The sequence below is a fragment of the Durio zibethinus genome, chromosome 12 (genome assembly GCF_047325235.1).
Source record: "Durio zibethinus cultivar Kanyao isolate XHJ-2024 chromosome 12, ASM4732523v1, whole genome shotgun sequence".
Taxonomy (NCBI): domain Eukaryota; kingdom Viridiplantae; phylum Streptophyta; class Magnoliopsida; order Malvales; family Malvaceae; genus Durio; species Durio zibethinus.
Window position 1 is genome coordinate 4067814 of NC_143173.1, and position 72089 is coordinate 4139902.

The following is a 72089-nucleotide window of genomic DNA, read 5'->3' on the forward strand; positions in this document are numbered from 1 at the left end:
TCAACCACTAGATTAATTGAATATATTATAAAAAAATCAATTCCAATTCTTTTTATTTATTTACAAAATATTTTTATATAAAAATATTATCAAAATATCATAAAAAAAATCATGCAATAATATCATAGTTAAAACATGCAAAGAACATGCAAAAACAATCATGTAAAAATAAATCATAATAAATAATACAAATAAATAAACTCCATGCAAAATATCATGCAAAAATATCATAATAAATCATGCAAATAAATATAATAAAAATTATGCAAATAAATATAATAATAAAAATCCCACCAAATTTTTTTTTTCTTTTTCTCATCACTTTTAATTTAATCATAATTAAAATATTAAAACAAAAATAAACAAAAAATAAAATCATAAAATAAAAAAAGACCTACAATTGAATCAGATCAAGAAATAGGTCAAACGAATGTAGGCAATGGTCGAGCCTCCTCCAAACAATGTCGTTTGCTCTTAGTATTTAAACCAAAAAATCAAATCCTTCAGAATTTCCTTCTTTTTTCTCTCTCTAGCCGAAAAACTTCTTTCTCAAAACTCAAATCTCTATGTTGCTTGATAATTCTAATTGTCTTAATTGCTTCTTGATTCTTTGATTATTGTTGATTTTTTATTGAGAATTTGGCTCTTTCATATAGGAATTGAATCCCTTTTCAATTTGAAAAATTTTAATACCAACTAAATTATCAAGATCTTGCCAAAATTTCTTTTCTTTCTTATAGATACTTGATTCCCAAAAATTATCAAAATCAAATTCAATTTTTAAATTTTAAATCTAAATAAAATCACAATATTTCAAAAATCAAAATTTATGTTCATTTTTTTTTTTACAAAGACATAAACATAAATAAAAACACTTTTAGGCTTTTTTATTTGAACTTAAAATCAATGGCATAATTAAAAGTCTAATGTTAAATTAAAACTCAAGGCTTAATAATATCGACAAGACCCCAGACAAAATTGGATGTCTACAACTACCACTTTTTATACATTTTTTGTAAAACATAAATTGTACAAAGCTAAAAGACATCTATTTTGTTCGGGTTAAAAAATATTAACAGAAAAAAATTAAAAAAAAACTCCTCTCAATAGAGGCTTTGAAACTTTAAAAATCTTAATTGAAAAAACTTCGAAAATCCATTTGGAGATCTTCACAAATTGCACCATGAGGTTTTGACAATATACCTAAAAATGTACCAAGAGGTTTTAAAGATGAGATACCCGAAAATTTGCAAAAAGAGATACTTGAGGGTTTTTAAAATGATACTCAGAGGTCTTAAATATGATACCTAAAGGTTTTTGAAGATGACACCTTGAGGTTTTGGAAAAGGTTCTCAAAAAATTTTTAGAGATTATGCTTGGAGATTTTATAAATCATACTTTGAGGTTTTGAAGTATATCCAAAGGTCCTTTAAATCATGCTCGAAGGTTTTTTAGATCATGCTTAGAAGTCTTATAAATCATGCCTAGAGGTCTTTTAAATAATGCTCTGAGGTCTTATAAATGATATTAAAAGGTCTTTTTTGATCATATTCGAAAGTCTTATAGATCATGTTGTGAGGTCTTGAAAATTATGTTTGGAGATTTTATAAATTATCCTCATTTTTGAAAAAACTTATCTTTAACAGAGTTTTTAGAATTTAAAAATCAACATTTTATTTTCATTTGCCAACATAGTTAAGCTTAAATTCTCAATTGGTGCCATGGGTTTAATCTGAGCTTAAGTACTATCATGTATTAGCTAATCTAGATTTAATTCTCATAATGTGCCAGCTAATCAAATCTTTTTATTTCTTTCTTCCCCTTAAAGTTTGCAAATATCATGATATGGTTGTCAATGTAAGATGCAAAAACTTATCTCACTAACATAAATACAAGTGCTTTCCAACAAAATGCAAATGCACGTATCTATCCCAATAAATTAGATGCAAATGTCTTTTTTTATCATATTTCTTAATATATTCAAAAATTTTAATTAAATGATGCAAATATTTGTAAATGTTAAATATCTAAATACTCACCAAATACACAAATGCATGGTTTTAACTATATTTCAAATGTAATATTCAACAATGATTTACATGATCACAAAATGATACAAATGCACGGTGTAAACAATGATGCCAATGCAATTTTCAAAATGATGATTTAAATATTCACCAAATGATACATGGCCCAATCAATTATGCAATTTACAAATTCATCAAATGATGCAAATGTATAATCCAAACAATTATGCAATTTATAAATTTCTTAAATGATGCAAATGCATGATCCAAACAATTATGCAAATGTAATTATTAAAACCAAGATTTGTACATTTACCAAATAATGCAAATGCAATTATTAAAACAAAGTATTTTTGTTACCCCAAAAAGGTAACTCTTGTCATATTAATTTGGAAATAAGATTTCTCCTATCCATTAAAATTCATATATACAACAACCTAAATTTGAATTCTTTTTAAATCTCCCAAAAAAATAGTAACAACTATCTAAAAAATGCCACACATAATAATTTTCTATGACTAAGATGTATCAGTTCTTTTAAAATAGGGTGAATAGCATATGTGGCCTCTAAATTTTAGACCAAATTCTATATTGATCCTTAAATTTTTTTAAAAAAATTAATTAAGTCCTTAATTGTCCAAACATGTATCAATGTAGTCTCTCTATCTGCTGGACTATCTAAAATTAACAAAAAAAATCCAGTGTGGCATGACGCATAACCTTACAATCAATGATAGATGTATTATGGGCATTTTACTTGGGTTAAATAGGTGTGGCTCTTTCTCTTCAACCTCAAATAGCATCATTTGTATGGGTAAAAAACTTCAAAGCAATAGCTTCTAGTTTTCATTCTAAACTTCTTTTTTTTGTCCAACATCTCTTTAAATTCCTTTTTTTTTTCAAACCCTATCAATATCAACAGTACTAACCTAAAAGCCAACGTTTACCACTACGAAGTTATCCACTTTTTCGTTGTCAACCATCAATCTCGTTAGTGACCATTGTCGATCTTCGTGCTTATACCAAAAACTTCTTTCAAATCCCCTTTTCTTTTTACCAACCAAAACCCAACTACAACCCAAATCTCACCAAATTTATCAAATGATGCAAATGTATGATCCAAACAATTATGCAATTTATAAATTTCTTAAATGATGCAAATGCATGATCCAAACAATTATGCAAATGTAATTATTAAAACCAAGATTTGTACATTTACCAAATGATGCAAATGCAATTATTAAAACAAAATATTTTTGTTACCCTAAAAAGGTAACTCTTGTCATATTGATTTGGAAATAAGATTTCTCCTATCCATTAAAATTCATATAGACAACAACCTAAATTTGAATTTTTTTTAAATCTCCCAAAAAAATAGTAACAACTATCTAAAAAATGCCTCACATAACAATTTTCTATGACCAAGATGTATCAGTTCTTTTAAAATAGGGTAAATAGCACATATGGCCCCTAAATTTTAGACCAAATTCTATATTGATCCTTAAATTTTTTAAAAAAATTTAATTAAGTCCTTAACTGTCCAAACATGTATCAATATAGTCTCTCTATTTGCTGTACTATCTAAAATTAACAAAAAAATCTAGTGTGGCATGACACATAACCTTACAATCAATGACAGATGTATTGTGGGCATTTTACTTGGGTTGAATAAGTGTGGCTGTTTCTCTTCAACCTCTAATAGCATCATTTGTATGGGTAAAAAACTTTAAAGCAATAGCTTCTAGTTTTCATTCTAAACTTTCTTTTCTTGTCCAACATTTCTTTAAATTCCTTTTTTTTTTCAAACCCAATCAATATCAACAGTACTAACCTAAAAGCCAACGTTTACCATCACGAAGTTATCCACTTTTTCGTTGTCAACCGTCAATCTCGTTAGTGACCACTGTCGATCTTCGTGCTTATACCAAAAACTTCTTTCAAATCCCTTTTTTTTTTTACCAACCAAGACCCAGCTACAACCCAAATCTCACCAAACTTGGCCTTTTTTTTTCTGTTTGGAAAACCTAAACAGAACCACTAAACTTTGAAAAATTTTACTGTCAGACCTTTTTTTTTTGCAATGCCTTTCTATTTGCATTTCGCTTTTATTTAATCTTAATAGGTTATGTTTTCTGGGTTAATAACTCTTGATTTTCTACAAATTGCTTTAGCTTATGGTCAATTATTAGGTGTAGTTACTTGTAGGTTGTGAGTATGGATGATTTTAGGTTTGCTTGTTGGTGTTGTAGGTTTTTGCTAAATTGGAGATCGTGGATTAATTAGGTGATGATTTTTTTATTGGTGATATTTGGTAGGTTTCTAAGTATGGGTTTGATGAATTTTTGGTTTGAATGCTAATTGAGTTTGTTGCTGAATTACTTAAATGTCTATTGCCGAATTACTTCCCCTGTTTATTGCTTAATGTGTGTTTAAATGCTTCTATCTTTGATTACTTGTTATTTGTCTCTCCAATTGATTTTTCATTTGGTTGAGAATTCTTTTGCTTAAAATCAAAGACAAAATATTAACCTTACACGTACTACAAATTTGTAAGGTTATGTGTAATGCTATGCTGGATTTGTGTTTTGCCACATTAGATTTTTCATTAATTTAGATGGTTTAACAGACAAATAGACTATATTGATATACGTTTGGGCAATTGAAGACTCAATTAAAACTTTTTAAAGTTAGGGACCAATATATAATTTGACCTAAAATTTAAGAACCATGCATGCTATTTACTTTTTAAAATATGTGACACTTAGATCTATTGACAACCAGTGATTACTACCTAGAATGAATTTGGTGAATTGCATCTTAATATTTCCAAAGGGACAAAATAGTTTGGCATATTAAGATTTTAGTTACTAAAAAAGATTTTGTCACTAGATGGGAAAAAACAAATCACTATTTCTTCATCTAGGCTCACAAAGGAAAAGTTATCTTTTAAAATACATTTCACTTTTATACTCTCTTAATTTTTCAATATGATATTTTAACAAAAGTCAAAATTAGTTATGATAAACTCAAAATTTTCAAGAAAAAAAGAAAAGCTCAAATTTTAGAATAAATCTTCAAACTGGGTTGATCTTTTTGGGTTTTTTAAAAGTTTTCTATTCTCGTTGGTTCATTCAAAATACCTTTCTCTAATGTTTCTTACATTAGTTGCTTTTAAAATTTCAACCTTGCTTTAGATTTCTTTTTTGAGTTTTCACCATAGAGCTTCATTCAATCTTCCTTTCTTCTTTTCTTTCTTTTTTTCCTTTTCTTTTTCTTTACTATTCTATCATACATTTAAAAACTCAAAATTCATCAAAAATAAAAAAGTGATGGTGATTTTTAAAAAAAAACCTCTTCGACTTAGATATCAACACTTGATCAAAATATACTTTCAAAAGATGTAACATAAGCTAATGTTTGGGGTTTTAAAAGAAAAGATAAATAGGCCCAAAATTATATTTTTAAAGATAATCAAATCAATGATCATTTCTTTTCTCACAGACATTTTCCTTTCCACATTTTTCATCTTTCTTTTTTCATTTCTTTCATTTAATTTTTTTTTTCTTTTTTCTTTCATGTTTCCATTCTAACCAAAGGCCAAAATTTTGGAACCTGCTTTTTTATTGTAAGCATTCTTTCTTTATCCTTAACTTTGGATCTAATGCTTTCTTAAATAAATCATCTTTCATACTTTGGATCTAATGTTTGTCTCTCCAATTGTTTGATTCCTCATTTGGTTGAGAATTTTTTTGCTTAAAATCAAAGACAAAATATTAACCTTACACGTACTACAAATTTGTAAAGTTATGTGTAATGCTATGCTGGATTTGTGTTTTGCCACATTATATTTTTCATCAATTTAGACGGTTTAACAGACAAATAGACTATATTGATATATGTTTGGGCAATTGAAGACTCAATTAGAATTTTTTAAAGTTAAGGACTAATATAAAATTTGACCTAAAATTTAAGAACCATGTGTGCTATTTACTTTTTAAAATATGTGACACTTAGATCTATTGATAACTAGTGATTACTACCTAGAATGAAGTAGGTGAATTGCATCTTAATATTTCCAAAGGGACAAAATAGTTTGGCACATTAAGATTTTAATTACTAAAAAAGATTTTGTCACTATATGGGAAAAAGAAAATCACTATTTCTTCGTCTAGGCTCACAAAGGAAAAGTTATCTTTTAAAATACATTTCACTTTTGTACTCTTTTAATTTCTCAATATGATATTTTAACAAATGTCAAAATTAGTTATGATAAACTCAAAATTTTCAAGAAAAAAAGAAAAGCTCAAATTTTAGAATAAATCTTCAAACTGGGTTGATCTTTTTGGGTTTTTTAAAAGTTTTCTATTCTCGTTGGTTCATTCAAAATACCTTTCTCTAATGTTTCTTACATTAGTTGCTTTTAAAATTTCAACCTTGCTTTAGATTTCTTTTTCGAGTTTTCACCATAGAGCTTCATTCAATCTTTCTTTCTTCTTTTCTTTCTTTTTTTCCTTTTCTTTTTCTTTACTATTCTATCATACATTTAAAAACTCAAAATTCATCAAAAATAAAAAAGTGATGGTGATTTTCTAAAAAAAAAACCTCTTCGACATAGATATCAACACTTGATCAAAATATACTTTCAAAAGATGTAACATAAGCTAATGTTTGGGGTTTTAAAAGAAAAGATAAATAGGCCCAAAATTATATTTTTAAAGATAATCAAATCAATGATCATTTCTTTTCTCACAGACATTTTCCTTTCCACATTTTTCATCTTTCTTTTTTCATTTCTTTCATTTAATTTTTTTTTCTTTTTTCTTTCATATTTCCATTCTAACCAAAGGCCAAAATTTTGGAACCTGCTTTTTTATTGTAAGCATTCTTTCTTTATCCTTAACTTTGGATCTAATGCTTTCTTAAATAAATCATCTTTCATACTTTGGATCTAATGTTTGTCTCTCCAATTGTTTGATTCCTCATTTGGTTGAGAATTCTTTTGCTTAAAATCAAAGACAAAATATTAACCTTACACAGTACTGCAAATTTGTAAGGTTATGTGTAATGTTATGCTGGATTTGTGTTTTGTCACATTAGATTTTTCATCAATTTAAACGATTTAACAGACAAATAGACTATATTGGTATACTTTTGAGCGATTGAAGACTCAATTAGAACTTTTTAAAGTTAGGGACCAATATAGAGCTTGACCTAAAATTTAAGAACCATGCATGCTATTTACTTTTTAAAATATGTGACACTTAGATCTATTGATAACTAGTGATTACTACCTAGAATGAAGTAGGTGAATTGCATCTTAATATTTCCAAAGGGACAAAATAGTTTGGCACATTAAGATTTTAATTACTAAAAAAGATTTTGTCACTATATGGGAAAAAGAAAATCACTATTTCTTCGTCTAGGCTCACAAAGGAAAAGTTATCTTTTAAAATACATTTCACTTTTGTACTCTTTTAATTTCTCAATATGATATTTTAACAAATGTCAAAATTAGTTATGATAAACTCAAAATTTTCAAGAAAAAAAGAAAAGCTCAAATTTTAGAATAAATCTTCAAACTGGGTTGATCTTTTTGGGTTTTTTAAAAGTTTTCTATTCTCGTTGGTTCATTCAAAATACCTTTCTCTAATGTTTCTTACATTAGTTGCTTTTAAAATTTCAACCTTGCTTTAGATTTCTTTTTCGAGTTTTCACCATAGAGCTTCATTCAATCTTTCTTTCTTCTTTTCTTTCTTTTTTTCCTTTTCTTTTTCTTTACTATTCTATCATACATTTAAAAACTCAAAATTCATCAAAAATAAAAAAGTGATGGTGATTTTCTAAAAAAAAAACCTCTTCGACATAGATATCAACACTTGATCAAAATATACTTTCAAAAGATGTAACATAAGCTAATGTTTGGGGTTTTAAAAGAAAAGATAAATAGGCCCAAAATTATATTTTTAAAGATAATCAAATCAATGATCATTTCTTTTCTCACAGACATTTTCCTTTCCACATTTTTCATCTTTCTTTTTTCATTTCTTTCATTTAATTTTTTTTTCTTTTTTCTTTCATATTTCCATTCTAACCAAAGGCCAAAATTTTGGAACCTGCTTTTTTATTGTAAGCATTCTTTCTTTATCCTTAACTTTGGATCTAATGCTTTCTTAAATAAATCATCTTTCATACTTTGGATCTAATGTTTGTCTCTCCAATTGTTTGATTCCTCATTTGGTTGAGAATTCTTTTGCTTAAAATCAAAGACAAAATATTAACCTTACACAGTACTGCAAATTTGTAAGGTTATGTGTAATGTTATGCTGGATTTGTGTTTTGTCACATTAGATTTTTCATCAATTTAAACGATTTAACAGACAAATAGACTATATTGGTATACTTTTGAGCGATTGAAGACTCAATTAGAACTTTTTAAAGTTAGGGACCAATATAGAGCTTGACCTAAAATTTAAGAACCATGCATGCTATTTACTTTTTAAAATATGTGACACTTAGATCTATTGATAACTAGTGATTACTACCTAGAATGAAGTAGGTGAATTGCATCTTAATATTTCCAAAGGGACAAAATAGTTTGGCACATTAAGATTTTAATTACTAAAAAAGATTTTGTCACTATATGGGAAAAAGAAAATCACTATTTCTTCGTCTAGGCTCACAAAGGAAAAGTTATCTTTTAAAATACATTTCACTTTTGTACTCTTTTAATTTCTCAATATGATATTTTAACAAATGTCAAAATTAGTTATGATAAACTCAAAATTTTCAAGAAAAAAAGAAAAGCTCAAATTTTAGAATAAATCTTCAAACTGGGTTGATCTTTTTGGGTTTTTTAAAAGTTTTCTATTCTCGTTGGTTCATTCAAAATACCTTTCTCTAATGTTTCTTACATTAGTTGCTTTTAAAATTTCAACCTTGCTTTAGATTTCTTTTTCGAGTTTTCACCATAGAGCTTCATTCAATCTTTCTTTCTTCTTTTCTTTCTTTTTTTCCTTTTCTTTTTCTTTACTATTCTATCATACATTTAAAAACTCAAAATTCATCAAAAATAAAAAAGTGATGGTGATTTTCTAAAAAAAAAACCTCTTCGACATAGATATCAACACTTGATCAAAATATACTTTCAAAAGATGTAACATAAGCTAATGTTTGGGGTTTTAAAAGAAAAGATAAATAGGCCCAAAATTATATTTTTAAAGATAATCAAATCAATGATCATTTCTTTTCTCACAGACATTTTCCTTTCCACATTTTTCATCTTTCTTTTTTCATTTCTTTCATTTAATTTTTTTTTCTTTTTTCTTTCATATTTCCATTCTAACCAAAGGCCAAAATTTTGGAACCTGCTTTTTTATTGTAAGCATTCTTTCTTTATCCTTAACTTTGGATCTAATGCTTTCTTAAATAAATCATCTTTCATACTTGCCTCTAGGTGGAAGGGGATCTTTATTTAAGATTTCTTCAAAAAAAATTTTAATAGGTTCAAAAGGGATAACAAATGAATATTTTCTTTTTGTGAACAGAATATGAAATATGATTATTTATAATATCAAATATGAATATCTCTATTGAATTGCAATTTTTGGGAGAAGATTTTTTTTACTTTTTGATTTTGAAATAATTTAAATACCTTATATGCATGATGTTATAATCAATTCTTTGCTTTTTTTTTTTTTTACAACTCAAGCTCAAAATGTATCATCTTATTATATCAAATGAAGTCATAATGTAACAATCTTCATTTTTACAACCCACACCTAATTTTTATATAATCTCCATTTAACAAGAAATGAATGAATGCCATCCAGATCAAAAGATGTTGAAAATTTTGAATAATTTAGCTTTTTGGTACATTTACCCCAACATGTGGTAAAGGAAAAATTTGGAGTAATGAAAGAAAAAAAAATGTTGCATAAATCAATATGTCAAACAAAGGTATTGATGGGATATGATCTTTTCAATAATTATGACTCAAGGAAAAAAATTGAAAAGTTTAAGCTTTGTGCATAAACTTGGGTAGTGATGTGTTTAAAATCATCTTAACATTTATTAAATTACCAAAATCTAAAATCTTTAATAGAATGGTTTATGTATTGACTTACAAAGAATTTTTCAAAAAAAAAAAAAAACAAATTTTATTGCTCATAGATTTGATAAAAATCATTAACTTATAAATCCCATTTTGTCTAATGAAAATTAAGATCGTGAGACTTGAGATGTCAAGTTTTAAATGATGTGATCCTCAATTGAATCAAGATATGAAATAGTAAGTAAAATAACTAGATATGATCATTCTTGATGGAGCTAAATTAAAATATATAAAACGTAAAAGAGGAAATTTTAATCCAAAATTTATTGCTCCCCGTGCAATTACACCAAAAACAAATCACAGAAAAAATTTCTACAAAAAAATATGTAATTTGGAAATTAAAAAAAAAGATAAAAACAAATCAATTATATATATATATATATATTTATATGAGTGTGTAAATATGTGTTGAGTGTTTAAAATCAATTTGTTTCACCAAAGAATATATGTCAAGATAAATGCTTTGTAGTAGATTTTGACCAAAAAAGGAAGGTTGGATAATCATTTTCACAAAATAGAAAATTTTCTGTTTTATTAACAAAGCTGACACTATGAACCAAGAAATGGTTGACTCATTCTGTGAACATCGTTAATATTTACATGAATAAAACAATTTATATTCAATATGGTAATTGGGGATTACTAAAAGTTATCTATTTGAATTATGAGCATTGAAAAATAAAATAAGAATGTCAAACAATCCCGTGATGAAATCAATGACCATAAGGAAATGAAGTTACGATCCTTAAATTACAGTAAAATGTTTAATATATACTCGAAATTTAAAAATATTTAATATAATACCTAAACTATGAATATTTTAATTAATATGATATTAATCTCTAACATAATTAATTCTAAATAATAACACGTGACGAATAAATAACCCTTCAAAAAATATATTAATCAATATATTTATAATTCAAATATCATATTAAAAATTTTTTAAATTTAAATATCATATTAAATATTTTACTAGAGGCCATTCATGACATATCCCTAAATAAATACTAAAGCTATATTCAATATGGTAATTGAGGATTACTTTCTTAATTCTCCTATAGAGATTAAAATTTCTTCCAAAATCAATCCAATTCCAAAGGTAAGAGATTGAATTCCATTCAGCATAAGTGAAGCCACAACACAGCAAATAGAGAAATTCAATAAAAAGCACATTAGAATAACCATTTATTTACCAATACAAAAGCTATTACAAGGTAACAATTTTCTCTTTCTTTCTTATTTCCTTTAGTTTTAGGGAACAGTCATTGAATTTTTTTTTTTTTTTTTCACTTGGAAGATTTCAACCACAGCTACTATACTTACTAAACATACTCACCTCCAGAACTCTCAGTTTTAATCATTCTCTTATTTTGTGTCGATATGAGACGTCTAGTTTCTTTAAGTTTAGGCTGTCTCACCCCCTTCTCTTCGTTCTTTATCAGCTTTGCAGCCACAGACTTCAGACCAGTCTTCATGCAATTCACAACAAATGTGACAAGCTCTCTGCGGAACACAGGTTTAGAATAGTTATTTCACAAAAACATTTATCCATCTGAAAAAATAACTCTTTAAAGTAGTTTGGTTAGCAGCAAATATCATCTAATGCAATGCTAGGAATGGGAGAAGAAAACAGATGGAAGCAAAATGTTTTAATTTTTTTTGGTACTAATCAAAATATTTAATATCCCAGCTGCTGAGATGCTATCATAGAGAAATTCAAGAAACAACCCAAAGTAGAATCTTGCTAGGAAATTGAAGATTTCAACCGTGATCGACTAAAAGGTCTCGCACTATTGTTGCAAAGCGACAAGATGAATATAGCATAATTTTGCCTCGTTATAGACTCGTCTGATTATAGTCTGGCTATCATAGCAGCAGAATGAGAACCATCTTGACAAAAATCAGGCTGTCTTATTGCAAACTTTTAGGTTTTTCTAGATTAAGAAATGATGATGATGTTGTGAGAATGCTCCTTTCTAGCCTATGCTAAAGCAAAGACCTTCCTAAATATTAGGAATAAAGCTAATATGACTACTTTGTAGAACACCCACAGCCAGGGCAAAAAGTTGATCTGCATTCTGATTCTCTAGGATTACATGGTCAGTGGATGACAAAGATTACAATGATGAAGAAAAGCACCGCCACATTATTGTAACTGAAGATTAATAAGTAATAGAAAACCTCACACAGCCTGGCAGTGACTGGGCCTCAAACACATCAAATTCAAACATACCAGACAAAAGAGAACCAATTCTTGAACATTCCAAGGGACAGAAAAGATAAAATGCTATTGCTAGGTATAAAAACTTTGGTAAACTTTTAATTTAAAATCTACAATCTCAAAAGCTTAATTACCTGAAAAATTCTCATAAATTGTTCCCAATTTGTACTCAGACTAATTGATAATAAAAAGACTAAAAGCGTAATCTGAACAGGACCACATAAATAAAAAGAAAATGCTTAGAACATCCTAAGCCAAAAGCCTCAAAACTAAGATTTCATTGTTACTGCAACAGACCATAGAATATTTAAAATTAATCACATAAAAAATTTAAACCACTTTGGCTGTCTCAATCTTGATAATCATTTAATCTTAAGCATCCTATTTCCTACATAAAATCGCATAAAAAATGTTATAACCATATTCCACTCAGGACACAAGAAGCTCAAGGAAAAACAAAGTTGAAGATGAAAACAATGACTTCCTTCTGTTCCTGCTTTCATATTTCTTTATGCAAGATTTATGCAGGCTTATTGTATCTCATTTAAAAAAGGTCTTAAAGGTTATAGATAATCAGTAATTAGGATCCAAATAAATTAGTAGAAGGGTTGGTATCTTTACCAATCTAGCAAACATTATAATAGGGTATTCTATGCCATGATTGGAGTCAGAAACCCTATTTACGTTCCCAAAAAAATAGCAAGATTTGTTCATGGAGCATAAGCAATCTCTGGTCGATGCCTCTATTGACGAAATCATATATACACCTCATTTAGAATGTGAAAAAGAGAGAATAGCTGTCCGGTTTGAAATTCATAATTTAAAATAACACCCTCCCAAGTCCTGGTAATACCGTAGGAACTGAATCCTATTTATCACTCCTAAAGATACAGTGATAATTGGAACTTTAATAACAGTAAAGGTGTGAAAACCATCTACCGCACTGCAAAAGCAATATGTTTCTTATGCTTCATTTGGAAATGCAGTGCAAGGGGGTTCCCACCACACCTCCAGACAATCTCTTAGTTGACTGAACAGAAAGTTGAGCATGGCCCTAAATATTTTCTGTTCAACTTGTCACCTCTCTTTTTCCAGTTGTATGTCCTGATTTTGAAATTGCTATGTACTCCCCATAGTGGTAGTTGTAATGATCAATTAAAAAGTAAGGGTAAAACCTAGTTCTCTACCAACTCTGCCCTGTTTCTCTTTAGCAGGCTCAGTAATTATTATAAAATACTTAGAAGTTTTATATTTTTATATGGTAACAAGTATGATCAAAAGGTACATTTTAGACTTACAATGGTGAGCAAGGAGAACGACCGCCATTTAAGTAGTAAACGAACAAATATGAATCATAATGCTGACCATTGATGAAGTAAAACCCCTGCAACCTCCGCACACACTTGAATGACATCTTCTTGTATAAATGAATGGCTGGATTATTGTATGAAATCACATGCAAGTAAACTGCACGGCATACTGGGATGCTCGATGCATACTTAATAACCTCATGGATAAGTGCTGTAGCTGTTGATCCAAAGCCAAGCAAATTTTGGTCATAGGGTGAAGACAAATTTAAAAAAATGGAAAAGGAAAAGGAGAAAGAAGAAGCATTACTAGAGAAAAAGGCTCCTACCTATGCCAAGATTTCTGTAAGCTTCTACTACTCCCAGTGTCAGAATATATACTAATGTTTGATCCACCTTTGTTGAGTCATAGCTGAGCAAATCCGCTATCTGCAATGAAGGTGTTGGTTGAAATGAATTGCATGATTTAGAAACAATTTATCAACCAGAAGCAAACATTCAAATACTTTATAAAAAAAAAGGACAAATATTTGAAACCCAAAAACAGAAGCAAAAATTTGAATGTCACCATTATTTTTCCACAATAATATTCAAGATTGAATCTATTCCTTTACAGAATCACAACAAACAACTTTTATATTAATGGGTCCTACTTATTCAAACATTTTAAGGCTCTGCTTAAGCAACAATTCAACCACCAATAAAAAGCCATTAATGCATTATATACACTTAGGCACATAGATGACACACCTCACTATCCTTTGCCAGTACAATTCTTGCAGTAACAAATCCAATAGGCTCATCACTTTTACCATTGGGTCGACTGCGATCAACAGCTGCCCACGACACAATATCACGTCCATTCACAACATTTTGGAAAAACTCAGACTCGTACCTGAAGAGATCAATACCTTTGCTTGAATATGCAAGAAATACTATTTACTGAAGACCCTCAGTAGAAAACAGATGCATGTCCTACCTGACAGGAAATAAGTCACTGTGGATTTGCTCTAAAATCTCTAAATCAGATGGTTGGATGGGCCTGTAGCAGATGGTAGGACGATGCGAGATTTTGGGGTTCACCATCGAGGATTGTATCATTAATCCCCAAGAAAGATGGGATAAATATTGAGAAATTGTAAAAAAATTCCTCCTTCCATTTATGCAGCATCAGCTGCAATCGCCATCCAGCACTCCATGAAAACTGATAGAAATTTTCACATTCCATTAGTTCCTTCTGATGTCAAATACATCCCATGCCACAACCCCAGCTGAAAAACACAAAATCACAACCCACAGACACAACAGGGAGAAAAAGGTCCCTTCCTTTTATAGCTAGTACACCATTCTTTACAACATTAGAAAACTTTAGGTAAAAAAAAAAAAAAACTGATAGTTAACTTGAAAACTTAACAGCCTTACCATTACAACATCAAGCAATTTTTCACATGATGTGATTGAACTGTGTAATTGTTACTTTTGATATTTGCTTTTACATCTGAAAACCAAAAGTAAAAACTATTTTTTAATACAAAATCAAACGATCTTTTTGAAGAATTAACGATTAAAAGGGTATTCCCTTTTAAATTGCTTTCTAAACTCATCACTCAAATTCCTTATTTTTTGTCTAAAAACCAAACAAAACAAAACCCAAAATTCCAAATACCCCAAAACCAGGAACCAAAGGATTAACACTCCAAAACCCAAGTTGGAAATGAACCCAAATCAGTAAATTAGAAAAAGATCCAACGAACAAAGACCATATATTCATAACAGCAAAACTACAAACAAAACCATTCAAAAGCCATTGAAAATTTTGTAAAAGAGAGGACAGTTACATACCCGGAGAATCTCAGGCTAGAACAAAGATCACAGCGTGAAGAACTGGAAAAGGATCGTGGGAATTCAAAGGGTTAAACAGAAGGCGTTTTGTCTTTTTATTTTATTTGTTGACCACTGAAATGGGGCAAAGGGAAACGACTGAGAAACATGCGACCGGAGACCGAACCCGGGGATTTTGTCTTCTTGATAATTGGTTTTTTTGAGTGTTGTTGATGATTGTTGATGAATTAGAGTCCTGTTTAAAAAGTTTGAAAATCAAATAAATGAAACAATGAGATAAACTAGAAGTAAATGACTAGATTCTTCAATTAGATTTTTAAGCTATAGAAACTCCACGTGAAAGGTATCCCTATCTTCGGCATAAAAAAAAAGTTTAGAATAATTTATATTCTTTGAAATAACATGCAAGCAATTTAACATACCATATAATAATATGATAAAATATTTAAAATTTTAATAATAATTATATATAAATTTAATAAAATAGGTAAATATATTTTATATTTTTATATTGATATAAATTATAATTAATAAATTATATAAAATATTACATAAATATATAAATTTTAATATTTTATATTATAAAAATATATAAATTGTTAGATCTAATTGAAATTAATATAATTTTATATGATTAGATATTTAAATTTAGCTTTAGATGTTATTAGATTAAGAAAAAAATTATTTTTATTTATTTTTAATTAAAAATATATGTAAAAATAATTTTAAATATTTTTTGATAAATTTATAAATACAAATTATTATGATATAATATTTTTAATTTTATTGATTTTTGGATATTCTAATAATGCATGCGATAATTTTTTACTTTTTTGTTAATTTTTTTAATCTAAAAATCAATAATTAAAACTATAATTCAACATTTGACTTATAAGATAGTGGCATTGATCTTGCTATTTAGTAATATTTAAGTCATAATTTTGATAAATTGTGGAATAAAGTGTACATGGTGAAGACCACTTCATATTTTAAACAATCAACAAGAAGACTGAGGGCAATCGAGGTGCAAATTTCCCAGCTATGTTTGATATGATCGATTTTTTTTTTTAACTGTTTTTAATAAAAAAAAAATAGGATAGACAAAAATAGAAAATCAATAAAAAATAAAGAACAAATAAATAAAAAAAATAAAAGTAACACGTGTATGAACCGAAATTTGAATGGATTGTCAACAACAGTGATAAATTAGTATAATGTTTGATTTTAATATCAGAATTCAATATTTGATAATCTCAAATATAAAAAATTAAAATTAAAATTAAATATCATGTCTATGCTAAGCTTCATCAGAAATTACGATCTTTGGTACCCCCGCCAACAAACCTCTTTCAATATTTACAAATAATCTTAAAATAATATGTACATAACTAGAATTGATAATTTATCCCATCTCTAACGAATTTTGATCCAATCTGACACTACAAAATCGATTTTTTTTTTGAAATTTAAGTTTCGAATCAAATCAAATCGAATAAAATTATGAAACAATCGAAATCAAATTTAAATTTTAAACAAATTCGATCCGATTCAATATTATATAAAAAATTATTTTTTAATTAATTATTTAATTTTTTATTTATATATATTTATATAATGATATTTTTAAATATTTATATTTTAAAAATAATATTTTATTAATTTTAATTCGGATTAGATCGAATGCGGTTTATATAATATAAGGTCGGAATTGAGTTCGAGTATGGAAAAACAAAAAAAATTCAAGTAAAATCGAATTCGAGTTTGATAACACATAAAATCGGATCGAATTCGGGACAAGCAAAACCCGTCTTGAACCCGACCCGATGTCAATTTTATACATAACTTTTCCTGCCATAAATAAAATAATATACATTATCTGTCAATAAAAAATATACATTATCTGTCAATAAAAAATGCTAGATTTCAAACGGAAAACTTGACTGATTCATATAATCATTTTTACGAGATGACATTCAATCAATCTAAAGTTTAAATCTCAATACCTATAACTTTTTTCTTTATTTCAGATTACGGCTTCTTTTGTTAAAAAATAAAATGCTAGGTCTCCAAGTCTTGGGATAACAGCATATCCCTCGACATTTAACACAACCATCAATGAACAAAGGCCTTGATTAACTTATCATGCAATGAAAAAACAAACAATTCTATTGTCATATAAACAAGACAAATCCTGACTTTCAGATGAATGTTCTCAAACCTAATACATGAGAGCGTCAGAAGCTGGTCCAACATTCTTGAACCACCCCGCCACCTGGTTCTGCATTTAATTGTTTGCTCTTGCTCAAAAGACAGCAAGAATTTTCTCCTACAGAATGAGCTCTTGATATTTTCTCATTCGTTATATTAGAATAATCTGCCTCACAACATTCTCCAATGGCAAGCCAGGGTAAGGGTACAGAACAAATCTATTTAATCAAACATACCCCAAAAGGAAAAAAAGCATATTCACAACTCGTAGTCGTATATGGTTTATATGACAACATTTTCGTCATCTCCAGCTTCATCCCTTGAAGCTCAATCAGACTTCCATCTTACCATTTTAATAACCTTCAAAAGGCGACCACTGTGACACATATGCATACAATAAGTAAAGTCCATAGCCATACTTACACGGGCATTTAGGTTAGCATGGTCTTTCTCTTCTGTTTCTTCTCTACTTTGACATGACTATTGGTGTTACTTTCCTTACAAAAGGTGAAGCACCAATAAATAACAACTTCCAATCACAAAGGCAGAAATGCAGAGCATAAATGTATGTGCAGAAAATTAATAAAGTGAAGCTCATCCCTCAAGGTCTGTGAGACATAAAAGGAAGATGCAAATAGCTGGTATACATTTGCTTATAATATTTTTTTTCCTAATTATGATCAACTTTTAGCATATATTTCAAGAAATGTAGGGTGGTATTGGCCTATTGGGAACTGTTCCTTAACAATTACACATATAGCATTCATTTGAGAGGAAACTACTATTGACAGTAATCCAATAGCATAATTTTACTGAAGAAGACTGAGAGGTTTGTTCAAGATGATATTGTCATCAGACTCATCACTTAAGAGTTAGGTGGGATCTTTTGCATAGACAAAAAGAAATTCATCTCCAACACTGTCAGAAAAGTCCAATTTCGAATGATATTGAGAACTCAATCTAAATACTTTTCCTCGGTGGACCACACTTTCCATACAAAATAAAAAATTTAATGAACTCTCATCTTCAAAATCCAAACCTAAAAATATAAGTAGACAAGCAAAAAATTCCTAGGACCATCTACCTATGGTGATTAGATAATCATAAAAACAGAGAATGAGTCCTCATATAAGTAAATGTATAAATTGGTATGAAAAACACATTGTTAAATTCATTTAATGAAATATGTGATGACTATAACATTTTATGTACACTGTACCTTAAATCATTGGAACTCAAAAAACATTAGCAGTCATGAATCGATGATTGACAACAGCTTCTGCAATTGGCCGTTTTTGAAAGTCTGGATTGAGCATTGCCTGCAAGGAGATGAAAATCTATTAGAGCCAAATTGCAATAAAGATAATAGATAACAAGGCTATGAACCTACTCAAGGTAAAAAAGATCCATATCATATTTACTAAAGTTCAATAAAATTAAACAAAATTAATACTTTACTCCAGGTATTTTCTGGTTATTAACCTCCTCTACGGGCTAGCACCTTCTTTGACCATGCTTTAGGATAAATTTTTTAACACACCTACTAGTCACAAAAAATGACAAATTATGCTACTTGATAGAGAAGAGGAAAGTATGTAATATAAATTTCAGATTGCAACTAACCTGAAGTAGTTCCCAACCAGCACCATCACCAAGATCTAGAAATTTGACAGCTTCTAACAACCGGTCATCTGCCAAACAATACCTGCACACATAAACACAGAAGAATAAAAAATAAGGGTAAAATGGAGGTAGTTAGTCAAACTTAAAGCAGCTGAAAAAGAGGAATAAATGGTTTGGCAGAACAAATAATGTGTTATGGCTGAAACAAGGATACGACTTGGACATTGATTCCACTAGCTAAAATGAAAATTTGAAACCCTGAAATGAAGTTTTTCATTTTCTCACAAGTCATGTCTAGAAAGAGAGAGATAATCATTTTATATTTCTCCATGGCTGTCCAAAATAACCTACATGTAGGGAAAACTTCTGAACTTTTGCCTCATAAATTAGAAAAAAAAAAGTGCATCCAAATTTGTGGTGTACATGAAAATCAAGTCCTTTCAGCCTTTTTATGTGACTGCTTCCTCCTTTAAGTCATTAAGGGGGTGATATTTTTTACAAGTTATAGAACTTCTGAAGGCAGTCAATAGTATACTACCAAATAATCAAAAGATGCTGTCCTAACAAATAGGCACTAAACACTTCATTGTTCGATAAACTGACTAGTATTATGATCATGTGATAATAAAATGGAACAGTATGCCTCTCAGTACAAGCAGTACTTGTTTTGAGGATTTGAAAGGCTTACTCTCTTGTAGCCATGAGATCGAGTTTGAAAGTGCTTTCCAAAAGCCGCTGACAATACATGAAATGACAATTAATACATGAAATGACAATTAGTTCGGTCAGAGAATTGCTCATTTTTTATTAATTAATTTATTTTTCTGAAGCATGCTTATATACAATGGGCAGAACCAAAACATTTTAAAAGGAAGTAATGATATAACTATTGGTTACTTGCACTGAAAGGCTATCCATGATCCCTGCTTCACAAAATGGAACAAAAGCCAAGTATGCAAAAAGAAGACCTGCTTCATATCTGTCTAGAGACAACAAAACAAATTAATATTTGGTATAAATAGCCGATAGAGTGCCACCAAAATCAAAATATTACATGTCATCTGCAATTCCAAAGGCTCTTCTCTCCATAGGTGTCAATGCACCAGCAGAAGATGCCCTTCTCCAAAGATCCTCTAAGAATGTGCTAGGACCTTCTTCCAAATATGAAAACCTAGAAAGCAAAATGCCATATTATTGAATATAAATAGCTCTATGTTGAAAAATTAAAGCAATGCCATGCAATATTTAATGATGTATTTCCCTTCTTTTCAAAAGAAAACTCTAATTCGCAAAGAGGGAACTAAGATGTACTTTTTATTTTAAATAGATGATACATACATGCTTATATAAAGGGAATATTAACCTTATTCTCAACAAGATTGGTGATTTTTTTTGCAGCCTTCAGAAGTATCATATTATAGCTTTAAAAGCTAGGGGTCCAATCCGCCTTTAGGTCAAACAACCATCCATTGTAATGTCATGCAAAAGGAGATTAATCTAAAATATTCAAAATTTCTCTAAAAACTGAGTCCCTTCTGTCAATATCTCACTCTTTCTACCATGATTTAGTACACATGTAATGATTATGCAATGGCCATCTATAGGACAAAGATATATCTTGGCTTAGGGGATTGTTAGATCAGTTGGCTGTTAACTATTTAGCCAACAATGAATAAACCAATCTATCCTAGGGAATAAAGTAAAACCTTTGCCCTGGGTTGCGGAACTGCCTCATAATGAAAATCAGATTACATCTTTCTAGGAGATAGGGGGAGGGAGAGTGGTGGAAGTAGAAAAGACAAAGAACAACATAGCATTACCTGATGTCAACCGAAAAGGCTAGATCTCGAAGCCTTGGAACTAGATAAGCAGCATCTCTTTCTACTATTGTACTGACATCATTCAATAAAAAGGAAGATTAAACTTTAAAGTGAGCAGAATAAACCAATCTTCTTTTAAGGAGGATAAATCCAGACATCAAATGAATATTGTCAAACACAATACTTGAGTACAACAGAAGCAGGTCCAAGACTCTGGTGCAGTCTTTCATTATTATGCATATAGGCTAAACCACTCATAGCACCTTGGAATAGCCTAATGACAAAGTATGTTCTGCGTTTAAATGCTTGCTCTTGCTCAAAAGGATTCCAAGACTTCTCTTTTAGAGAACGGGCTCTCAATATTTTCTCACTAGTTAATTTGGCAAAGTCCGCTGCACTATATTTACCATCATCGCGGAAGGCAAGCCACTGTACAGAACAAAGTACTTTATTTCTAAAGTTACTAAAAGGAAAAAGCAACTTGACAACTCATATATAGTTTATATGAAATGACAGACCTGCTCCCCTGTTTTTGTCTCAAATCCACCAAGAAGTAACAGAAGATTCTTACATATACCTTCAGAACTGCTCTGTTAAACAGGTGCTTAATCAAGATAAATCAGTATCATTCCTTTAACCTTCAGACTAATAAATTGCAATTATCAAGATACACTTATTGTTCCACTTCATTTTACCTGGAGGAAAGCATGAGCATTGAGTTCATTGGCCGCCATCATATCAGCCTCAATACCAGCAGCTCGTTGTCCAGGGTAAACCTTCATAGCCAAAAGTTTTAGTAAATTGAATATAATAATCAAATGGTTAACAATACCATATGGTCTATGAGCCTAATTTGTGATCCAATTTAGATTAGAGATTTTTGTTGGTTCTTTGTGTGGCAGATGAGCTAACACTAAATGCAGGCAAAGAGGCTATTTTCTGCCATTTTCAGACAGCTATCTTCCACTTATATGGTGAGATTGGGTCTAGATATATAAACAATATCAGCAAGCAATTAAGTCTCCACTCTCAAGAGTTAATTTGAAATATGAATAATGAAAAGGATATCAACAAAACTTCTCACATTGCTTTAGAGAAAATTTGGTGGACAAAATTAACTTCCAATCATTTAAACTCCACATAATGATGCTATGGTACATTAATTCAAAGGCTATGCCCCACAACGACAAGTTATTCAGATACTTTCTTTCTATTTGTATGGAATGATCAACCCAGTGCTTACAATTGACACAAAAAGAATCCTAATAACTTGTCCCAGCAAAGTGTCACCTATAAAGAACTCTAAAGCATAGATCAGGATAGAATTTTAAAATAAATATTAAACACAAAGTTAATTTCATGTTAAATGTGTGATATACTCACTTTTTGTTCTACCATGTGAAACTATGGATGATAAAATGGGTGATTATTGAGGAAAATATATAAATAATATCACCTTAAAGATCACTGGTGTGCCTTTAAATGGACCCTGAGCTATTCTTCCTTCATAAAGCCTGCAGATGGACTGCCATGAATGGCATCAGTAGGAAGAAGGAAAAGATTCTGCAAGTTTCATTAACAGTAGCTAACATTTTCTGCTTATTTGTGTCCATGTGCATGCTTGTATTGGTAGAAATGCACCTGATTTTTACACTCCCTTCTCCAACATCTTGAACTCTTAATTGCCCCAAGTCTCCAGATGAATATTCAAGATCTGCCCCTGATTGGAACCCTGAATAGCTGGAAAATTTCAAACCTTTTTCCATGTCATCTTTCAATAAAATTTGTATCAAAACCAAAATTTAACAAGAAATTAAGAATAATGCTTTCCAATCGCAGATTCAAAACCTCATTTAGAAACCATAAAACAGAAAAAGGAAAGAAAGAAAGAAAATTGCATCTTACATTTTCCTTTGCTGCTTCCTAAACCAAGGGAAAGAACACACTGAGTACTGGCTTCAGTATTTGAGGATCCTAACTTTAGGAGCAAACTATTCAAGAATGAAAACCTAAGTTTGATTTCTATCACCATCGATTCACCAAAAATAAAAAAGGAAAAGCTTAAAGTTCCTTTGCTAGGAACCTGACATATACATGCATGTGCATAAACAAAATTATCTACCGCAGTGAGGTTCAGATAACTAATTGATTTGTTCCATCAAAGAACAGCAAGCAGTAACAATCATAGTAATCAGACTCGCCCTTCTTTTTACCTTATTGTTTTGCAATATTTCCTTGGCAAGCAACTGGAAGGTTAAGTACCAAATGGAACATCCGTGAAACATAAACCCAATTTCTTCCACTCTTCTAAATGTTGTCACTTTCTATGCAACAAAAGTAAAGAGCACTTGGCAACCAAAATTACATAGAAGAGAAAGCACATTGATCCAAAATTCTTTACCTTTCTTTTCTCAGCAACCAAACAGAAACTAGAGGTCACCTTAAAACAATACCTAGTAACATTCATGTGCTCCTGAACCTCATCGAAATTAACATCTATCTTTGATGATTTTTAAAATGTTCGACGTGTTCACTAAGAATTATACAATGACATTTCTCATTTTTCCCACACTTTCTTGGCAATTAAATGAAACACAAAATCCAAAATTTTCTATTCTTTTGTTATCTTTCAGTTTCACAGAACCAAACAGAAACTACTCGCCTTTTGACTAATGCTTGAACGTTTAACTACCCAATAAAGTTAAATAAAAGAAACGAAAAACATTAAATATCAACACCCAAATGCCTGAAAATTACAAAGAAAACAAGAAGCAATGACTCAAATTCCTTTTCTTTTTCTCATTTATTTTTCCAGGAACCAAACAGAGGATAGAAGTAGAAAAAATTTTCACGAAGAAAACCGAATTACCTAGTAACATTCATGAAACCATAGCTACCAATTAGTCGGCCCACTTCGAATGAGTCGGGGCTGGTAATAAGACTCGCTGTACAGAGCCTACTCGACCGAGTTCGACGATTCACCCAGCTGCTCACTCGCGGTTTTTCCGAAAGGAAAACGGTGGGTTTTCGAAAAAGCGAAAAAAGCATAGAAGTAGAAGAACAGAAGAAATCGGGTGTGGTAAAGAGCATGGCTGTTTCCCTTGTTAAGCTCAGAGGAGCGGAGCTGCTTTTTTTTTTTTTTAATCTGAAGATGAAAATGCTATGAACAAGAAAATGGCGGTCCAAAGGATAAGATTTGTTTTTATGGTTGGTATGCATTATTTTTTCAAATTTTTAAGAATTTTTTTTTATATCGAGTGATCAAATTTTAAATTTTGATTATTAAAATTAAAATTTTAATATTTTATCAATAAATCATGTAATTATTAATAAATTTTTATAGTTTATGTATCTTAATTTATAAATTTTATTACTATAAATAAATTATAAATTATATGATATTATCTTATTAATTTATCGAAAACAAAAATTACAAAGATAATATAAATTTTATATGTAATTAAGAATTACTATACAAGTAAAAAATTTTGAACTTAATAAATCATTTTGTATGATTGCAACATGTTTTATTTTTAATAATTACTCATAATTGCTTGCAATATTTAAGAGATAAAAAAAATATATCATAATTGATGTTATTCCTTGTCATGCATATCTTTTTGAAATGGATAAGTGCTCCATTTGAAATTAAATTTTTGAATAGTTATTTAAAATTAAATGTTTTATTTCTCTTTTTCATAAATGGTTCAAGTTAGCATTTTAAAGGGTTTTTTTGGTGGCTTTGGTCATGTCATTCTTAAGCTTTATAGGTTTTTTTTTTTTTTTTAATTTAATTTTCTGTTATTAGATCATTGAAATGAAGTTGATTCTTTGAATATAATAATTCATGAAAATCAACCAAAACCTAAAAAAAAAAAAAAAATCTAACAAAAAAAAATGCAAAACTAAAAAAATCAACCATTAAACATGGAGCTCCATAGAAAAAAATTTCACCATCATAGCTTATCACTCCTTGTCCACTACTAAAGCTCTCATCTTTGTCTTATTTAAAATTGCCTTCACATTGCATAGCAATTTCATCCCAATTTTAGTATTAGAATCTTCTTTTTTGAGATTGCTAGAAGTTCTCCTCCATAAGGGTTTGACTCCGGTTGGATGATGACGTGCATGAAATTAGCTTGGTTAGCGACGGATGAATTGGGATTTAGAGAGAAAAAGGATTTCATTAGGTGAAAGAAAAATGATTAATCTTTAAAGATATGTTTGGATTTAAAGAGATTACTGTTCGATTGTGATTTGTTTGGGTTGTAACGATAGTGGATATGGAAAATTTGAAAAATTAAAGAAAAGGGTTGTGAGGAAGATTTAATAGAGAGAAGAATGATAGAAAAAAAAAAAAAGAAAAAAAAAAAGTTAAAAGTTAAAAATTTCTTTATGAGTTCAACAACTAAATTTGATTTTTTTCCAACTCAATAATAAATTTGATTTTCTTTTTTTTTTTTTTTAGTTGTGCAATTTAAAGGGATGTGTGTTTCATAATCTTATTTTTGTTTAAAAAGATCATAAATTATTATAAGTCAATAACATTTAATTTGTGGTATAAAATTAAGTAATCACTTAAACATTTAATTTAAACAAATATATTCGTATATTTAATATTATAATTATTATATTTTATATCAATTTAATATTCATAATATAATAATATTTTAAAACAATGCTCAATGTTAGAATAGTCATTTTTACAGTCTTCTCAAATTATAATATATCTTTTCATGATTTGATAATATTAAATACCTTAAAAGTTTAAGTACAGATTGTAGGAACTAAATATGTTAATTTTTGAACAAATGTTCAATTTTAAGAAAAAGCATATATCAAACATATAGTTACTCAGACTTTCTCAATAGTTTTCAAAGTATTCATTCATCATAATACGTATAAAAAGAAATGATAATGTCTTCCCAAATATATTATCCAGACCTCCTTTAAATTTTTTGAAGATTATTCATGTGATATCAATGATGATTCTCCAAAGAAATAAAAAAGAAAGTCTTCGCAATAGAAATTGAAAGAAATATATGAAAAAAAAATCACGAAGTTAATATTCTTGATAAACCCTCGTAAAAGTTTGATTATTATGTCATACACAAAAAAATCAAACTTCCCTAAGAAAACTTGTAAACTTCCTTGAGAAAGATATAGCTTAACTTCCCCAGAGAGTTGTTTGAAAAAAAAACCTCTTCTAATATAAATATATTTTTCTAAAAATTTTTATTCTTTTTTGGTAATTTTTTCCTCGTTCATCAACTATTAGGGTTAGAATCAAAAAGAGTTTTCTATTGTTAGGGTTAGAATCATAAGAGTTTTTTATATCATGATTTATAATGATACAAATTAAATATGCTTTGTTATTGTCATGTGGATCCTCTAAATAAAAAAAACCTTTATAGAATTGTCAAATAAAAGCATTGATTCACTTAAGCAAAGAAATGTTATTGTATTAAAAAATATTGAAGTAGACGACCATAATGAAAGTTATATTTCCATAAAAGTTAGGTCACTAGTTCGATAATACGACAAGAAAGCGTGAAATCTTGAATATCGACTAAAATATTTTAGTTATATATTTGAATTATAGACTTCTTATATTTAGTATTGCTTTGATGCAAACAACAAATTTTCTTACTCACATTATAATTTAAGATAAAAATTAATTATTTTAAAAAATTAAATTTTAATTTTTTAAAGATAACTTTAATTTATTGCATAGATGTTAAATTATTAATTTTTTAATTATAACATAAATATTTGATAATTTCAAAATCTGATTATGGAATTCAAAGTTTTCAATGTAAATAGGTAGTCATTTTAAATTATTCAATATATCATGTGATTTAAAATTTTATAAGCAAATTTATAAATTTATTACCTATTAATTTAATTTAAGTATAAATAACAAATAGCAATTAATCTAAAATAAATAAGTGATAATTTTTTTATATATAGTAATGGTTTTCATATTGCTACGTGTCAGTCAGTCTTCTCTTTCTCTTCTGTTCTTTTCCTTTCTTTTCTTTTCTTTTCTTTCGAAACAATCACATCAACCCTTCTCATTTACTCAAAAAGTTACTCTTTTCCCTCTCCCCAGACTCCGTTCGCTACCTCCCATCTCCTTACGTACTTGACCGTACAATTACTCTACTTTTTTTCAAAATCTAACTCTTCCTTTGCTCCCATGGCAAATTCACTCATTATCTGATCTTATAACCAATATTTCAGAATACCCTTTTTCTACTTATTCTTAGAATTTTTTTTTATTAAAAGTCAAATGGATTCTCCTCATGAATCAATATCAGCAGCAAACGCGGCGGCCGCACGGAACGGCAACACGGTGCCACCGTTTCTGAGCAAAACCTACGATATGGTGGATGACCCATCGACCAACTCGGTTGTGTCGTGGAGTAACAGCAACAATAGCTTCGTTGTGTGGAAAGTGCCGGAGTTTGCAAGGGACCTTTTGCCTAAGTATTTCAAGCACAATAATTTCTCCAGCTTTGTCAGACAGCTCAATACTTATGTGGGTATTTCTTTGCTTTTATGTTTATTCGTTTTTTTTTCTCTTATTAGTTTCTAAAGATCGCCATTTTTTATACATATGAAGGCTAATTGGCCCTTAGCTTGAGGTTATAGAAAGTGAGGTAGACCTCATGCTTAGAAGATGAACCTTAGACCACTCAGATGTGAATCCTTCAGGAGGATTGACATTTTGTTGTTTGAGTGATTATGGATTTATTTGGATTTTAAGGGTTTAGTTTTTTGCCTTTTTTTTTTTTTGGGAATGTTTGGATTGTATGGAAATTTGGGTGTTTCTATATGCGTTTTTGTTTCTGTGAATAGTTTTAAGTTGGTGATGGAGTTGTCATGGAAGGAGAGTTTGCAGAACCCATATGGGTGTTGGATCATGAATTTATAATATAGTTAGTAAGATGAATTGAATGGGATACGCGTTTTATTGAATGGGGATATTGATTTGTTGAAATATAGGAACTGGAAATTGCGACCGTAATATGCTGGTTATGTTTATGATTAACAACAAACTTGAATTTTTTTAGTGTTTTTTGAAATTGGATAATTGATTAGGCTCTTTTCTGTCGGAGTTCCTCTTATAGCCTAGGATTGTCCGTGGCATGTGGATGATTGGTTGAAAAGCATTTTTCCTGGAATACAAATATGGAAGAATTGAGATGAGATATAAAATTTAAAAACTGCATGTTTGGATATATGATATGGGATTCTAGTTGAATGTTTCTAAAGATCGGCCCAAAGGATTCAAAGAGCTGATAAACTCTCATATCTGGCTCCCTGTTAGGTTAAATTTGGAAATTTTGGAATGAGGGTAGCTGAAAGAATTGACTCCTAATGCACTGTAGAGGTTTTGGTGTTTGGTTCAATGGATAGATATCCCAAAAGCATGCTTTGATTTGGTGCAGGACATTTCATTAATAGATTTGGTATGTATAGGTACTTACTTTTCTGTAAAATTTTCGGAGATGGAATCTTCTATAATTTTCATTACCTAGAAACATTATTTTGAATTTTGCACTTAAATTTTTACTGTCATCCTTGGTTTCCCCCTCCTTTTTTGTTGTTGTTGTTGAGCCCCAAGAGAAAATACACTCATGCAACTTATTCAATACTTATAACTTCAGAAAAATCTTAGTCAGTTAAACCAACAACAATTTTTTTTTAATAAAATATTATGATATTACTGGAGATTGACGGACTTTGTTTATCTCAAACTTCTTGTCATTAGCCTCACTCATTTAAGTTCATATTTACTTTAAACAAATTCATTAATCATGTTATAGACCTTAACTTACACCTTAAACCTGCTTTTACCCTGCAGTCACAACTGTTAGCTAACTTTTCTTTGTGCTATGATTGTAGTTTCTTCATAGAAAAATCGTTGTTTTAAGTATAACAGCTATCAATATCAAATCTTTTGCATCCTAAGTTGAAATACTAGCATAATTTCTCCATTCTACATGCTTAAAACTCAAAAATAATATTTTAAAGCATAAGTGACATGTATCACATGGAAGGCGGCATTGATGAATCTTACAAAGCATTACCATATTACTTAGAGAATACTTTTTCATACAAAGTTAAATTAATATAAATGGTTCTTGTGGCTGAATCTGTGCTAAAGCCTTTGTTTTGTATTATGGTTGGTTAAGAATAATGAATGGTTTTAATAATCTAGTTTAGATGATACTTATAAACTATGTTTGAGAAAAAAGTGCTGATTTTTTAATAGGGCTGGTCCAAAGTCTGGGCAAAAGCAAATCAAAGATCTGGCATAGTTGGCTGGTTTGCTTTATTGAGTAACTCTTGGTTCATTTTGTGAAATGCGATCATATATCATGTAATCTTGTTTAAGCCCCTCCCTTTTGGTACTCTTCAAGGAGATAATTAGATTCTTTCTTTCTTCTTTTATTCCTCTTCCTCCCTCTAGTTCATTATATTCTTAAATTATTTCAAGTATGGTTACATTTAACAATACCATTGTCTGAGTTTGCTGTGATTGATGCAATAGCATTACTAAATTGAATGCACTGAACTTATTCCTATCTACCTTACCGCCCAGGTGTGATGCTGATGAAGTGTAGTTTCTATGCTATTCTAACTTGTTAGATGCAGCAATCTGTGTACTAGCTTGATCTGGTGTACAGCTACATTTGCAATAAATGCCCTACCGAACGTACACCCCTACATGTAGCCCTTTGTATATTTTGACCAATTTTGCTATCCTATAAAATGATAATACTTATTGCCTTTCTTTCTAATAGTCTTCTATGTTGAATTTGAATTAGTTAAAGTATTTTACACATTCATCTATGATGTTTTGGCTTTCATATCAGTAGCTGAAATGTCTAGTACTATTGTTCCATGTGTGTTATTTATATTGATTTCATGTTTCTAAAACAAATTCTAAATGCCTTTACTGTTGTTTATCATCTAAATACTATAAAGTCTGGAGATTTATTTATATTCCGTTATTTGCCTGTAGTTGATCCTTTTTGCTTTGTTCTTGCCTGGTTTAATCTAACTAGATGTGTTTACTTAAAAAATAAGTCAAGAGGAGGCAGAGGCAGATTTACCTATGGATCTAGGGTGTCCATGCACAACCCGACAATAGGAAAATAAGAAAATTTGAAGGAAATTTTTTTCCTGGACACTCCAAAAGTTTCCCATGGACTCCCCAAAGATTGAAAAATAAGAAAATTTGAAGAAGAATTTTCCTTGGAAACCCCGAAATTTTTTCCATGAACATCCTTTCCCTCAATAATTGGTAAATCTATTGGCAATTTTCTTTTATATATATATATATATATATATATATATATATTAAGTAGACACCCAAAAAAAAAAAAAAATCTTGGATCCGCCAGTCAGAGGAAGGGCATCATAAGCTACCATTTTGTTTTAAGGATTTTCCTTGTCAGATACAAAATTTACAGGATTTGCTAAATTGACAATTCATTTCATAATTTTCACATATTAGCTTTCCTTCTTTTGACTTGTTTTTTTAAAGTTATTTTGACTTATTAAAATGTATTTTTAGCCAACAAGTGAACAAAAGCATGATGGAGAGATTATTATTTGTAAGCTGCTGCCATGGGTCATAATTTTTATTTGTTGGAGATGGTGTATGTTATAGATTGAAGTTTTCTTTCTTTTTTTCTTGAGCTGAAGAACTCATCAAATTGTAATTGTGTTTTGTTATCTGCAGGTTTAAGTATATTCTTGTAATTACTAATTGATTGTGGTCAGGCGTTGGGGTTCAACCAACACAGATGATATGTGATTCAATTAGATATTAAACTTCAATCCTGCTTAACACATATGTGGGCTTGCTACATTCTGTTTGGAAAATATATATGATGACTTGTGTCGTTGATTATCATAACTTTTTTCCTTTAGGGTTTTAGGAAAATTGACCCTGACCGTTGGGAATTTGCTAATGAGGGGTTCCTAAGAGGTCAGAAACATCTCTTAAAAACTATCAGCAGGCGGAAACCTGCTAATGTCCACAATAATGAGCAACCTCAAGCTCAGAGGTCATCTCAAGGAGCTTGTGTTGAGGTAGGGAAGTTTGGGCTCGAAGAGGAGGTTGAAAGGCTTAAAAGGGACAAGAATGTTCTCATGCAGGAACTTGTTAGGTTGAGGCAGCTGCAGCAAGCCACAGATAACCAGTTGCAAACTGTTGGCCAGCGTGTACAGGTGATGGAGCAGAGACAGCAGCAAATGATGTCTTTTCTTGCTAAGGCCATGCAAAATCCAGGTATCTTAAGCCAGCTTGTACAGCAGCAGAATGAAAGCAACACTCGCCTTACTGGTGGAAACAAGAAGAGGAGACTCTCCAGGCAGGATGAAGAAAATTTAACTGGTGAACGTGGTGCCATATCTCGTAATGGGCAGATTGTAAAGTTCCAGCCTTCACTGAATGAGGCAGCAAAGGCAATGCTGCACCAGATATTGAAGATGAACATGTCACCTAGGCTTGAACCTTCGATAAATAACCCTGATGCTTTCATGATTGATGGTGCTACTCCTTCCAATGCATTAGACAGCTGGAGCTCCTCCAATTGGGTTTCTGGAGTGACACTTTCAGAAGTCCCACCTGCTTCTGGGCAGTCTTATCTGGAAGCAGAATCATGTTTTCCTGACACTTGTTCATCTACTGCCAATCATTTAACAACTGAGCATACTAAAGTGGATCAAATTTCTGAGATAACTATGCAGAAATCACAGAAAGATGCAGTTTTTCCAAACGTTACTCAAATGCAAGGAATTGTGCCTGATGATACTGTCAGATTTACTGATGCAAGTTTGGCAGAGTCTGAGAGAGGGAAGGCAGAGTATCTTGATCCAATGGCAGCCGTTTTGGGTGGTGCAATTCCTCTAGAAACTGATCAGTTTTCAACTGATCATGATATGGACAACTTGCTGGATGGAACCCCTAAGCTTCCAGCAATTAATGACGTATTCTGGGAACACTTTCTTACAACAAGCCCACTCACTGGAGACACAGATGAAATTAACTCGAGTTCACCAGAAAATGGTGCGAACCAGGAACATGGATCACTGTTAGGGCAGGAGAATGTATGGGATGGGATTCAGCATATGAATCATCTTACTGAGCAAATGGGCCTTCTTACATCAGATAGCAGGAGGGCATGATGCACTAAATATTGTATATACGTGTTTCTTGCTGTTATGAGGTAAATCTTTTAACCAACCATTTAGTATACGAAGCTTGATGAGCAGGAGTGCTATTCTCAGAAGATACCAAAGTTAGCTGATAATTATGTTGTACTTAGTGTCATAATATTAATTATAGAATCACTCTGCCTTTCTTTCTGCTCATCATCATGATAATTTTATTTATTCTTGTTAAGAAGGCTTAATGTTATGAATGGCTTTTGAATTATAGTGAAATGTTCAATGTGATATATGAACTTTAAAAATCTCTAATGTGGTATGAAGTATGAATCTATTTAATAATGTGGTATTCATCTCTTATGTGGTTAGCTTCAAATGGTGATACATGATGGACAAATAACTCTTCAAGTACCACATTAGTTAATAGATTCATAGTTGAGGTATCACGTTAGAGATTTTTAAAGTTTAAATATCACAATGAAAACTTCACTAAGTTAATAGCCATTTGTAACAGTAACCCTTATTAAGAATGCTCTACATCTTATTCAGCTTCTGTTCCAATTCATGTAAAGCCATTTTTCAAAATTGCTCTTTCATGACATAAAAAGAATTTAACTGTGCATTTATTTTACTAATTCCAAATCAGTAGATGACAAGGAAATGCTATTTGTTTAACGTTTGATAGTTCCTAGGCATCATTTACCGCACAGTACACAGACAAGTGGCTTGTTCAGAATCTTTTTCTTATCTTCGGGCTGTCAATCTTTGTTGCTATCTTGAATTTGCTATAATTAGAATGTAAGTGAAGCTATATAATTTTTGAGTTTTCAATTTTATATGGTTTTTGCAGAAGTTGATGATCTTTGATGCTGGCAAGAAAAAAAGCTCTTGTTCAAAGAGAGAAACTTTTGTTGTTAAAGGAGTTGTTTATGTGTTATATGTACTAATAAACATAAAATGCTTTCAAAATAATTATCTCGAGAAACATTAATAATGAATTTCGAGTTTAACTTAATTGATTCATGTAACTATTTTTAAGATGCAGCGTTTAGTAGTACTAGTTGCGACTCAACTATATTATCATCTTAGAAGTATGTTATGTTCTATCCCTCTTTTAGCCATGGGTGAATCTTGAGAGCAAGATGCACACTTGAAATGCGGTGCAGAAAAAATCTTTGGCTAGTTTGTTCTCTTTCGCCTGTTATAGTTACAAATGTTTGATATTAAGGCTGTAAGCTCTAAATTCAGATGAGATTATTTTCACTATGGCCATCTCCTATTCGATCTTGAAGCATGTGATAACCTATAAGCCACTCTGTATCTCGAGATCTTATGATGTTGACACACCACCCAACCTTTCTTCATCGTAAAATTAGGGTTAAATATTCAATTAAAAATCTAATATTTGTATATTTCTTCAATTAAAGATATTATTTTTAATTTCACTCAATTTAGGAATGAAAAGTTTTCAAATCTGTTCAGCAAAGACTTAGTTACGGTTATAACTTAAACACACCATTTAGTTCACTTTCCACTTATATTTACTGTTAAATTCAATCCAATTAATATTTTATTTTAATAAACAAGACATAAATTGCAACCAAAGTGATTGAAAAAATTAAAAGCATGAAATACCCAAACCAAATCAAAACATAAAAAAATTGATGAGCAAATCCGTTGACAACAAAATATTCAAAACCAAATCATTTTGAAAATGAGTTCTTCAAGCATTCTATATTCAAGGTTAGTATGCTTTTGTATAGTTTCTTTCAATTATTTGGTTTTAGGGTTAAAGATTTCTCTCTTTTCTTGTGACTCTAATTTTAGAGTTGTTTTTGAGTTTTTGTTTTTTACATTATCACTTCATCAATAGATGAGTCGAGCCACAAGTATTCAGATTTAAAATTTTATAAGTTCATTATAACTAATTATTCTATTGAATTTGATTATAAAAAAGAAAACATCTTTTGTCATTGCAATTTGAAAGTACCTAGATAGACTTCATAGACAATCTTAAACCCTAATAGAAGATTTTGTAGATTGCGATAATATCCAAGAATAATCTTTTATATTTTTGTGAATGACGATAATACCCAAGAATAATCTTTTATATTTTTGTGAAAAAACAATATATTATTGAATGGGCTCAATATGTTAATGAAAAATTTTCATGTTGATTATAGGAAACTATATGTGGTTTTCATTCATGACATGATCCAAGATTTTGTTATAGAACAAGAGAAATCATTAATGAGTTGAGAAGGAGATAAAGGTTGTTATATGATCACATCAAAAAATTGAAGATTGAAGTGTTAAATTTGAAGAAAAATGTTGTGGATTGTGTCGAAGTTGAAATTATTAAAGAAAATTTCATTTGAAGATAAAAGTTAGGATCCATTTGAATAGGCATGAGATTAGTTCCAGTGAGAATGAAAATAATGGTGGAGATGAGATTAGTTATTGTAACGGTGATATTGAAAAATTAAATGGTATAATTAAAAATAATAGTGAAATATGTGTTTAGATAAAATATAATGGCGACTGTGACATGAAATGTAGTGAAAAGAAAAATGATTATTATGGGTATTACATTAAAATTGATATATAATAAATTTTATAATATATTTGGTATTTATAAAGTTAACAAATAATTGAAATTTAATAAAATTATTTTTATAGACTTATGTATCTATTTTTGTTTATTATGTAATTATTTTATTTAATAAATATTATACATTTTATTATTTATATTTTCTTTATATTTCAAAATAATATTTTTTTTAAAAAATAATAATGCATTTACATATCTTAAAATAATTAATATTTATTTACTTTGTTATTTATGTAGTTATTTATTTTATTTTTTTATTCACTAATAATTTATTATTATGAAATTGATTATTGATTTATTTTAGTATTTAAAATTTTATCTCTTTATTAATTAATTTATTAAATAATAATATAAATGTTTTTAAAATAATTATAATAAATTAATTTTAAAAACTTTAAATTAAAAAAATAAATAAGCAAAACTAAATAAATAAAAAAATATCAAATCAAAATCCATAAATATAGAAAACATATTTGTCCATACATTGTATTTCAAGGGCATAAAAAAAAAGAAAAAAAATTGAGGTAAAATAAGAAAAGAGATGTGTGGTGGAATGTTGAACTTGCACTGCTAGGAGCATTGGCCAATCAAAATTTAAAGAGTCAGTCCAATTGAAAATCACAAAATCAAACTAGAATGGTGTGCTAAACAAATCACTAGTAGAGTTAAGAACCCCAACCTAACCTCACGGGAGGTAATCGAGCATCCAAATGGGGCCTTAGTATGAAAAAGTTGAAATTGAAAGATAAAGATGGTGGGAAGAGATGAAAATTGGTTTTGTTAATATTTTTCATTTTTATCTTTTGTTTATTTATTTTCAAAGGTAAAAAAAAAAGAAGGGAAGATTTGTATGTTTGGTTTAGATATGTAAATTATGATTATAGCTGTGAATTATGATTTAAGTTGTTTGGTTTAAATTGTATAATGAAAGTTTTTATGAATGAAAAATGTGCTTTTTCCTACAACTCCTCATTATATAGGTTGTTTTATATAAACTAAGATGATGAGAACATTAATTTCATTCAATAGAAGGTAGAATATAAAAACGCAAATTCCAACAACATAGATAAAGCATTTTTACAGTAATAAAAGTTACTTCATTTAAATCAATAATAAATTTTGTTCAAATACAATTCTGCAACCAAAATGCTCTGTTCAAATCTTTTGTTTTCACTTTTTTTTTTTTCATTTGAAACTTTAAGTTGACTCTCTTGAGTAGAAGCCATATCATCAATAGCCCGTTTCTTAGTCTCACATAAGTTTTTGATTTGGCAACTTATGTTCTAACATCGAAAAATAATTATGAAACTTTTACAAACCTAATCCTTAATACCTAAAACAACTAAAAATGTATAAAATACTATAATAACACTTTCATTTAAGATCTGTCTCTCTATCTGCAAGTTTGTATAGAGTCTATTCTCTTTTTTGTTGATTTTGGAAAATGCTTCTGAAGATCTGTTGTTCTTCTTTATCTTTATACAGTTTGCTGAAATAATTCTTTTTCCTATGGTGGTTAAACTAGATTTGGCTTTTAATAATATACTTTCACTTTCTCCACAAGTCATACCATGTAATCTTCCTTCAAAATCTACAAAACAACTCCCAAGAACTTTTCTAGATTTTGAATAATTTCTACTACCAGCAACACTAACATTACTTATTTAGACTAATTTGCTTGATAGTTCATAACCATGTGCAAACACAAATGCAAACACATGCCTAAAGCCAAAAATAGATGAAGATATAGAAACTAACCCATATTAAGATGTAGAAGTTAACCTAAATAAAAATACAGAAGTAAATGCAAATACTAACCCAGATGCAAAAACAAAAATAAAAATAGTATAAGCTAAGACAAAAACAGAAGTAGAGGCAAAAGTAGAAGTAAAGGCAGATGCATTACACTGTCTTTATTTTTTTTGTTTTTGCAACCTCAGTTGACGCCACATTTGCATTTCTTGCACTAGATCCACCAATATTAATGTTGTTTTTAGTAATTTGTTCTTGAAATGATTGTTGGCATCAATGGTTAGATTAGGATTAGTGTATCTAATAGTGAAATAAATTATAAATGAAAATATTATTACAAAATAAGATAATAATATGAAATTACATCATTACCCTTTATTGGACAACCTCTTTTGTTGTTATTTTCTTGTGACAGAAATAGAGTGTCATCATTATCAAGCCCTTTCTTGACAGACTACAAGTTTTACTATTGTATTTTTTTTGGGTTCATTAGGGACTTTTTTTTTTGCTGGTTTTGGACCTTCTTGGTATCTTTCTATATTTTGGTGGGTTAAGTGACCGTTTTGTCATTGATTTAGATCAATTTTTTATTCTAGGCATGAGCTATAAGGCATTATTGTAAGCCAACATGTACAACTCCTTATAGTATCAACTAAAGACATAATCTTTCACATTTTCCCTCAAGTTTCCAATTGCACATATGACATGTGCACAAGGAATACTAAAAAGTATAAATCTTCTAAATAAACATGTATTTTGGTTTAAATTAACCATAAACATTTCTTTGCCCAAATTTATTTCATATCCAGCATCTCTATTAAATTTATCTATACATTTAGAAGTAATTTTTGAATTTTTTCTATGACTTTCCAAATATCGAGACTAATGTTGCCTCTTCAGTTATTGCTTTCTTTTATTTTCCTTACAATTTTTAACATCATGTCTCTCCTTACCTATTACATAACTAGCTTTCTTATGTTATCCAATAATGTTTCATTGAAAGCTTCACATAAGTTGTTATCCATTAAATCAATTATGGAGTCAATGTTGAATAATGCTCTACACCATTATTGAAGTGGGACTTTGAGTATGTCTTCAACTACTTTGGCTTTCTTAGTTGCTAATTCATTCAAAAAGTTTTCAGATCTTATAATTGTGCTCACCTTAACAATTTTTCAAAAGCATTGTTTCATTTCTTCATCTCTATAATGATTATTAGCCTAATTGACATATACATGTCTAGCATAATATTTGTGCTTAATATCTGAAAGCAACTCATTAATAACATTGTTAGGGCCATGCATTGTTATAGAGGATTAGATTCATTTATGTTAAGAAATAAATAATTGAATACAATTTATATAAGTTACCTTTTGTTGGTCTATCATTATAGTCCAGCCTATTCCATTTCCAAGGATCATGATATCTAACTTTAAAAAGTCAATAAACCACTTCCAAGAAACTGTGCAGTCCATTTTCACTAATGCCCAAACCACTGGAAACATTTGAACGTTTCGATCTTTACCAATAGGACAAAGCAAAGCTTTTTAGAAAACAACCTTCTAGCCTTAAAAATTGTTTAAAACCATTTTCAAAACCATTTTAAAGGTAGCCAAACATATGTAATATCTTTCAAAGACAGGTGAAGAGTTTGACATCTGTTTATACACTTCCATCTTCACAGTGCTACCAAGATTAGTCTCTGATTGCACTTGTATAATCTCACAAGTTTGCAAACTCTATCTTATAATTACTTACTACCTTATCAACCACATCATTTTTTGCCTTCTTTACCATACTCATTTTCACATCTATTTCATATTCATTTTTAACTACTTTCTATATTTCTAAATTCTTTATAAAAGGGTTTTTCATAAACTTTTTAGTACACAATTCAACCAAAATAGATTAAATCATCCTTGGATTGCTAAACACCTTGTTGCAATCATGATTGTTGTTGTAAGTCTTCACTTGAAAATGACTACAACTTCTTATCAAAAGGTGCATTTATCAACTAAAGACAATTAAGTGCAGCACATTTACCTCTTACAAAATTTTAATGAATATTTGCTCAAATTATACCCCTGTTTGTATGAATAGCTAGTAATGACATAACATGCTTAAATTGTTTTAAATTCTCAAATAACATACCTAATTCTATATAAAGGGTACTTGTAGTTAGAGCATAAACTGAAAACTTGCTTTTTCTCCTAATAGCATCATCCACCATGTCTTTTTTATTACTAGCAGGGCTTTCATATTTATCAAAGTCATAATACTCATTATGGTACCCTTTATCATTTTTAGTGCCAAAGACTTTTTTTGAACTTGAAATCTAATCCCAACCTCATTATTAGTAATATTCGCTCTCTCGCCCACTCCCTGTTTATTGCTTTTTCCCTTCTTATTTTTTATTTTCTTAAACTTGGACCTAGCAATAATTTCTTCATCCTCGTTACCATTCAAAGTTTGAATATTAGCACCATAAATAGGATTTCCACCTTCACTGTCAATTGATCCATTTCCATCATTAACATCTTATACTTGTACCTAATTATGAACCCTATTAGGTGGTTCATCATTAACAACATTATTATGTTCTTCTACATCACATTAAACCCTATGACCATCATTTACTTTTTCTTCAATCACATCACCAAAAACGATAGCCTCATTAGATAGTTCATCAGTCACAACATCCTGATTCTCTTCTATTGATGTTAAACTCAATACCTTAGGAACTAATTGAGGCTCATCTATACCATGTTCTATATAGATATCTACTATATCATTATTTAACTAATATCCTATCATATCAAGAATAGTTTCGTCATCCCTAACTAATCTAAATCCACCATTAAGTGTTATACCAGGCTTTAAATAAAAAATTCTTCTAATGTTCATAAATCCAATATTTTCACAAACACTTAAGAACTCATAAAAACTAATCTTTTTAGGGTCAAATGTCAAAGTCTTCAACAATTTTATTTATATAGCTCAAATTTGAACCCTTTCCAATAAATGTTCCTTGATAATGAAATCTTATTATCATCAATTCAAAACTTATATTTGTAAAAAGAAAAAAAATAACATATCATCAAACTTTAAACATTTGTTTATTCAAACTAAATCCAATAACTACTAACTACTTGTTTAGGATCATACATTTGTCAAAACCTCGTAAGAAAAAAAAAAAACTCACCTGAAAATGATGGACACCCAAGTGTTTAGAATGAAAAGCACCACTCAATTTCTTTTTAATATTCCTTTTAGGAATTACGAATCCACTCAATTTCTTCTTAATCTTGCTTTCAAGAATCACAATTTCTTCTTAATCCACTTGATCTTTGATTAATAATTTTTTTTTGAAACCTTGAATCCCCTAAATTCACTAAATTCCATTTTTTATAGTTTTAATCTCTTAGATGCGTTTATACCATTTTTTTTTAAAACCAAAACTTTTTACTTTTAATGTAAAAGTACTTTATATCCTCATTTTCAAACCAACAAATAACAGATCACAGGTTTCAATTTTTTTTTTGTGCATGTAAGTCACAATCATTATGGAATCTTTAATTGAATAAATTTGAAAACACGAAATTCTAAATTGAATCAAATTAAAAATGATATCCTTAATTTAGAAAACACGTAAATATTAGATTTTTAATTGAGTGTTTAACCTAAAATTAATGGAGGTCAAGGTCTCCAGTTTGAGCCTCTTGTATAACCCCACCATCAAGACAATAAAAAAAAATAAAAAAATCCCGGTAACACTGGATCGATGATGGTAGAAATTTGAAGGCAATATTTATTTGTTAGTATCAATTATGTGTAATCGAAGTGATAATGTGTCAAACTCGAAATTGACTCAACTCAAAAATTCACAATTAAAAATTTAATTCGAGCTCAATCAAAATCTATTTTTCACGTTCAAGCTAGACATATAATTTAATTAAGTTAACTTAATTTCAGTCAATTTGATAGACTTGTTTATATTTGATAAAATTGTAAATGTTGATATGGAACCCTATAATTTTTACCATTTACTTATATATATATATATATATATATATATAGGTAAATAAAAGTTTGATTAAACTTGATTAGGTTCACAAATCTCTTAAGTGGGACATTAAACCACTCAAGTTCAGATCAATCCATTATTAGAATTACTCAATCTTGAGTTCAACTCAATAATGAACAGATTGAATTCGAGTAGTTTTTTTCAAATTCAAATCAAATCAAACCCGAATAAGTACACACCGAATAGCTCAAAGTGAGTCAGTTAACTCATTTACAGCTGTATTACCAATCATCAAACCTGTTACATATTTAAGTGCCATCCATCCTCATCCACTTTTCTAGTTTCCTTTCTTCAAAGGTACTTTCATTTAGTTTTCTTTTAATCTCCTTACAAGGAGAGGTGGGTGAGCAAATTCCACACTTCAAGTGAAGGAGTTTCCTGCCCTTCGGTTGAAAAAGATATACCAGCCTTCTTTCCTACATTGATTCAAGCTCAATAAATTTTGCATTTTACTCCTGAAACAAACCCTATGCCAATAATTACAAACAACAGAAGGTGCAAAAAGATTTTGAAATTTATTAATGATGCAAGTCTATTTACATGACTTGCTGTAAAGCTAAAAGCCTCCAGGGACAGGGAGGATCTCACCACAGCATCAAAAATAGTAGCATACATTACATGGCTGTATAATCTTTATTGTATACCACCGGAACAGTTGGTTACACTTCTGTGGAGAACTTTTAGCTCGAGACACCATATCCGGTGCTTAAGCCACAACGACTATGATGAAAATGAGGAGAATGATCCCAAAGATTACCAACAGCAAACATCTCTGCATGAAAAAATTTCATTGGTTAATCATTTTTTAATGTCACATACTAGTTCAAAGTTACAAACCTCAATCAAAATCGGTACAATAAAAATAACTTGGAAGTTATTCCTATCAAAAGTATAAATATCACCCACCATGAAGTTAAACGAGGAAAATGTGAAACTGAAGAAATATTTTATGTGAAACAACTATAATTATGACTAAAAATTGGTAAATAAATGATCTTAAGGAGGAAAAATAGTTCTGTTTGGAACAAGAGAAAATGATTTGGATAGATCATACTTACCGTAGATGAATTTGCTCTCTGGATCTTGGCTGCTTTTTTAAGATGTGAAGTAGCTTGCACAGTTGCAGAATGGGAATTCTCAATGTTTGAACCAATATCATCTGCAAGGAAAACATGTCAAACATCTTGTCACATTTGCAGCCAAAGCTTTGGAGAAACTTGAGTAAGAAGACAAGACATTCCAACAAAAGTATATATTTGACATAAGTCTTACCAATCATGGCTCCTTGCTCATGGACCAAAACTGCTAGATCTTTGAAAATCTCGTTCACTTCACTAATCTGTTGTTGAATTTCTTTGATCCCCTGATCTCTTTCTTCAATAATAGCTTCATTGAATGTGATTTCATTGTCCAACAGTATAACTTCTTGTCTGTTAACAGAATAATTTGACAATTATAAGCATTTACAGGGAAATGAATTATGTATTTTTGACGGCAGTCTATGACATATCCGTCTCTCTCACTATGGAAACTCAAGCAATTCAATTGATGAAAAATTAAAAAGGGAAGAAACAAGGGATAGAAAATAGCTTTGCGACATGAATGAATCCACATTTGAAACCACATTTCCCTAATTTAAAGCCTCAAAGAAGGATACTACAGAAATCCAGTGCTATTTTTTGGCCCAAGTTACTCAAGAAACTATCAAAGTGAGTCTCATAATAACAACTTTTTAAACAACAATAAGGCTGACTAGTTCTGGAAGTGATAGTTTAACCTTTAGGGTGGGGAAGAAAAGAGGTAAAATTCTATCTAAACAATTATGGAATTACAAACCATCAAAAAGAATTTCTTGAATAAGTGTCAGCAGCATCAGTCACAGAGATAAGAAGAAGAATCTCTCCCTTTTATCAAAATAGTCTACAATATAAGCAACATTTAAAGAAGATAAAAAATTGCCACCTCAAAAGAGTCAATTACATGGGTAAAGAAGAAAACATTTTTTCAAGCAAGAAGCTGAAAATAATAAATAAGGGTTGAGTTATCACAAAATTCAAGATTTTCAGCCACACCAGAAAAGATTGACTTAGTGCAAATAACTAACAGCTTCACAAAAGTAGGTTATATAATCAAAGTACCATGTAAAAACTCCTCACCTTTTTGCTACCAGAAGAGTTTGTTGTTCTTGACTCTTAGATGAACTTATCTCCACCTCATGGGCAGCATAACTGCATATGTTTACAAGTTGTGAGATAAAGCACAACATTCATGCACAAAATATAACAGCTCAGGAGCATTTAAATTATAGACAGTATGGTCAACCCTGTAATGACGAAAAGTAGCTAAAAGAAGCTTGTAGGATTCCAAACCATGAGTCACTATATTACATTCCAATTTTATGTTTGCCATTCTTCAACAACAATATAGAGATTACAAGAAAAAGTTAATAGAAACTGTCTTAATCATTCTTCAGTATCTATTTCAGTTTTGATGTTTTCCACTAATATGCTGGAACTTACAAACTCCACAATAAGTTTTGCTCTTTCACATTCTATCGTTACTACATGTGTTTAAAATGAAACCCATAAAAGGATAGTTAACTTTTCACACCATAAAATACAGGACAAACGATAATTGTACCCAGACCCAATGAACCAGCAATCATATTGAATATGCACATATGCATGTTTATATTGACAGATTCACACATGCATGTTCTTATCTACAATCTGCAGGATATGTGTACTTATGCTGGTATTGCTGTACGCACATAAAAGTAATTTCAGTGCCGGTTAAAGTACCTGGGAGGAAGTACTTCTTTGGGAACAAAAGGAGTATATGCTGTTTCCCTCTCAGCTGCAAGCCTTTGAGCCTTCTGAAAGTCTTTAAGAGCCAACTGAAGATCTTTCGCAAGCTTAGCATCAGCAATCTTCTTTAAGGGCTGCAGTTTAATGAAAAGATTGTCAGGTGATGTAATGTAAACCACCAACTTCCTCCTAAAACAAGAAATGAAAAAGGCACTACTCTTTTGAAGAACAAGTATAGTAGGGAAGAGTCAACAATTTCCAAAACCAATTTAGTCAAAAGATAGGAGGATAAAAGCATAAGTAGATAAAGAAGGGGATACCAACAAGTAAACCAGTGTCATAAAGGGCAAGCAATGCACTTACTGAAGTGCTCATGAGAGGTTAAACACAATAGAAGCGTCTTAGAATGCCCCAATAGCACTTACTTGCACCATTATACCATAATATCTTTTTCACTAACATATTATCTAGTTTAAACCCACAATTTTAAATATGACACAGTAACACAATACAAAATTGATGAAATAAACACGAAAGCAAATGATTTAAAATTTAGCAAAAACCATATATGAGTTTGGCAAAAACCAAAATATGTGTTTTGTGTTTGGCATGTCAACATGAAATGTGACATAACAATTTTTGTGTTTTACACGTGTTAGATACGAAATAGACAAATACGACTACAAAAATTGTCAGGTCTAATCTAGTTATATAATTTTGGAAAAAATTAAAAATCAAAATATAAAGCAGATGAACTTACACTAACTTCTGCATCTTGATCATCTTCACTTGCTTCCCTTAGTTTTGCGGAAGTCTCTTTGACCAATTGCCCTATATGTAACCTTGTCTTATGCCTACCAAGGAAGACAACCAAATATAAGGACCAATGAAGAGCAAAATCATATCATCTTGAGCCACAAAACAGGAGATAACCCGCTCTCATCCCATAAATTCCATCTCATCTAACCCAAGATTCAAATCCAAGGCATCTAAGTTGGAGTCTCAAGTTCTAACCAGCGGGAACATGAAGGGCAAATAGTGATTAATCATGCAATCATTCATCAAGAAACAAAACAATAAAAAGCGCCAATTGCCTCAAAAACTGTTTTAAAAAGAAAAAACTTACAACTTGTCGCGTAATTCAGAGGTGTCTTTAGGGGTACCAAGGGAATTAACAAGACGATCAAAGGCCAAAATAGCGTTTCTTATTTTGAAAATCCCAGCGGCCACCGATTGCGAAGCCGAAGCCTCTCCTTTTCCTTGGAACAACTGTTGCTGAGAAGAAGAATTCAAGTTGTTGTTTTGCTGCGGCCTTACAAAACCAGCTTCAAGATCCTGGAAACTCATTCCTTTTCCTTGTTAATTTCTAAGGAATTGGTCACAGTAACGAAGGAAGAACCAAAGATAGGAAAGATGAAAATAAGGCAAAAGCCAAAAAAATAAATTAAAAAAAAAAACCTAAAAGAAAGAAAGAAATGAGTTTGAGGTGATGAAGTAATTATAATATACCAAATTGGTTTGTTGTTGTAGTTAGATGATCATGTTCTTCTCCTTCTCCTTGGAGTCAAACAAGGACAACTCTAGAAGTTTCGGTTTTGGAGGATAACTGCATATTTAAAATTGTTCTATTCTCAGACCCAAAAAGAACAAAATTATTCAATTCATCCATGCTTTTAACTTTGCTGCTAATGTAGGGCACGTCCCCTTACCAACCCCCCCCCCCCCCCCCATTTCACACGTGGCAGAATTTTTTTGTTTTTTATTTTTAAAAATTTTTATTGTCAATTTTTTTCAATTTCTTTTAAAAATTTCATAAACAAATTTCAAAAATTTCAAAAATTTTTAATCTACTTTATCAAAATTTTTTTTATTTTTTCTTTTATTAACATGTTTTTTTCTAAATCCATCATTTTGATAAATTTTATTTTTGTATGAAACTTAATTCAAGTATCACGTGATATTTTTTAATTTTTTGTCTTTTTAAATTTTAATTATTTATGTATGATCCCTTTAAGCTGTGCTATATGGCACTTGTTCTTTTCTTTTTAAATTTTTATTTATTTTTATTTTTTAACTATTTTTCATATTTTTTAATATTTAATGAATATTTTTAAGATTTTAATTTTTTTATGTGAAACTCATTTTATACCAAAAATATTTTTGCTTTTTAGACATAAATTTTTTTTTATTTTTTTAAAGATTTTGATTCTTTTTTATATAAAACCTATTTGGTATAAAAAATATGTAGCATATTTACATTTATTTTGATATATTTAATAAATTTTTCTTTAGATTTCAAAATTTTTTTGTCACTCACTTTCTTTTTCTTTCTTTTTTGTCACACAATTCCTGTTCTAAAAGTGTTGTATTTTTATTTTTTTATTTTAAATTATTTTTAAATTTTATATATTAAATAAATTTTTTTTAAAATTTTAAAATTTTTTATTTTGTCAACTTCATAGCATAGGTATACCATTGTTAGTTATTTTTTTATATTTTTTATTTATTTTTTTAAATATTTATATTTTCTTTTAATATGGTAAATTTTTTAATGTGACTTACCTTTAATATTTTTTATTTAAAAAATTTATTCCTTTTTCTTTGATTTTTTCCTATTTTTAATTTGATAATTATTTAAAAAAAATGATATTAAAAAAAACTCATCATCAATAATGTTGCATGGCAACTTGACTTTCTTTTTTTCTCTTTTTTTTTTTTTTTGTTTTCTCTTCTTTTTTTCTACCTTTATTTTTTATTAGATTATTTTATTAAAAAAACCCACGGATGTGTATAAGTGATAACACTCTATTTCATTTTTTATCTTTTTTATTTTTTTAATCAGATAATTTGTAACAAAAAATTAATAAATAAATTAAAAAAAATATTAATGGAGGTATGGATAACAAAATAACTTGAATTCGCTATATTTGATTCGTTCGAATCCAATAAATGAGTTTTTTATTTGAGATCAAATTGAATTTTTTTTAAATCATGATTGAGTCAAAGACGAATTTATGGTGTTCCATCTTACTTTAACTATATATACATATATTAAACTATATTTTTAATTATTTATTTAATTTTATTTTGATATATATGTTTTATATTAAAAAATTATTATTTATTATCTTAATTTAATACTATATTTATACATAATTAAGATGTAATCATCATTAAAGTATCCACATACTACCTTATTTTTTCTCTTTTTTTATTTTTTTTTTAGCTTTTTTGTTTTTAATATAGATAAATTTTGCCAAAAAAATCTATGTACCCATCCATGTGACACTCTCTTGGTCTTAAATTAATAAGAATTTTAAAATGACAAAACAAATATTTACTAAAATTGAATTAAATTGATTTGAACTTAATTTGAATATTTTTCTAGCCCTCCATCAAGTGAAAAATTGTTTTAAATCAAATACAATTCTTTTTTCATGGCTAAAAAAAAGAATTTGGTAAAAAATGCATGGAAAGGATCAATCCCCTTAGGGATAAGATTAATCCCTTCAAGCACTCAATTGATCGTTTCTCCAAAAGGATCGATTACTTTTTTGGCTAAAATTTTTCTCGTGTGATTTTTGCTAAAACCAATCGATCGCCTTTTTTATTAGATCGATTGGTACAATAATATCAAGAAAAGATCGATCCCCTCTTATGTATGGATTGATTGATTTTTAAATAAAAGCAAAATTTATTTTGATAAGCATGAGAATTGATCAATCACCTACCTAGGAGATCGATCACCTGCATATAGGATCGATTAGGTATCTTACCTGATCGATTGGATAGTATTTTCACTCCTAAAGTTTTGGCTTTCAAAACTAGAATCAATCGATCCCTTTTAATACAGGATCAATTGATTTGACCCTGATAAGCTTAAAGGATTACTTTTTCTTATAATTTGTAGAGGCTCCTAATATTAAATGAAACTAATGGCTTTCTTCACCTTTCTACATATAAAATGAAATCTCTCACCAAATTAAAGCCATCAAGAGCCAAATAAATCTATTGCTTCCATCATTCATCTTCTTCAAGCATTAAATAGCTTATTGTTATGTGAAAAAAAGCAAAAAATTTATATTGTATTCATTTTTTTCTCTTTGATATCCTTATTAACAGTTATTTGTACTTCAAAATTGTAAATACTCAAGGTTATCAAATGTGCAAAAGCACTTTCATTTGTATTGTGACTTTGTAAGCTTAAGGGGAATGTTAACCACTAAAAGACTTGGTTGTATTGTGAGCTTAAGAGGGTGGATAATCTTTTAAGAAGTTGTGTAGATTGTATCAAGCTTTAGAAGAAGCTAGGTTGTAATATTTAACATTTTGATAGTGAATTCAACTCCTTGGTAAGTGAGGCTAAGTGCTTAGAGAAAGGGCTGAACATTTATAATCTCGATGTTTGATTTTTTAACTCTACCTCTTTACATTTCAAGTTATCATTATCGTGCTTATATTTTGAGTTTATTAGCTTAGAAATTGATATTTGTAATAATTGTTTTAATTGCCATTAAATTTGTTAAAATTTATAATAAACCAATTTATTCATTTTTGGCTTATTCAAGTCTTTGAGCTAACACACCTCAATTTGTTTTTTTAACCTTTTGTTTGTTTAATTAAATAAATTTTGAAACCAAATGAGGCAATGCTAAGGAATGCCATATCAATTTGTCTTTAATAGATCCCTACTTAATTAGGATATCCACGTAGTACCTCAATGAATTTTTTTTCCTTTTTATCTTTTTTATTAAAGTAATTTTATGAAAAAAAAAACCTAAAAGAGGTGTTGACATCGCACCTCATTTGTTTTTTCTCTTTTATTTTGTTTTTTGTATTTTTAATTACATAAATTTTGTAACTAAATGTGTCACTTGATAGAGATGTTAAAATTAGGGGAAAGCAACAATCGATGTTAACCCAAAAAATTGCTTAAAAATTTGTCATTAAAATAATTTTGTTTCGTTTTTTTGGTTTAATAATTAAATCAGTTTGGGGTTTAATTTTTGCGATTTAATCAGTCGGTTTTCGATCTTGAATTTTAAGACTCGAACCGATCAATAAAATTGAAATTTAATAATTAAATATTAAAATAAATAAATAAATAATAGTATTAATATTTAATATTTAATATTTTAATTATTTCATTTACTCATTTACCCTTTTCTTTTTTCTAAAATCTAAAACCCCCAAAATAAATCCTTCATTTCCTTTGTTTCTCCCTTACACTCTTTGTTTCTGTCAAATGACTTTGCCTTGACGCCTTAATCATACCAAACCTCTTTTTCTTTTTTTACCTCTCATAATCAAACCAAACACCCAAACAACACATTAGAGGGATAGCTTTTATATCTTCTACTCATGCAAATAGCTTTTATTTGCATGGCATTTTTTTTTATATAATTTTTTTAATTAGATAAATTTTATAAAAAAAAATAGTTAATAGAGATAGTAAAACAAAAAAATTTTACCCACGACAACACATGTGTATTTTTTTAATTTAGAAATAAATTTTACTAATATAAATCAATGCTAGATTTAAAAAAAAAATTTGATTTCTCCAATTTTTTTTTTTTTACATAAATTCTTAATCTATGAACTTTTAAAAAAATTAAAGTACTATAATTTTATTTTTAATTTTGTCATTATATTTTAAGTTATTAATTATTTAACATAAAATAACAAAAGTGATGAAATTTATCGTTACATTAATAAGCTAATTTGTGAAATATTTTAATTTTTTTTAATTTTATTAAATTTAATGAAAATAAATTGCAATCGTATATCTTAAAAATTTTAAATTTATATATATTAGGATAATAATTTTTTAATATCATGATTAAAAATGATAATTACACAATTAGATTCATAAATTAACAATAGATTTAAATTAAAATTAAATATTACAAACTACAAACTACAAATATTCACAAGTTTATAAAAGAAAAATGTTTTCAAATTTCTATTGACCTATGACAAAAACAAGATAAATAATAGGTTATAAAAAATAATAATAACTAAATTATATACTAAAACAAAAATCAGTTTTATTCAAATGATAATATATTTTTAAAATTTACATAATTTTATTATCGGTCTTGTAGTAAAATCTTTTAATCAAAAAAGAATTGTTAAGTAATTATGAACCATTTATTTAAGACTTGGTCATCTATGTTTTTATATTGTGTAAAATACTAATAATTTATGTATTTTTATTTTATATAAAAATTACATGTTATAATTCATATTCATGCAAAAAACATAAAATATATTTTTTTAATTTTTATTAAACTCATGTATAATTTTCATCAAAATTTTAAATCGTATCAATTTTATTTTTTATATATTTTTATGTCATATTACTATATCATATTTTAAATTATCAAATATACATAATAGTATCAATACTAAAATATTTAAACCATGAATCACCTGTCACATCTCATGACCATCTTAAAATATCCAAACCAATTATTCCAAAGCCACTTAGATAGCATTTGGTATATTTTACAAGATCATTATGATAACATAATTACTGGAGTGATCTTAACACTCATTATTTGAAATAATCATTTTATTTGGTTAACGATTATTAATTTTTATGAATTAAATATTACTATATTTGGTATTATTAAAAGTTAAATATTATTTTGCTTAAAAGTATGAAAAAATCATGTATAGTGTAATAGTTATACAAATTAATAATTTTATGATTATTTAAAGATAATAATTTGTAAAATATTAGTAATATTGATTTATCTTATAATAAAATATTATTAAATTAATAAATATATTTATTGATGGATAAATTTATTTTTATAATATAAATTATGTAAAAAAATTTGAATTATATTAAATTCATAATTAAACAATTATATTATATATAAAATATTAAAAATTAAACAAATACATAAATTATTTTAAACTTGTTATAATGAATATTAATTTGAAAATATAAAAATTTATAATATAAAATGATTATAATTTTAAGATACAACAAGTTTTTAATTTACATATTAAATGGATGAAATTAATTGTTGTTAATTTTATATATCATATCATATCAATGACAAAAATTTCTCAAATTTTATATCATAATTAAATCATTATCTAAGTAAGTGATTTGATTATTTTCGATAATTTAAAATTATCATCACGTAAAATTATCAAATATTTATCAAACATAACGATCTAATTATCATATATAAATTACCATAATTTTAAAAATAATTACCGCATATCAAACATTAACTTAATGATCTTAAGTAGGGTTGGCATCGGGACGGGTTTTGCTCGTCCCAAACCCGATCTGACTTTATGTATTAATAAACCAAAACCTGACCCTATGAGAAATTTTTTTTTGTTTTTTCATACTTGAATCCGACCCGATCCAATATTATATAAATCGTACCAGACCCGATCCGACATGAAATTAATAAAATATTTTTTTTTTAAATATAAAATATTATTTTTTAAATATAAATATTTAAAAATATCATTATATAAATATATATAAATAATTAATTAATTAAAAATAATTTTTTATATAATATCGGATCGGATATGCCTAAAACTCGAATCTGACCCGATCCCAATTGTTTCTTAACCTTACCCGACCCGATCTAAAACCCAAAATAAAAAATAAAAAATTAATCTCATAAAATCAGATCGGATCAAAACCCGTCGAAAGTCGGATTGGATTCCCATTCCTAATCTTAAGCGGTTGCTCACCCTTAGCAAGTGCTATCCCAAATTGGACCTAAAAATGAGACTCCATCTCAACGTGAAGTGGTCCCAATTAATGACTTGGATGGGTTCAATATAATGTAACCCAACTTAAATGACTTCATTGTAAGAAAATGGGAATAGGATATTAAGGTTAGTTTAATGTTGATGTTGAAAATAATTTTTTATTAAACGCTGTTTTTAATTTAATTTTAATGTTAAAAAAATATGGTTTTTTAATTTAAAATTTTTATTTTGTAACCAAAATATTTAAGGGATATTTTTATAATATAAAAAGTTTTTGAAATAAAAAAATCATTATATTATTGTATATTTTTAATAAGAAAGGAATCTACTTGTATTAATGTAAAATTAAAAAATTTTACATTTTTTAATAATTGATTTTAATATATTCAAATAATTGGTGAATCAAGTAAAAACAAAATAATTAACGTCATCTCTTGAATTTATCAAATTTAATATTAAAAAAATAATTTTTGGGTGAAAATTGATTCCTCCCTTATTTATAATATTTTATTATTTCATATATTTTAAAATATTTTAATATATCATTATTAAACAAACCTGAAAAAACAGAATTTTAAGTTATAATTCCAAGACATAATTCCAATTTGCAATAAAAATAAATAAAAAATTGAAAACTTAAGCTCCACGACCACGTTCCTTTACCTTCACACGTCAACCCCCACTACATTAAATCAACTATACCCGACTCTACATAAACTTACAGTAATCACGCTTCTTAAATTGTACAAATATTCCAAAATACCCAATCCCTATAAAGTACTATTGCCCACAGCATGAAAGTTAAAGATCTATGTTAAGGATATCCGCGGAAGATATTTATTGTCCGCCCCGTGACTTCGTTAACCACCGGAGCTTCTCTCTCGGGGAAAATTTTTCATTTTCCTTTCAATTTTACTGGAAAGAAAAAAAAATTTTTTCCGGTGAAGAAAGATTCGATTTGTTTTGCCATAAACGGAACTCCATGGCGGTTAGTGCAATTTTTATGGTTGTTTTTTTTATCATTTTGATTGGTCGGCAAGAAAATTTATGACAATAAGAAAAAATTTCATTTGCTTGATTAATAAAGAGTTTTGATTATATGTCTTGGGAATTATATGCAAACTATTTATGGATCTTGTTGATTTCATTTCGCGCTTGTAATTCAATTTTTCTATGCCAATTAGGAATATATTAGGTTGATGAACAAAAAACTTAATTTTAGATTTCTTTAAAGAAAAATGGAAAATTTACACAATTTAACTCGCTTTAAGGCCTTCCATAATAAGAATTGAATGGTGAATTATGTGCATGTATGTGCTCCTGGATGTGGTTATTATGTAGATGATAACTTTTAATGAGGTTGAAACCTAGTGGCAATTTTGTTTTTCATTTTGCCTAAAAGGATAAGGAATGTCTTCTTTGTGAAATGCATATTATCTATTTATGGTAGACTTGATAATTTTAAATACAACATGGTGACACGGTAAAAAATATACGAAAAAATACACAAAAATGACGCAGATTGAAATTTTAGCAAAAATCGAATATAAGTTTGGTAAAAACCAAAAATATGTTACTCCTGTTTGGTGTGTAGACACGAATTATAGCATTGTAATTTTCATGTTTTATTTGTGTTTGACTCTAAATAGACACGGTACAAATATACAGATTGTCAAGTCTAATTTATGGATTTATGCTGTTTCTTTTTGACAGATCCAATCGGTGAAAGTGTGCAATGTTTCCTTGGGTGCATCTGAGCAAGATATTAAGGAGTTCTTTTCCTTCTCTGGTGAAATTGAACATGTTGAAATGCATGGGTTAGTTATTACCGTAAGATATTTAAGTTTCGCCATCTCTTTTTTGTTTGCTTGCTCTATTTTACAGTATGGATACAAAGAAAGGAAGCAAATACTTAAAATTGCTTCTCATTGCTTTCATTTGTAAACAGTATCTGGTCTAAGTTTCTTATTGATTTCATTTTTTTTCCTTCCAGTGATAATGAGCGATCTCAAGTTGCATATGTTGCTTTCAAGGATCCATCGGGAGCTGAGACTGCCGTTCTTCTTTCAGTGTGCACCTATCTCATTTCTTTTGAGCTTTTCTGTATTGAATATTATTAGTTGTTTTCACCGACCCTTCCATATGCATTACATAATTTGGTTTATGCTTCTGTTATAAGGCAAATGGTTGGTCAAACATATATGGGAATTAAATGTCTATAAATCTTTTATGGAGATCATGTGCTTTTGAAACCAAACACTTTAATGCTTTGCTGCTGCAATCACCATGCCAAAGCCATTTTGTTGAAAGTCTTTTATCAGTTAAAAAATAACAACTGTTGCTACTAAAATATATCTGCCTCTGAGGTAAGATTTGCTGAAGACATGTGAATCCATGTATGTGTTTGACTGAATATTTGAATTTATATCTTGAATTCACGCTATGCTTCAGTTTGATGATAATTGATTTAAAATAAAACTTAATTTCAAGGAACTGATCGAATCTAGCTCTACATTTGAATGGTGTTTAAAACCTATGTGGCTGAGAGGTTTCAATTTTTATGTGTTCTTCTGACTTGTGAAGAGTTTTTTTGGTTTCACAAAACAACATTCATGTTGGCCATTTGGCATCATGTGGTAAAACTGCAGTTATTCTACCAAAGCTTGCATTTAGTTCCTCATTTATGCAAGTATGTGTTTTCAGTTACCATCATGGTTTCGAGATATATTTATTTGTTTCCTTTTCTTTTTCGTTGGTTCAATGTCATAATCTTTCATTGCAACATCTCTTTTATTTGAAGTATCTAAGTTTGCCTTCTTATTGACTTTTTCTGGTTTTTTATACATCTAATCGTTCTGCCCTTGTTGCCCCGCTCTGTTTCTTATATAAGGGAGGAAGTAAAGAGGGAAAAGAGAAGAGGCAAGGGGTATCCTGATTGCCATATTATTGTTAATTTGTAGTGTTACAAAGTTTACTTCAGAAAAGAGCTGTTTCCCTTAAAGGATGATGTTGATTTATTGGATAAAAGGTTTTAATTTCATTCTTATTAATTCAGATTACATGCTTTTCTTCAGGGGGCTACAATTGTTGATCAATCTGTCACCATAGAGCTGGCTCCTGATTACAAGCCACCTGCTACTTCCTCTGCAACACCTGTAATGTCATAACCCATGGCAATCTGCTTTGATTTCACTTCCTAAATGATGATGTGTAATGTGAATGAATTGTTTGATCACCTCAGGCAACAGAGAATAAATGTGCTGGCCAGGCTATATCTGCTGTCCAGAAGGCAGAGGATGTTGTAAGCAGCATGCTTGCCGGGGGATTCATTCTTGGCAAAGATGCAGTTAACAAAGCAAAGGCCTTTGATGAGAAGCATCAGCTCACATCAACCGCCACTGCCAAAGTTGCTTCTCTGGACCAGAAGATTGGTTTTACTGAGAAAATTAGTGCTGGCACAACCTTGGTGAATGATAAAGTGAGGGAAATGGACCAGAAGTTTCAGGTTTCTGAGAAGACCAAGTCTGCATTTACGGCTGCTGAGCAGACAGTCAGCAATGCTGGATCTGCTGTCATGAAGAACCGTTATGTCTTGACTGGAGCCTCATGGGTTACTGGTGCATTCAACAGGGTTGCTAAGGTAGCAGGCGATGTGGGGCAGAAGACAAAAGAGAAAGTTTTGGCTGAGGAGGAACAAGCTCAGAAACCAGACCACTACGCACAGATTAACAAGTCTGGATCTCCTAAAGATGCTAAACCTGCTACAAGTGATCAACCTTCAAAGCCCTCATCTGCACAAGGATTAATCCTTTAATTTGCAGAAGACTGTAAAAACCAGCATGGAAAGTATGGATAATGTCATCTTTTTGTGTTCTGCTTTCTAGTTTGGACGTAGTTAAATGTAGGATACTTTGTCACATATTGTTTGATATGTTTGCTAAACTTGATTTACAAAATAATAGATGCCACAACATTTCAGCATCAATTTATCTCATAAATGCCAATTTTATTCATATTCATCCTTTCTTCACTTTGGAACAAGGAAAATTTCTTGTTTACCTTTGTCATTCATTCAGTGCATACTCTTAGGAAGTGTTTGGTTGGTGGAAATTAGATTCCTTTTGAGAAAGTGATTTCGGGAAGAGTCATCAATGTCATCCCTTTTTTCACCGACACCTGCAAATCTCAGGTTGTTTATTGGCCCTCGATAGTGGATCTAAACTGGAGGGAAAGCGCTGTGCTACTACTCATCCCGCTACATCACCAGGTAGTTCCTCAACCAGTTAGCCAGTTGAGTAAAATGTTGAACAAAAAATCTGCAAACGTCATTTTTTTTTTTTACTTCTTTCTTTAATTAAAAGGCAAATTTAATAAAATTAAGATTGTAAAGGGATCGTAAAATTTCTTAGGTTGAATGGATCCGTTTGGATCTTTGTTTACTTGAATTAGGCTTTTGTCTAATTTTCTCACCAATCACCTTTTTACTAATTAAAAAAAAATTACAGCTTGAAAATAGAAAAAAAAAATTATAAAAATTAAATTTTATTAAATATTATTTTGTTGAAGTAATTACATAAATTAACTAAGTTATATGAAAATTCTAATTTTTTTACTAATTTACTAATAAAATTATACTCCACTCCATGGAATTCTTACCTTTTATGTTGAATAGCTATAACCTAATGGACATAAATGATAATCTTATAAGCCTGTCCGACACCGATACATAGAATAATTTTTCATGTATTTTGACTAACTATAGTTTTACACTCGGTTGACCGTCCATCACAAATAAGATTTTTGAATAGAATTTGGGTTTATAGTAACAGGGGGAAAGGATTAGAAAAAGCACGAGTAAGATTGAAGGTTACGGAGAAAACGACCTGAAAACCTTTATTATTGTCCGTCCCAATCGGCTATCACTATCACAATTATTTTGAGTCTCTCTGGCCACCGGTCTTAAAAGCCTAAATTGACTCCTTCCTCCTCGTAGTGACCAAAACATACGAGGTAATTCGAATATTTTATTTATAAAATTTAGATTTGAATTTTAATGTTAGTGATTTGTTTTAATGATTTTTTATTGAATTATTTATAAATTTAATGTAAATTTTTTTAATTTACTATCTACTTTAACTTAAAAAAAACTCTTTCACTCTAATTTTTTTTAAAATATAAAATAATAAAATAATAATAACACCACGTGATTCATCACACATTTAATAAGTCAATCAGACGTTGAGTTTTAAAAATTTTTTTTTCTCACTTTTTTATGTAAGAGTGTTCATTCAGTTGGTTCGATTAATTTCAAATTAAATTATTTAAAATTAAATTAACTAAAATATTTTATTTTAATTTTATTAATCAAATCAAAATTTTTATTTATAAAAATTAATTAACCGAATTAATTTTAATCGTTTCAGATAAATTTTGATTAACCAAAATTTTTTCTTGTCATTGCTTTTGAACTATTCAAACTATATCATAGTGAGGAAGAAAGTTACATTCAGATATTGCAAATTATGTAGTTAAACAACTGCAATTGATTAATATTACCTAGTATACCGATAATCTACAACAACTGCTATACTAGGTGTTACCTTAGTCTCCAAGAGCTCAAGTTTGGCTCTGCTAATAAGCTTACCGGTAGAGATATAAGGGTCACAGGCAAGTTGTAAAAGAAAATTACAATAATCTCTTTTGGATATATCTTCATCACTTGGACTGTAAAGTGCTACAAAATTCAAGTTTAATTTGATGGAAGATATTACAGAATTCATGATGGAGCTTGGAAACATATTTTTTACCTTAATAATATACCAAAATTTTAATTAATTATTCGGTTAATTCGATTTTCAAATCGAATTAATCAAAAATTGAATTTTATTTAAAATTATTTTCAAAAGTTAAATCGACTTAATTTGATGACCGATCGATTAATTGAATTAAATCGATTCGATCGATTAATTCGATTAAAATCAAAATTTGAACACTTTTATCTTCATTTCACTTAACTGAACAACTATCTTTCAGCTATATCCCACTTTCCGGGAAAATTTCAGGACCACCTTATCAGCATCATAACGTGGAAGATGGTTTTGATGGATTGTAGTCCAAGATCAATATGGGAGTTTGACTTGGAAGTGTTGGTGGTGCTGATTGAGGTGGTGTTTTTGGGTTTGTTACGAGCCTGTAATTGTTGGTAATTTAATATTATGAATTGGTGAGCAGATTTAATATTTATTTTAATTATTTATAATTTAAATAATTATTTTGAATAAAAAATATTTATTGAAAACAGTTATGTAATAAGAGAGTTACAATTATTAAATGAATAATTATCTTTAAATAGAAACATTTATTTATAATAGTTATATAAAAAAAATTATAACTATTTAAACAAACAAACATGATTATTTATCAAAATGACATGTCTATTCATCAACTATAAATAAATTTTTATGCATAATCACTTCATCACTTTTGATTAGAAAATTTGAGATTTTATTATATCCTAAAAACATAATTATCTTTAAAAAATATTTTTCATAACTCAAAGCAAAAATTTTATTTTATTTATTTATTTAATAATTTAAAGATAATTATGTGAAATTCATATTTATGAGAGAGATACAAGAAAAAAAGATTGACAAATTTGGCAAAATTTACTTTTAAAACATGCATTGAAAGTTTCAAATATCCAAATGATTTTTTGTTTTCATTTTGCATCAAAAGAAAATTATAAAAGTGTTGCAAATTCATTGGTGTTCATATATGCAATTGATTCAATGTTTCATCTTGTTGAATGAATTTAATTTCGTTATTATTTTTACATTGCTTCGACTGAAATTTATTAATTGATAATTTCAAAATTCCAATTGAAATGGATTTGATATTTTAGCAGGTGGTAGTGCAAAATTATTGGAATGGATTTAAAAATGATTTTGAATAGAAATAAAAAAATATTATATACTATTTGCTTGATTGAATTTTCTAATTAAAGTAGAATAGTGAAAAACATAAGACTTTTATAATAAAATTACTATTTTGATATAAAAAATAAAATATTTTATTGAAATGTGTTACATGGTGGTCATATGTTTAAACCAAATGATATTATTTTATGCATATAATAATTTTTTAGAATCATATTTCATGACTTACTTTGGTATGGTAATCTAGATATGAACATATTAATCATAAAATGATTGTAAAAGCATTTGAAATTGAAAGTTTTCAATATCATGAACTTGGAATTGGTAATTAGGCAATTAATACATTGGAAACTCATAGATAATATTTGAAAGAATTGGTTTTCACTAAAAGTAATTAATATAAATGAGATAGTCTCAATAGTCAAATCTACATGATTTTGATGTATAATGTGGATTATTATGGTTGACTTAGAACAACCATAAGCCAAAATTGATAACACAATCTTAATTACGTTATACTAATTTTTGGTTATGTATATATAATAAATATTTTTAGTGGAGAAAAAAATTGTCACTAAAAATAAAAAATTTAGTCACTAAAATTTATAATAATCAATTTTAGAGTTGTTACTTGTTGTCATAAATAACTCAGTCACTATCGTATTAGTGACTATATTTATTAAGTCACCACAAGAGCATTTTTTTTGTAATACAAATTTTGACACTAAAAGTATTAGAATATGTTACTAAAATAAGTTGTTACAATAGCTCATTTTATTATGACAATTTTTTCTGACTCTAAAAAAATTAAAATAGTGACAAAAAAAGTTGTCACAATAACATAGCTTTCTTGTGACATTAACTCTAAAAGTATAGCAATAGTTATAAAACTATAGTCACTCATGTTATTTTTATTAGGGACAAAATTTTCTTCACTAGTGTTCATTGAAATAATGTTAAATGAATTATGTCACAAATATTAAAATTATTTATTGCAACAATTATTATCACTAATAAATTAGTTATTGTCATAATAAAATTTGTCAATTTATAAAAAAAAAAAAAACTATCATTAGTGACTATAAAAGATAAATTTTCACAAAAAATTACATTTGTAATTACAAAATAATAGTAACTAAAAAGTTGTTTCAAAATAAAATATGATTATAGTGACATAAAAAATGTGGTCACCTCATCTATTTTAAAAATAAAAAATGATAACAATAATGATAAATAAAATACAATATATATATATATATTATGTTTTTAATTTTCTAAATCCAATCTCAAAAGTAATATCCAAAATACAATTATCAATAAAATCATATTAGTATTTTTCTATCAAAAACTAAATAATTATTAAAAAAAAGTTTTAGTCCACAAATATGATAATGCCCAAGTTGAAATCCAAGCTACAGTTGATCCAAGTAAAGTTTACTTTTCATTATTTTCCTACAAAACAAACAAAAATAAGAAAAAAAATTATATTATAGAATTGTTATTATAATATTAATAAGTTACATTAATTATTGTACTTACATCATTACTCGAAGATTTTGATGTAGATGCATGGATAAGAGATTAGAAATTAATCATTCACCTGCTAAACATACAAATACATCTTTTACTTGTTTCAATTCCATAGTTTGTTTCTCAATTGTCTTACCTTGAGCCATTAGTTCTTAACGTTGAGCGTCCATAATTTTTTGAAGTTGGATGTTGGCCTTTTTTTTTATTTTTTTTATTTTGTGATTTCAGTAAGCCTTTCAACCTCTTTCTTTGCACATTTATTTCCAGCCTCAACTTCTGCAATAATGAGACTTTTTTCTTGAGAGGTAGATGTGATCCATCCAATACCTACATCACATGAGCAATTTGACTTTGTTCCTAAAATAAAAGCAAAATGCTTCACTAGTGGTATTGATACAGATGAAATCTTATCTTGATTTTTCTTACTTTTTGTTAAAGTTTGTTTTATATTGTATGAATAATAATTAAAGTTTTTCAAATTAATAAATTTAGTATTAAATCACAAACAAAATTTTAAATAATTTCTATACCATTATTTTTTCTTCATTTGGAAGAAACCAAGTTTCATTAGGTCTCATTTGTGTTGCCTTCCAAAATGTTACAGCATCTAGCCATTCTTCTGAATCTTTATCTTTCTAAAAAATTAAAAAATAAGTAACTAAGTATAAACCTAATTAATTAAAAAATGATCTAAAATAAGCATGAATTTGACTTTTTATTGTATACTAAACTTGATTTTACCATCTCATATGCCTTTGAACAATTGATTTTATTTTGACAATGGATCCTATCTGCTGATGTCCCTTATTAACTGTATTTCATTCACTTTAAGCTTATATTATGGTAAAAAATAATTTTATAACATAAATAACAAAATATAGTTAAATTTATTGAATAAACAAACTTCTTTAAATTTATTTGTAGTTCATTTATTGGCGATTATCCATTGCCAATCTTTTGGATCCACATCAATTGGATAATTATTGCTCTTGAGATAGCTTTGGTACAAATGGTAATGACGATTCTTATATTAAGCTTGCACTTGTTTCATCACATAAGAATATACATCATCTGAGAAAGTAAATTTGTCCTACAATTCAAATAAAAAATTTAAAATAATATAACATTGAAAATATAATAAAAAACTATATGAAACTCATTTGAATTTATTTATCTATATGAACTATAAAATGCAATATATATGCACCATATTTTTACCTATTTTTAGTCAACTTGCAATTACTTTGCTTGCTTTTAATTACTATTATTGTATAAAAGAAACCATGAATCTGAATTGTATGCAAAAAAACATAATTAATGGATTTAGTATCCATAAGCTCTATTGTATGTAAGAAAGGATGATGCAGCCCAATTAAAGTGTATAGCCTAGTGTTTGTGGAGAATATGTCTACTTATTTAGGCCTTTTTCAATATAATATGAAAAATATAAATCAACAAACATTTTATCATATTAAATTTTGTATTCATAAAAAAACAAAAACTCTAAATATATGTATATGTAACATACCTTTAAAAAGATCCACATTGTCTTAATATCATTTTGAAGAGTTTTGTTTTCAACTAGTGACTTGAAGAGGTGCATTTTGCCAAATGTAATTTGTTACTTCTGGCTTGAAAAGGTTGGCATCCTTATCACATAACTTATAGTATGGAGGAGGACACAGGATATCAAAATTATTACCTTTTGCTTTCTTTTTGGTCAGTTTTGTATTTTCAGTTGGTCTTCTTTCTATTTTATTAGAAGTTTCATTATAGGGTCGTAATTGAGCCAAATCAAAACGATATAGTGAAAAGCTCGAGCTCGAGCTCGACTCCTAATTCACGACTCGATACTAGGCTTAAACTCGATCGAGTTTCACTTTTCTAGTTTAAGCTCAATTCATAATCGAAATCGAGTTATTCGAGTTCGCTTAATTAGACTTAATTAATATGTAAAAATAAGCTCAATTCTTATATTCGATAAAAGCTTGATCTTTGAGATTGAGATATTTTACAACTATTTTTTATCAAACCTAATAAAAAATACCTTGAATAATTCTTTGTCATTTTTTCTGAGATTATTCAAAGTGTTTTTGGTCAGAAGTGTCTTGAATAGTTTCTTATAAAAAATTAAATAGGATTATTCAAGATAAATTGATCAAAAATACCTTGAATAATCCCCTCATAAAAATTAGAGGAGATTATTCAAAGTGTTTTTGCTTAGAAAACGTCTTGAATAATTGCTTACAAAAAATTAAATGAGGTAATTAAGAAGTTTTTAATAAATAACACATTAAATAATACCGTCAAATTTTTTGGAGGAAATTATATATATATTTTAGAATTATTTAAAGTATTTTGGTTAGAAATATCTTAAATAATTTTTTATAAAAAATTACCTTCAAATTTTTTAAAAGAGATTATATTTTAAAAAAAAAATTATTTAAAATGGTTTTAATAAAAAATCTTTTAAAAAATTGAATAAATTTATTCAAATATTTTTGATTAAAAAGATCTTGAATAATTTTTTTTTAAATTTTTTATTGAGGATTACTTACGGTGTTTTTGCCCGTGGACGATCGAGGCATCGTCTCTGTATTGGATTTGGCCTGTTCGTGTTCGCAAGGGGGATCCGACGTGGCCGGTACCAGCGGCAGCGGTGAAGAGGCGGGTTTGGATTTCAAAAGTAAGAAAAAGAAAACGAAAATCGAAAAGGTTGATAATTTTTTTTCATTTTTATTATTTTTATTTTTTCCAGTTATTGTTTTGATGGAACATACTGATTAAAAAAATTAGTTATAGCTGAAATTGATTTGAAAAGGAAATTTTTACTGCCTATAGTTGATGGGATGATGCAGGTAAAGAATCATAGTGTTTGTTGAACTTTTAATATAATTCCGGTTGGTGCGAATTTATATTGGAAATGGGTATGGCTTACAATTGTTTCAAATTAGACCGTTAGGGATTATCATTGCTTGCATTGCTATGACATTTTGAATTCCAGGTGCTTCTGCTTAGCTCTTTGTTTGAAAGTAGGTTATCGAATTGTTTGTTGGATAAATTTTGTTGAATGAACTGTTTCTGTTTGTCAGGTTAATAAGTTCTTGGCTTTTGTTCTGTTTCCTTTTCTGGGTTCATGGTGGGAGGCCTTCTTTCCCAAGAAAATATGACCCTTTTCTTTCATGCAAACTTGCAGCAGGAACTGGATTCTTTTTTTTTTTTTTTTGGATTTTTTTTCAATTTTTATTGTTTTTGACTGAATGTCTGCTCAAGAGTTTAGTTGTTGAAATTTTGAAAAAAATTATTTTAGTTTTAGAGTCTGCAAGGATAATGCAGAAAAGGAACCATATATATATATTTTTTAACTTTATAATTCCGATAATGTTACTCTGCCATGTTGGTATGAAGTTAGATTGGTGAAATTGGCTTGGCTTCTGAAAATTGTTTGAATTAGACTGTTAGTTGTCAACATTGCTTTTATTGCTGTGATAGTTTTCTTTGCAGCTGGTTATGCAACATTCTTTGTTGTTGAATGAATTGTTGAATAAATGTTGTACTAGATTTGATCTTGCAGCATGTTATATGGCTGATTTTTTATTTTGAACTCTGCAATCTCTACTGAGGCAAAATTATTCTCTTGTTATTGTACCAGCTTTTCATTATAGAGGATGGGGATAGTGCTGAGATGATAGAAAAGGTTGAGAGAGTTGAGGAGGCTGAAATGGCTAAGATTGCAGAGGCAGTTGAATCTCTTGACCGTGATACTGTAGACATATCTGACAATATTGTGCTCCGAAATCTTCTTGTGAGTTAAGGTATTTACTTTGAACTGTGGTTTAGAAGAAAATTTTCCTGTGATGGCTTCGTTTTAGTATCTCTTTGATATTTATTCTATCAGCGGGGACCAAGGTACTTTGATCCTCCATATAGTGGTTGGGAAACATGCTATAATTGTGGTGAAGAAGGGCATATGGCAGCGAACTGTACATCTGCTTCAAAGCGGAAGAACCATGCTTTGTTTGTGGGAGTTTGGACCATGGTGCTAGACAGTGCTCAAAGGTATGAAGGAAATGTATGGATGTGAAACTTAATGACATATCATGTACCATGTCTTTTAACTTTTCACTTTTTGTTGAAGTTAATGTCTTTTTGGAATTGTTCTGTGCCCTTTTCTGGGTTGGAGGTGTGTAGGCCCTTTTGTTATTTTTTTCTCTTTTCATAAGAGGCAAATGCATATATTAGAAGTTACTAATTTTTTTTTCTCTGGTAAATGTTAGGGCATGCTTGTTTCTTGCCTTTGTAAAATGTAGATTCTTGACACTTTGTTGATATTATGATAATAATTTTTAGTGGTTGAGAAGATTGGTTAGGTCCCTGTTTATTTTTCGGTCAGCTTTAGCTCTTTGAATTGTCTGTAGATCCAAACGGTGGACTTGTCTTTTACCTACCATTTATTTATGGTTTTCCTCGATTTATTTCACATAGAAATTAGAAAGTGGTCCTACTAGTGATTGTTAATAGCATGTTTTTATGATTTTAACTTGGGTCATTATTCATTTGCATCCTTATAGTGTTTTTTTTTTCCTTTTTAGGCACAAGATTGCTTTATCTGTAAAAAAAGTGGTCACCGTGCAAAAGATTGTCCAGACAAACACAAGAGTGGCTTTAATCATGGTAAAATTTGTTTAAGATGTGGAGTTTCTGGGCATGACATGTTTTCATGCAGGAATAACTAATCCCATGATGATCTCAAGGTTTCTTCATGTTCCCTAGTAGATTCTTAATTATTGCTTGTTCCATTGCTGTTGCTTAAGTTTTATGTTAGGATTCTTATTCTTTTACTGTGTTCCTTATGTTTTTCCTCCCAAATCAGGAAATACAGTGCTATATCTGCAAGAATTTTGGCCATTTATGTTGTGTTAACTTTGTTGATACCAGTGCAAGAGAAGTTTCTTGTTGCAGATGTGGTCAACAGGTTCATACTGGTTTGGTGAGTTTCATTCACTATGCTTATATTATATCAGAATTGACAGGGTGTTTTGGTTGCATTGCAGGAAGAGTTGCTTTACTGTTGTTGAACTTTTTTTCAGCATGCTGATGTTTGATTGTCAATATGTCCGCTGATCTTTTCCTTGTTTTTTTTTTTAAAAATATTTTGCAGTTCTTTTTATTAGTCTTGTGATCTATTGTGTGCTTTCTTCAGTTATTCATCATTTCTGTTAATTGTATTTCTTTTTCAACAATTTGGTTATTGTTCATGTGATTCTTTGGTGATTCCACAAGGTTGAAAAATCTCATTTTCCTCTATTAATTAATTTTATTCATTTCTCTTCACAAGCTAACTGGATTTAGTATTACTTTGAAATTAAAGTTACCAATTTGCTAACATCATTTATTTTATCCAAAATCACTATTTTTTGGTAGTTCACTTCCATGAACATTCTGGTTTGATATAACAATTCTTTCATTCATGTGATCATATATTTTTGCTTTTTGAAAATGTTCCTTTCTTATAATTTTGTAACTGTGCCATTTAACACGAGAATTGTTTATGTAGTCATGTGGCAAGTCACGTGGAGAAGCTAAGGAAACCACTGATAATGAGTAACCTAGCTTATGCTATAAGTGTGGTGAAGGAGGACACTTTGCACGTGAATGCACCACTGGTACTGCATCATCTAGCTTATGCTGCAAATGTGGAGAAGGAGGACACTTTGCTCATGAATGCAGTTCTGCTAAGGCGAATTTCAGTAAATTTGTAGGAGTTATCAGAATAGAGTGTCGTCCCGTTGTTTAAATATGACTTTTTCGTTGTTTAAATATGACTTTTTCGTGCAAAACAATAGCTCTGCTTGATATGGTACGGACAATGACTATTTCTTTGCTTGTAAACAGGTTGGTAAAAGAAATCGTGAATCGTCTACTCCAAATGTAAGACCTCGTAGAGAAAATAAAGAGTTTTTGGGACACAAGTCTGCACCTCATGATCATGGCAAGAGCCCCAAAAGGAAAAAAATGCAGAACGAAGAAAAAGGCCATAGTACACCGCGAAAAGCTAAACAAAGAGGTGTTTGGATTACAGAGGATCTATGAGATTTCTCCAATAACAAGTCCAAAAGGAACCATTGGACTTCTCCCTGGATGCCATCTAATGAGGGATGTAGGAATTCTTCTTCATCTTCTGGTGGTCATATACCAGGTTACCAATCTTCTAAACCAAAGAATTCTCATAGATTTTCTGCATCAAGGTTTGGCAATGATGAACCCAGAAGGATATACAATTGGTGGTAGGGTAGATCTTTGTCATGGTTTAACTTATTTAATCAATTTGCTTCTTTGTCATGGTTTAACTTATTTAACCGATTTGATTCTTTCTTTTCGTCCTTTTCTTCTACGATGTTCATGGGGCTTCATTTTAGCTAGTGTAGACATGCAATTTTTTTGGATATTAAAAATGAAAGATCACATGCCCTTGCTCTCGGTTCTAATCTGAATACTTATGCCAATCTTTATTAATCGTTTGGGAATCGTGAACAGGTATTAATCATGTACAAGGTAGAAGTACCGTTTGTCAATTGGGCTTGAAAATCTGCATCTATCCCTGTTACCTCTTGTCCCCCCTCACCCCCCCCCCCCCCCCAAAAAAAAAAAAAAAAAAAAAACCCCTATGCCTAATTGTCAGATGTTGAACAAAAAGGAAGAAGAAAAATCCCTGTAGTTAGTTAGCCTGTTAAAATATCTCATATAGAAAATTTTGAAGGCACAAAGCCAACCTAGATTCTATTACCGTGTCTACTTCTGGGTCTCTTGCAGCCCTTTGAAATGATGATACGATTGTTTCATCTTTTTCTCTGATTTTGAGTGTTGCTGTCCCCCCAGTTGACTTAGCACTTTCTTGGGTGTCACTTTCTTCAAAATGCATGTTCACCTGTCTCAAAGAGATAAAAGATTGAAATGACAAGAGTTGATACAATGCATATTTCTAACTAGGACTAGCTTGCATTAAAAAGGAAAAATTAAAGTTTTTAAATTTATAACTAGAAGTAGGTTTTTGATTTTTATGTTGTTTGTATTTAATAGATTTAATAATTCGTGTATTCAAATTATATTTGAATAGAATAAAATTATATTCATGAGCTTTCTTTTTTTTTTTTTTTTTGTCATCATATTATAATCAAAATTACTGAGTCCAGCATTTATTTAGTACTAAATAAGAAAATTAACATAATTACCTTGTGAGATTGAGCCGAGCAAGAGGATATATTTGGCAGTGAACGGAACCATGATTCTTGTTGAACTCCTAGCCCTGATCTTCCCTCCTGAAACTTTACATATGCGTCTACCATTTCCCATATGTCCTCTCGTAGGAAAACAACCAATTTCCCCAAACAGGAGCAGTTAAGTGAATCAACCTCTGTATCAGGCAGCAGAAAAAAACAAACCATGAAATTAATTTTACTTCCAAAGATTATACAACCAGAACTTTTCCTTTTTGAGAAATGTGACAATGGTTACTAAAAGAAAAAGAGTAAAATAAATTTACCATGGAAAAGGCAGGTATGATAGAAGAAACCGTCACATTCAAGGAATGGCAAGTAGGAATCTCGTTTGCAGAGTTCACAGACAATGCTTCCTTGAGAATTTGGTGAATAACTGAATGATGCTTTTAACTTACTCAACTGCCAAAGAGCATTGTTCAGAGATCCAATGTGGTGTAGGAAGGAACTTTTAACAAGTTTGAGAGAATGAAGCTGATTCATTAGATCGAAAATCTGAACTCTGATAATTTGAAGACTTGGATAAAATAATTGCTTCTTTGCACAGGGGTTCCTCATATGGAAGGATCACCATCTTTCAAAGATGTGCATACTCTTGGCCAGCCACTGCTCCCCATGGAAACCAGTTACCAACTGTAAAGTTCACTGCTTCGCCGAAATTGAAGCCTATAATTGTGTATACAAGGAAGAAAATTATAGGTTTGATATCATTTTCGTACAAGGAGAAAAAGATATCCAAAGAGAAGAATAAATGTAACTTACCTTGACTGAATCCAGCATGGTATGCTCTAGGAAGAGTGATAACAGACTCTCCTGGAATCTACACAGCCTTGTAAACAGGCACGTTATGTTGCAGCAAAATGTTTGGAGGAAACGTTGTTTTCCCCGCCAGAAGTGCAGCAGCCCCATCCTCTCCATTAGGAGATAAGATGTCGGGAGGATAAACATAATCCCGGGCTACCTTGTCGAACTAAGAAGCAGCATGACCCAGAACACCATACCAAGTTTTGGGTGCACCAGAGTGAGGATAGTTAATGCTGGAGAGCAAAGTATATATACATACATGCATACATATATATATATATATATATATATATTGAGAGATTAATACCAAAAAGCATAACAATAGGGGAAAGAAAAGAGAAAAAACAGACTTGCAAGTTTGATTTACCTGTATAAATAGCGATCTTCAACATGTCATGCAAATGTACTAAACAGCATTCCAATGTAAAGCATGGGAAAGGTTATTCCCTGAGTTCAAATTAATAAATTAAGACAAGTTGCTATTAGAAATCAAAGACAGATTCAGCAAAAGCATGGAAAATTATATCCATACCGGTATTTGATAGTCAAGCAACCGCAAAGTGCAATTAGGCAACTGCGGAAAAGTTTGTGATTTCAAACGGAGAAAAAGAAACGCAGAGATCATGTGTTAAAAATATGACGAATACAGAACAAAAGCTAAGTAAAAATGAGAAAGAGTTGAAGTTAGGAAAAAAAAAAAAAAACCTTTAAATTGCCTTTACTTTGGCCTAGGGGATCATTGGGATTAGAAGAAAAGGCACTACCATCAATGTTGAGGCCATACTCTTTTTTTCCAGTTCCACGAGCCATCTCACGCCAAAATTCTTTTTCTAAATACACAGGAGAGACACTAGTAGATTGAGGAAATCTTTTAGCAAATGCCTTGTTTGCCATCTTCTCAAAACTTTGATGGTTTTATGTTCTGAAATATATGTAACAATATCAAACAAATGAATTAAAACTATTCAAACAGCATATTCTAAACTAATAAACCTTCTTCCGATAGAACTAAAAGTGGTTGTCAAAAATAACAAAATACTATGATGTTTTTGAACAATGCAAAATTACCTTCCTCCTGTGAAGAATGTTGCCTTGTCATTCATATTCCATTCATGAAGCCGCAAATGTTGAACGTGCGCTTTAAATTCACGCTTTCTCTCCTTCATTAGCACATCCGAAGCTGATACTGAAGCTTTCCATGGCGATACAATCTTGCAAATTCCTGAAAAAAAAAATATTGAAGTTAGCCCTTTTTTTAAGTAACCATACATCACATACCAGAAGAAAAAGTAAAATGAAGTTCAAATTATTTTGCCCACAAAACTTTCATCTTTACCATATTGGAAGCTTCTTGAGAAATCGTTTGGATATAAGCTAAGGGGTCTTGGAACTCCTCCATTGATGGACGAAACACAGGACATTCAGAAATGTTATCAACCCATTCCAGCTGATCATTCAACTTGAATTTTTCCACAATATTAGGGTTTGAAGTGACCTCTCTTTCTATCAGTGAGAGGTCAGTTCGGACAGTCGACGGAGCAGTCTTGGTTCGGTTTTTTCTTCCAAATGAAGGAAGTTTTTCCGGACTGATCTCCTTTTGTTTTTGAGAACCCATCTCTGTTAATTACCTTCCAAGGATAATCTACTCCTTTTACTGCCCACCAAAAAACAAAGAAAAAAGGTCAATTAACTCTGAAAATCCTTTGCTACTCATCAGTTTCTTGGTAACCAAACAAACCCAAAGAAAAAGTTGAAACAGGACAGAAAGTATATAATAAAAACGAGAAATAGAAAAAAGAGGAAATAATCTTGAAAAGGAAAAAGAATTGTTGGTGGGTTACAAAAACATGCGAAAGAAAAGAGAAAAGAAACCCTAAACTTGTTGGTGGGTTAGTTTTATGATCCCACATTACGGGAAAAAAAAAGTGAGAAGAAAGACAGCATTGATTTTGTCTTTGTACAGAATCCAAAACAACAAGATAATCTTCTCATTCTTTTGTCATTCCTTTTCCTTTCCAGTTTCTTTGGAACCAAACAGTTTCGACTTTTCAAAGAAAGGTGGTCACAAGAAAAAGTATGCATGGTACAGAAATAAGTGACAAGTTGAGGTTAACTTAAGGTTCTTGGCAACCAAACAAACTCAAGAAAAAAGACAAAAAAACAAAATGAAAAAAATACAAACCAATAAAATGTCTACTTTTCAAGCGAGAGGAGAGATTTTTCCCGAGAAAGTTTGCAAGAAACTAAACGAAGGAAAATCTCGAAGAGTGGCCAAACCGTTGAAAGTGGATTTTAGGGTCATAACATAAATAAATATAACCATTAACAACCTTTGTTCAAGGAATAATATTTTTCGGGGCCGAGTTGTCAAGTGTACCAAGATCTTTGGAAGAACATGTGGCGATTATTCATTGGATGAAATCTGATTTCTTTTCTTGATGAGAAAGTTCTACTTCATTTAGTGTCCGATCCAAAAGATTTTCTCGTGTCTTTGTGAAAACTTGTCTTATTGACTCATTGAGAGTATGATTAACTATTTTTTTGGATAAATTTGAAAAACTATGTGTGACTTATCATTCAAAGGAAATGGACCGATATTAAAGAAAGAAAATGTTAAAATTGAATTATCCAAAAAATTCATAATCTCTCTATTAAATAAGATTGATGAAAGTTATATCTATTATATATATATATATATATTTATACTAATTATAAAGTTTTTGATTGTGTTGGTGTTATGAGTAAAGTGATATCAATTCAAAAAAATAATTACAAAAAATAAATAAAATTATTTTTAAAAAATAAAAGCAAGAATAAATATATCGTTTTAATATTTACTTTAAAAAACTACCTATTTTTCTAAAACACAATTTCTCTTTTTTCAATTAAAAAATTATTTTCCACTATCACAATAGGTGTATCAAATTTTAGTATCAAGAAAAAAAATGCAAGTTTAATATTTTTACAATTATAGTTGCATTTTATTACCATGCATCTATTATTCTTTTGAAATTTATACATAAATTTATTATTGGAGCTCCAACTAATCGATGGATATGTAATGACATGAAGTATTCTGTTTCTACTAAGTTTCAACGTGAGGGTATTTTTGAAAAGGCAAAAAATTAGAAGAGAGTGGTTAGATTCAAAGGTAGGGAGTGTTCCTTATATTTGCATTCTAATGTGCAAGTCAAAGATTAAGATAAAAGAGGTTGGAAGGAAAGAAAAATAAGGGATTAAGACGAGATAAAATCTGAGATGATAATGTTTGGATGCCTATATTTATAGATAAGAGATAGGGAGCCAATAAAGGACAATAATGACGTAACCAAGTTGATGTGGTATTGAGTATGTCGGGTTGACTTAACATGTCAGTCAGCACAAATGTCCAAAATGCCTTTAGTTGTCTGTCAAGAGCATTTAATGAAAAAAACCATTATATCCTTTGAACCACTAAACATTCTATTCTCTCATCAAGCAATCTAAGTATCAAACTGTTGGGTGTGTAGTTCATTTCATATAGGTCAACTAGTTTAAAGAAGTTTACATGGAATTCGATCTCCTATAACCGAGGTTGGCATGGAGGCAAGCATTAAGGGACAATTTGTCTTTTACTATGACCCGAGGTATTATGGTGTGGGTCGACCTAGTGTGAGTTTGATTTCATGCGCGTGTTTTGGATTAAGTGCGTGGTTGACTTGAAAGTTATCGAAGTGTCATTTATTTATAATGATATGAGATTAGGATAAAAGTTTATTCGGTAGATGTAGGATTTAAATATTTTTTCAGAAGTTTGAATTTGAATCTTTGTTTTGAATTTTGATGATAAACTGACAGCCAATTCAGCAGGTCGGTTTGCCCTAAAGAGTCATCTAGTTTAGTTTATTTGATCGAGTCTAGCTGTTGAAGTTATATTAAATAAGGAGAGAGGTAGTTTAGGTAGCAAAATTCAAAGCAAGGAAGGTGAAAAAACGTTTTTCAATGGCACTCTAACATACTTTAAGATAAAAACATACTCTAAGATAATCTCTTGGAACCAACAATACTTTTTTTTTCTTGCCTCACTAAACTCTTGATTCTATGATCTTCTTCATTTATGTCAATGTTAATGTACCTAAATATCAGTCTAGAAACCATAAAAACTCAATAGTTCTTTATCCTTCTCATTTCAAATTAAGACACGAAT

At 29.4% G+C, this 72089-nt stretch overlaps 5 protein-coding genes and 2 pseudogenes across 23 annotated transcripts; 3 read left to right on the forward strand and 4 right to left on the reverse strand.

Moving 5' to 3' along the window:
- Positions 1–11288: 11288 nt before the first annotated feature.
- Positions 11289–15909, reverse strand: LOC111296292 (histone acetyltransferase MCC1-like). Of its 2 annotated transcripts, XM_089769146.1 has the most exons (7): positions 15511–15885; positions 15091–15166; positions 14648–14872; positions 14419–14563; positions 13998–14097; positions 13660–13888; positions 11289–11643 (listed from the first exon to the last, which is right to left on the reverse strand). In XM_089769146.1, exons 3-7 carry the CDS (start codon positions 14767–14769, stop codon positions 11463–11465), a joined length of 777 nt encoding a protein of 258 aa, XP_089625272.1. In that variant the 5' UTR covers positions 14770–14872; positions 15091–15166; positions 15511–15885; the 3' UTR covers positions 11289–11462. The 2 variants fall into 2 exon arrangements, with proteins under 2 accessions (XP_089625272.1, XP_022746242.2); XM_022890507.2 differs by lacking the exon at positions 15091–15166 and having other exon boundaries at positions 15511–15909.
- A 1744-nt stretch (positions 15910–17653) lies between these two features.
- LOC111296291 (Protein kinase superfamily protein) lies at positions 17654–24345 on the reverse strand. Of its 16 annotated transcripts, none has more exons than XR_016346855.1 (14): positions 24031–24345; positions 22752–22901; positions 22618–22675; positions 21857–21937; positions 21680–21751; positions 21346–21590; positions 21162–21233; positions 20396–20512; positions 20239–20320; positions 20030–20076; positions 19342–19423; positions 19177–19261; positions 18938–19037; positions 17654–18215 (listed from the first exon to the last, which is right to left on the reverse strand). XR_016346855.1 is itself a non-coding variant. In XM_089769145.1 (14 exons), the coding sequence occupies exons 3-13, from the start codon at positions 22778–22780 to the stop codon at positions 18954–18956; spliced, it is 969 nt and encodes a 322-aa protein (XP_089625271.1). In that variant the 5' UTR covers positions 22781–22901; positions 23067–23152; positions 24031–24157; the 3' UTR covers positions 17654–18215; positions 18938–18953. The 16 variants fall into 16 exon arrangements, 7 of the variants coding, with proteins under 7 accessions (XP_089625271.1, XP_022746239.1, XP_022746238.1 ...); XR_016346854.1 differs by having other exon boundaries at positions 19172–19261; XR_016346853.1 differs by having other exon boundaries at positions 17654–18094; positions 19177–19258; positions 24031–24344.
- Positions 24346–27157: 2812 nt separating this feature from the next.
- LOC111296263 (heat stress transcription factor A-1e-like) lies at positions 27158–33394 on the forward strand. The gene is made up of 3 exons (XM_022890465.2): positions 27158–27702; positions 31110–32410; positions 33202–33394. Exons 1-2 carry the CDS (start codon positions 27454–27456, stop codon positions 32367–32369), a joined length of 1509 nt encoding a protein of 502 aa, XP_022746200.2. The 5' UTR covers positions 27158–27453; the 3' UTR covers positions 32370–32410; positions 33202–33394.
- Positions 33395–41293: 7899 nt separating this feature from the next.
- Positions 41294–45266, reverse strand: LOC111296459 (syntaxin-22-like). Of its 2 annotated transcripts, XM_089769147.1 has the most exons (8): positions 45115–45266; positions 44732–44971; positions 44366–44459; positions 43600–43739; positions 42955–43026; positions 42071–42228; positions 41857–41957; positions 41294–41570 (listed from the first exon to the last, which is right to left on the reverse strand). In XM_089769147.1, exons 2-8 carry the CDS (start codon positions 44950–44952, stop codon positions 41505–41507), a joined length of 852 nt encoding a protein of 283 aa, XP_089625273.1. In that variant the 5' UTR covers positions 44953–44971; positions 45115–45266; the 3' UTR covers positions 41294–41504. The 2 variants fall into 2 exon arrangements, with proteins under 2 accessions (XP_089625273.1, XP_022746511.2); XM_022890776.2 differs by lacking the exon at positions 45115–45266 and having other exon boundaries at positions 44732–45080.
- A 6831-nt stretch (positions 45267–52097) lies between these two features.
- LOC111297449 (binding partner of ACD11 1-like) lies at positions 52098–55342 on the forward strand. The gene is made up of 5 exons (XM_089769148.1): positions 52098–52345; positions 53071–53174; positions 53351–53426; positions 54432–54512; positions 54599–55342. Exons 1-5 carry the CDS (start codon positions 52169–52171, stop codon positions 55169–55171), a joined length of 1011 nt encoding a protein of 336 aa, XP_089625274.1. The 5' UTR covers positions 52098–52168; the 3' UTR covers positions 55172–55342.
- A 7861-nt stretch (positions 55343–63203) lies between these two features.
- LOC111297450 (uncharacterized) lies at positions 63204–66310 on the forward strand (annotated as a pseudogene). Its single transcript, XR_016326319.1, has 7 exons — positions 63204–63222; positions 63488–63627; positions 63721–63881; positions 64415–64576; positions 64696–64812; positions 65380–65562; positions 65718–66310. The product of XR_016326319.1 is annotated as an uncharacterized LOC111297450 (transcript).
- A 177-nt stretch (positions 66311–66487) lies between these two features.
- Positions 66488–69518, reverse strand: LOC111297451 (lysine-specific demethylase JMJ13-like; annotated as a pseudogene).
- Positions 69519–72089: the final 2571 nt, after the last annotated feature.

Bases quoted from the DNA above. Each gene is read 5' to 3' on its own strand.
- LOC111296292 (XM_022890507.2), bottom strand. From the start codon at position 14,769: ATGATACAATCCTCGATGGTGAACCCCAAAATCTCGCATCGTCCTACC. The intron at 14,098-14,418 runs GTGTGTCATCTA...CCTTCATTGCAG, and splicing joins TACTGGCAAAGGATAGTGAG to ATAGCGGATTTGCTCAGCTA. The intron at 13,889-13,997 runs GTAGGAGCCTTT...TTGGATCAACAG, and splicing joins TTACAGAAATCTTGGCATAG to CTACAGCACTTATCCATGAG.
- LOC111296291 (XM_022890504.2), bottom strand. From the start codon at position 24,251: ATGCTCTTTACCACACCCGATTTCTTCTGTTCTTCTACTTCTATGCTT. The intron at 20,077-20,238 runs GTAACCAATAGT...ATGTATTGTCAG, and splicing joins TGGATAGCCTTTCAGTGCAA to CGGCTTTTGGAAAGCACTTT. The intron at 19,038-19,341 runs GTTAGTTGCAAT...ATCTCCTTGCAG, and splicing joins CTGGTTGGGAACTACTTCAG to GCAATGCTCAATCCAGACTT.
- LOC111296263 (XM_022890465.2), top strand. From the start codon at position 27,454: ATGGATTCTCCTCATGAATCAATATCAGCAGCAAACGCGGCGGCCGCA. The intron at 27,703-31,109 runs GTGGGTATTTCT...TTTTTCCTTTAG, and splicing joins TCAGACAGCTCAATACTTAT to GGTTTTAGGAAAATTGACCC.
- LOC111297449 (XM_089769148.1), top strand. From the start codon at position 52,169: ATGTTAAGGATATCCGCGGAAGATATTTATTGTCCGCCCCGTGACTTC. The intron at 52,346-53,070 runs GTTAGTGCAATT...TCTTTTTGACAG, and splicing joins ATAAACGGAACTCCATGGCG to ATCCAATCGGTGAAAGTGTG. The intron at 53,427-54,431 runs GTGTGCACCTAT...GCTTTTCTTCAG, and splicing joins AGACTGCCGTTCTTCTTTCA to GGGGCTACAATTGTTGATCA.
- LOC111296459 (XM_089769147.1), bottom strand. From the start codon at position 44,952: ATGAGTTTCCAGGATCTTGAAGCTGGTTTTGTAAGGCCGCAGCAAAAC. The intron at 44,460-44,731 runs GTAAGTTTTTTC...CTTCCTTGGTAG, and splicing joins TCTGAATTACGCGACAAGTT to GCATAAGACAAGGTTACATA. The intron at 42,229-42,954 runs GTGAGGAGTTTT...TTCTGTTAACAG, and splicing joins ACTCTTCTGGTAGCAAAAAG to ACAAGAAGTTATACTGTTGG.